The 72,089-nt window shown below is 35.1% G+C and overlaps 1 pseudogene; it reads right to left on the bottom strand.

The window, feature by feature from the left end:
• Positions 1 to 29,799: 29,799 nt before the first annotated feature.
• Positions 29,800 to 49,596, bottom strand: LOC129895755 (plasma membrane ATPase 1-like; annotated as a pseudogene).
• Between the last annotated feature and the right edge of the window lie 22,493 nt (positions 49,597 to 72,089).

The raw sequence follows: 72,089 nt of genomic DNA, 5'->3' as shown, positions 1-72,089 counted from the left end.
ATAGTTCACTCACTCTCTCTCTCTCTCACAACACACACACACTCTCTCTATCTCTCTCCCTCTTTGAATGTTAGAAACCAAAAATGATGAGATACGAAATTTTGGGAATTTTCTATATATCATTGCATACTGTATCTGTATCTATTTATACAAATACCTAATGAATAAACTATTAAATAAAACAAAAAAATCCTATACATATTTGTGCTCCTCTTATTGGTCAAATGGATAACAAACTAACTAATTTTTGTTTCTATGTACAAGTTTCACTTGACTGAGGTGTATGGCCCAGATTTAATCCATCAAACTACTTTCAATGGCTGTGATACAATCTTGGACATTGAATGACTGTGATGCAATCTCATATATTCAATGGCTCTGATGCAATCTTGGACAATCAATGGTCCTGATGCAATGTGTCCACTATCTTGGACACATAAAAGAAGACTCTGGAAGTCTTCTGGCTTTTTGAAGTGTTGTCCGTTTATTTTCTTCTTCTTCTTCTTTCATCTTTCTCTTCATCTTCATCTTGAACTTGAAGCTTCAGAGATGGCTCCATGCCAACATCCCCCATCAAGTTGGGGGAAGAGTCATAACACCCAACTAGTCCATTAGCTCACGATGAGAAGCCCTAGAGAGAGGCTTGGTAAATAGATCTGCAAACTGATGGTGAGAGGGAACAAAATGAAGCGAAATCAGATCGGAGAGAAACTGTTGACGCACGAAGTGATAATCCAAATCAACGTGTTTCGTGCGTTTGTGGAAGACAGTATTCCGAGCGATATGAATAGTTGCCTGGCTATCAGAATGAAGTGGAATAGGAAGAGAGGGAGGAGTAGAGAGGTCATCCTGGAGGCGCACTAACCAGGTAAGCTCCGTTGTAACTCGTCTCATCGATCTATACTCTGCTTCGGCAGAAGAGAGGGAAATAGACATCTGTTTCTTTTATTTCCACGAAATAGGAGCACCTCCCAGTGTAATAAAGAAACCACTAACTGATCTCCCACTGTCCTTGCAGGAAGCCCAGTCAGCATCGCAAAAAGCAAATAGATCAAAAGAGGGCGTAGACGATAGAAAAATACCTTGGCCTGGATCTTCCCTAAGATAATGAAGTACCCTCTGAGCAACTGAGAAATGTGAAAGACAAGGCTGCTGCATGTATTGACTAAGGCATAGAACTGCATAGGAGAGATCAGGTCTAGTATGAGTCAAATAATTCAATTACCCAACTAAATGCCGATATTCAGTGGGGTTGTCCAATAAAGGTCCATCATCAGCTTGCAACTTTATGTAAGGGTCAAGAGGTGAGGATACACTTGAACCAGTGCAGTCAAATTTCTTAAGGAGATTCATAGTAAATTATCATTAACTGATGATGAAACCTGAGGCTTCCCTGAGTATTTCCATACCCAAAAAATAGTTGATATCACCCAACATTTTGACTTTAAATTCAGCATTAAGAAAATGAGTAACACCAAGAATTTCTGAAACAGCATTACCTGTGAGTAAAATGTCATCCACATAGACTGCGATAATAGAAATAAGACCACCAGTAGTCTTGAAAAATAAAGAATAGTCATTTAAAGAACTAGTATATCCTTTGAAACTCAAAGCTCCAGCAAGCCTAGCATACCACTGTCGAGATGCTTGCTTAAGACCATACAAAGACTTCTTGAGAACACAAACATGCCTAGGTGAAGGAGGTTCCAAACCTGTTGGAAATCTCATATATACCTCCTCTTGTAATTCACCATGTAAAAAGTCATTATTGACATCAAGTTGAGACACTCTCCAACCCTTCTTTATAGCAACTGTGAGTAGACATCTAATAGTGGTCATTTTGACCACTGGGGAAAAAGTTTCAGTAAAATCTATTCCTTCTTGTTGAACAATCCCCCTTACGACCAGCCTGGCTTTCAGTTTTTCTATGGATCCATCTGATTTATGTTTCACTTTAAATACCCATTTACATGGCAAAGGTTTCTTCCCTATAGGTAATTCCATTACTGACCATGTGTTATTGTCTTGTAGGGCTTGAATTTCAGCTTCCATTGCTTTGATCCAACCAGGGTGTTGGCTTGCCTCAGCATAACTTGTAGGCTCTAAATTTTGTGAAAAAGATTGAAGAAGAGTCTGGTTGGAGAGAGATAGAGATGCAAAAGAGAAAATGGTTGATGTTGTGGGATGAATAAAGCAGGAACTTGTAACATCATTCAACTGGATGCTATTGCATATGAAGTCTTGAAGGTAAGCAGGTGCCTGTTTAATTCTGGTTGATTATCTAGTGGAAATAGGAAGAATTTAGCATTGGATGGTTGAAGGTCAGGAATAGCAGAAGGTGAGCCAGAAGGTACATTATGAGGAGAGAGTTGAGAAGTAGATGGTGAATCTGAGGAAAAACTGGGAGTGTTGAGTGAGGGTGTGGGTGAGGGTGGAGATGTAGCAGGTGAATGCAAAAGGTAGTGAGATAGATATAGGTTTTGTAGAATTAGTAGCAAGATCAAATGGTGGAAAAAGAGTCCCACCTGAATTAGGGACTTTGGCAAAAGGGTAGTACTCTTCATGAAACTTTACATTCCTAGAAACAAACACTTTCCTGGTTTTCATATCCAGAACTTTATACCCTTTTTGAGTTTGAGAATATCCCCAAAAAACACATGTTTTAGCTCTAGGTTGGAATTTGTCTCTGTTTTTTGCTAGACTGGAAACAAAACATAAACATCCAAAACACGTAAAATTGTTGTAGGATGGTGATTTTCTAAAAAGAACTTGATATGGGGATTTGTTCATCAAGACCTTAGTAGGCAGACTATTAATCATATGAGTGGCAGTGAGTATACACTCACCCTAGTATTGAATAGGAACTTTAGACTGGAAATATAACCCTTTTGCTATTTCCAAAAGATGTCTATGCTTTCTCTCAACAATTCCATTTTATTGAGGTGTAGCTACACAAGATGTCTCATGAATGATCCCTGTTGATTTGAGATAAGCAGCCTCTAGTGATCATTTTCCAAGCTCTAAGGCATTATCTGATCTTATCCTTTTAACTTTTATTTCAAATTGTCTTTCCACCATTGACAAGAAATCCTTGGGAACTGGAAATGCATTAGATTTAGTTTTCAGGAGAAAAGTCCATGTCCCCCTGCTATAGTCATCCACTATGGTTAAAAAATAAGAATAATCATTGTAAGTAGCTTCCTTAAAGGAACCCCAAGTGTCAATGTGGATTAATTCAAATATTCTCTATGTTTTGATGAAACTCAATGGGAAAAGTAATCTACTTTGTCTAGCTTGAGGACATATAGGACACACATAATTTGAGCAAGAAGGAAATTGAATGAAACTTAAATTCTTCATTGTTGGAAAAGGTAGGTGCCCTAGTTTGATATGCCACAATCTTACATTAGAAATAGTATTTGCATGCACACCAACAGAAGAAGTATTACATTCTGTATTGGACACTAAAATAGAACTAGGAACAATTTTGGTAGCTACTACCTTTGAAACTGAAACTACTTCCCTAGGAACTGTGGAGTTTCCTCCTTTTTGAATAGAAAAGACTTCCTTGACTTGGCTTAGCTCTAATTTAGTAGGCTTGAGTAGATAGAGTCCATCCCCTACTTCACCAAAAACTTGTTCCTTTCTTAAGAAAGGGTCCTGTAACACACATCCAGTAAGAGTGAATAAAAGATCACATTGAAGTTGCACACACAATCTATGAACTGACAGTAACTTGTATTTAAATTCTGGGACAAGCAAGACATTATTCAGGGTCAGATTAGGAAGAACAGAAACACTTCCTATATGTGTGACAGAAATTCTAAAAGAATTGGGCAAACTTATATTCAATGGTGCAGGCAAGGGCTTAAGAGTTAGAAAGGAATTAGGATTAAAACACATATGTTCTGAGGCCCCTGAATCAATGATCCAGGTGCTAGTGTTATATACTACAAAGCATGAGCCTGAATATTTTAAAATAGTACCAGCCATGGCATTGATATTGAGAGCTGAACCTGATGAATTTGAGTGGCGGAGTTTCATTTCCTTTAGCACCTGCTGGACTATTTCATTACATTGTTATTTGCTAAATTAATTTCACTGGTTAGTGGTGAATTGAGTTGATTGAGCAGTAGGTGTGGAGTTCATGTCCTCAGCTTCTTCATTTCCTATAGCAGCATTTCCTCTGATATTGTGTCCATACGCTTTGGACTTGGTGAATTAAAAATCTTCAGGGAAACCATGAAGTCTGAAGCAGTCATCATGTACATGTCCTATCTTCTTACAGTAAGTACAAGAAACATTAGAGTTGTATTTTGCTCTTCTCTATTTGAACCTCTGGCTAACTCCTCCTCTTGTAGGTTTAGCAACACTATGTCCATTCAAATAAAGACTGTTTCCTCCCTTGTTAAGTTGATTACCAGGTTTGTAGTTTCCCTCATTTTTCAAGAAACTATAAAGGAACCAGAATCAGCTGGGGTGCTGAAAGCAATAACACTAGCCTCTCTTTGATTTTCATCTTGAAGTAGCAAAGAATAAGCAACATTCATTGATGGTAATGGATTCATCATGATAATAGTACTCCTAGCTTGAGCATAGGCATCATTGAGGCCCATAAGAAAGTGAATTAACTTTTGATCTTCTAGTGACTTCATTAGCTTAGCCTTACCATCACATACACAGACACAGGTGCAATATTAAGCAAGGTTAAGAGAATCTAGCTCATCACATATCTTTTTAAGCTTGGTAAAATACCCAGCTATGTTGTTGTTACCTTGCACTACAGTTGATAATTCCTTCTGAAGTTGATAGAGTTTATCTCCATCCAGCTTTCCAAATCTTTGTTCCAAACTATCCCATAGCTCTTTAGCTGTTTTCGAGTAAATAACACTATCTCTAATATCTAGAGATAGTGCATTCAAAAGCCATGCTATTATCATATCATTTACACAACTCCATTGTTCATAATCTTTAGATGTTGGTTCTAGTGCTTTAATGCAACCATTAATGAATCCTAATTTCTTCTTTGCAGACAAGGCAATGAAGATTGATCTTCTCCATCCTGGAAAACCTCTTCCATCAAATATAGAGTGAATGAGATTCATCCCAGGAGAATCTGAAGGATTGAGGTGATATGGGTGGCCTACATCATAAGTCACCATGGTGTTATTGGTAGTATCAGCAACTGATGCAGCATTGTCACCCATTTCTGCTTAGCCTTTTGTGAGTAAAATGAATCTAAGACAACAGTAATGAAGATGATGACACAAAAATTGAGAGATGGATCGAGATTACTGCTCTGATACCATGTTAGAAACCAAAAATGAAGAGATACGAAATTTTGGGAATTTTCTATATATCATTGCATACTGTATCTGTATCTATTTATACAAATACCTAATGAATAAACTATTAAATAAAAAAAAAAATTCTATACATATTTGTGCTCCTCTTATTGGTCAAATGGATAACAAACTAACTAATTTTTGTTTCTATGTACAAGTTTCACTTGACTGAGGTGTATGGCCCAGATTTAATCCATCAAACTACTTTCAATGGCTGTGATACAATCTTGGACATTGAATAACTGTGATGGAATCTCATATATTCAATGGCTCTGATGCAATCTTGGACAATTAATGGTCCTGATGCAATGTGTCCACTATCTTGGACACATAAAAGAAGACTCTGGAAGTCTTCTGGCTTTCTGAAGTGTTGTCCGTTCATTTTCTTCTTCTTCTTCTTCTTCTTTCATCTTTCTCCTCATCTTCATCTTGAACTTGAAGCTTTAGAGATGGTTCCATGCCAACATTGAACATATGCAAATTGAATTAAAGGATCTTTTCTTGTCTTTTTTGGTAAGAAGTCAGGGGAAGTTTATCATTTTTTATAGGCAGGGGAGGAGGCGGTTATTCAACATTAGATTTTAAGTTACTATAGCATGTCAACCTTTTTTTAGTTGAATTCATGATTTTCATGTCAACTCCAATCCTATCGCTATCATTTCAATCAAGAAAATACTTGCAGCTATATGCAGAAAGGAGCAACATGAAGTTAGTCCTGACTTGATTGAGATAATAGGCAAAGCGAGGAGAGGTGATAGCAGACATGCAATTAATTCTCTACAGTATTTGTGTCTTAAACAACATATAATGCCTATTCTATCGTCAAAAGAAAGACTAGAAAATTTAAGTTGTTTGGATGATGTGTTTTGTTTGATATAAGACTGGATAATGTTAGTTGTTTGGATGAGGTGTTCTGTTTACCATTGGGAAAAGATGAAACTCTCTCTCTATTTCATACATTAGGAAAATTTCTACACTACAAAAGAGAAAGTGAGCACATTATTGCACAGGTACATTTGACTAAATTTTATTCTCAAGATACAGTGAGTTGCAAGTGCTTACAGAACTTAGTAACTATGTGCTTCTGCACGTCTTCTATAGTAGCGACAAATTACTCCACCTATGCAAGTAATGCTTCCTCATGGAAAATGCATATCTTAGTATCTGCTTGAATGATCTAATTTTGCAATATTGGGTTGTTGATTATGATCCACATATGCAATACTGTATCTTCGAAGAGTTTTTCAATTGTTAAATATGGTTTTATTACTTGTAGACAATGTTCAAATAAGATTGTTAAGTAAATTCCCTAAGATGTAATAATGAACATTGTTTAAGAATGACTTCTATGAGCATTAATGATTATTCAAGTAGTAATCTCCCAAGTGACGGTAATTGAAAGAATAAAAGGTTAACCTTTTCACCTTTTGTAAATTACTGTCATAGGTATAAACTTACATGTTATAAGTGAGATATTTTCTATTACAAAGCTATAACTCTTCTTTGACCATGTTATCTTATGTTATTTTGGAGTAAGATATGAGAGTTTTCTGCTAAGTGAATGAAAGTAAAAAATTGAGAGAACTGTCTTTAATGAAAGTGAATAATTAAGAGAACTACCTTTGGCAAAGCTCTAATACAGACTCATTTTCTTGTAGATAGAGATGCATTCCTTCTAAGAGATTTTTTTAAAGAGTTCCTCTTAAACTGAATGCTCTAGAAGTTTTCTTTGTCAAGCACATGGGCAAGAGACAACTCCTTCTGGTTTTCAGAATGAGATGGTAATTTTTTTTCTTAAGGTAGATGTAATTTCTCTTTCATTTTTGATTTCATTTACATGACCACAAAGCTTCTCTTAGATTTTTTCCATTCTTATTGTGCAATTATTTTTTAATAGATAAATTTTGACAATCGAATTTCGACATTGATGATTGAGTTATTTAAAGTGGAGTTTATGGAAATGGTAGGAATGAAGCTTGTTGATTTCTTCACCATTGTCACTCTCTTCACATATCCATTTCTCCTAAGGTATTCTTTTATTAATTAGTTGAGTTCCTCTATAGATGCAATTTTTACATTTCTATCATTGTGATGTTGCTACAGTAATCTGTAACGTTAGTGTGACTCCTTTTTCAGACTTAAAAGTTATTTACTTTGATATTTTTCCCCTTCATTTCCTGCTTTCTTGTGAAGTTTCTCCATTGTGTAAACTTTTGTTTATGGTTAGTTGTTTATTTGTTCCTTTTTATTGACACTTAACTTTTTATTAGAGAGTTTGCTTGGTGTTTATTTGTTTATATCTATTCTACATGAATATTTGTTTATAGATATCGTGATTCTACTTTTCTGGTACATTGATGGTGATGTTTAGAAGCATCCACAGACTCCTACCTGCTCTAAATTTTTGCCCTAATCAACTTGCAAGTTCGTCTTTGTGCCTCTCGTTCTTTTTTTTATTTCTCCTTTTCACCCTGAATTTGTTCCTTTTACACTTAAAGACGATATTTTTTTGAATATTATTGTGGTTCATCACTTAGTATTGTGCATGATTCTGGTTGTCTTGCTTTTGGCTGATCTTTTTTGGCTATGAAAAGATCAAAACAAAGATTTTGAAATTCATGTGAATTTGAGAGTAATTTTGGTTAATTTGATTCATTTTAAGAATTAGTCACCGAGGTTTAGATTCCATTTTATATCCATCAACAATTTTCATTGTAGTCATTAGGCATATCCCATACTAAGATTTGATTGTTTGTACTTCTTCAGCCATTGTAAATGAAGAAGCAACAATATATATACACATCCTAAAGAGTTGGAAGTAGTATCATAATATGTGAAAAGTTGAAAGTATAGGATGTGGAAACGGTGTCAATATATGTGAATTATGTATTCAAACATTTAAGAATTTCTCTCTTAGTATGAATTATGTGCGGACATTTAAGAATGTCTGTTTATGATTGTGGATTGTTTGAATATATTTATTCATCATTATTTGTGTGAGCATGTTGATTGCATTTGTTCTAAGACACTATGATGAGATGTACATGATTATGATGTCGAGATCATTTTCGGTAAGACACTATGAGACCGAGGTCATATTCGATCAGAGATTATATTACCGAGGTCACTTCCAGCAGGGGATTGTGAGACCAAGGTCATTTCCCGTCAAAGATTATATTGCTGAGGTCACTTCTAATTGGAGATTGTGAGAACGAGGTCATTTTCGATTAGAGATTGTGAGGCCAAGGCCATTTTTGGTCAGAGATTATAATGTAGAGGTCTTTGCTAGCGACTGCACACATGCATGATCATTGAGTGTGCATGGGTTGTTCTACCCATGTAGTTCAAAAATTCTTTCAATTAAATTTCTTGATTTCAAGCAATATTTTCTTATGATAATTCATATTTTTACTTAATAGCATGGGTCATGGTTAAACTAATGATTATTGGTCTATTTTGATATAACATGATTTCATATGTATGAATTGAGGATTTGCAAGTAATTTTTTTATTTATCTCTTTAAAGGTTCTTGAATTCATGGTGGGTTGTTTAAAACATGATTTTTAATTAATGAATTTCAAAGTATTTATGCATATTTATTTACATACATGTTTGCACGTTGAAGTGATTTGAACCTACCTAGTTTACTATGTTTTCAATGAAGTTTGACTTAAAAACTTTGACTCCAAATAAATGTTTATGAAAATAATGTCTACGATAAAAATGGAGTCTTATAAAATAAAAGAATGATGAAATGCTATGAATGATGGATTCTTTATGCTATAAGGATAATTCTTGCATATTTGAATCACCAAATATTTTAATGAGCTATTCTACCAAATATGATGTTTTGAATTCTCAAGCTATATGCTAAAGAAATAAATGGAGTTGACGGAGTTCTACCCGACAAGTAGTCTCTCCGGCCAACGTAGGGGGTTATGTTGAATTCCACGTAATAGCTCGCTTGGTCTTAAATATCGGTTATGGTCATCTTCCCACAAAATAAATGTTTTAAAGGATATCTATATGATTGATTATGCATGCATTGCATTATGTTTCATATAACATAAATGTTTTAATGTTTCCTCAATGGTCATGCATGCTTACATACTTAGTACATTCAAAATACTAATGCATACTTTTTTGCCTCCATGATATCACCATGTAGGGATCGGTGCTCCTTCTCGTTCTTCTCCACGTGGCTAGTTGAGATTTCGTTTAAAGACTACTTTTAATGAGTTTTTATATTCTGGGAATAATACTCCTTTATCGTTTTAGCTTATGATATGTTGAGATATTTAGACACTTACTATGACATTTCTTTCTACTATGATTGAGGGTGAGTTAGGGACTTATCTTAGCCCCGTTAAATCTAAAAGTTAGAGGTATTGTTGGATATATGTAAGTTAAAGATTTAGTATTATGATTTCTGTTTGTTTATTTATTGTCATTACCTATGAAAGGCTAAAAGAATTCTAAGAGGCTTGTTTGAGGTACTTTTGGGTTCCTCATTCACCATGTCACGTCTAAACCTTAGGCTTGGATCGTGACACCATGGAGGAATTATTGGTAGAGGTTGTTCCCGAGTTTATGATAGAAAGACCTCCCTAAAGCCACATGTTAAGATTTACTGAGGACTAGATCCCTCCAAAGCCCACGACACCCTTGCTTCAGGAGACCTTAATGAGGATACTCTGCATGTTGGAGAGTTTTACATAGGATGCAGTAGAAATGCCTAAGGGTTCACATACTAGAGTTGGTGTACAAACTCTAGAGCAACATTAGGTCTAGTGGTTCAGGATTAGGTAGGCTAGCCATCATTGGTTCCCTTACCAGCTATCGGTGCGCAAATTGCTCCGGATATGATTATGACTATAGCAGATCAGTAGTGCTCGGAAAGGTTTTAGAAGATTAAACCACTCTAGTTCTAGGTAGTAGGAGTGAATATTCTCACGAGTTCTTGACACTGTGTCGTGAGATATTGGAGGCAGTGAGCATGGATGGTGCCCGGAGTGTTCGATTTGTTATTTTCCAACTCCATAGGTCATAGTGGTGGAGGGCATTTATGAGGTCCAGACTAGTTAGATCCTCTCTAGTTGAGTGAGGAGTTTTTGCTAGTACTTTCGAGGATCGCTTTATCCCATGGAGCGTACGAGATGAGGGTAGATTGAGATTTGAGAGTTTGACCTAGGATGGTATGTTAGTTGCCGAGTAAGAGGCATGTTTATATTATTTGTCCAGGTATGCTACAGCATTGATCCAAGATGAGACGGAGAGAGTCCGCAGGTTTGTGAAGGGTTTGACCTTCTCTATTTGGTCTTATGTATTCAGATCGGCCCGTGAGGGGGATTCCTTCTATTCCATTGTGAGCACCGCCAAGGAGGCAAAATTAATGGCCAGAGAGGAGTTTGGGGACCCTAAGAGGGCCTGTGCTAGTGGTCAGTTACTACAGGATCATTGGTCTACTCTACCTCAATTCACCATTTCGAACCTTATACAGAAGGTTTTTCAGGTACCTCGATTGGAGGTAGGGCTTCATACAGAGGCAGTAGTCAATTTCCGAGCCAAAGAACTATTCATGCTTCTATGCCAGTAGTTGAGAGCGGGCAGGTAGTTTGAGGATCTCAAAGTTCAGGCTGAGGTGGTTATTCTATCGGGTTCTTCGCAGTTGTCTACTGTCCCAAAGTCGTGTTTTAGTTATGGAGATTCGAGTCACTTAATGCGCCAGTACCTTCTACAGACTCATTCAGGGCCCTAGCGCACTTATTTAGAGGACCCAGAGAAAGATTCGATGCCTTCGGCTAAAGGTCAGGGTAGAGCTCAAACAAGCAGAGGTGGTAGGGCCTCTAGTGGTGATGCGGTGGTTCTATGAGGTAGAGGTACAATTTAGGCAGATGGTGGTAGAGGAGCTCATTGTTATGCTTTTTCGAGGAGACCCAAGGCTGAGGCTTTTGTTGCAGTCATCACATGTATCGTTTCGATTTTTCATCGACCTACATATGTGTTATTTGATTCTTGATCTACATTTTCCTATGTGTCTACTTATTTTGCATATAAATTTGATTTGACTTGTGATCGCATCCCTATACCTGTACATGTCTCTACACCTATAGGTAAGCCCTTAGTGGTGGATTGAGTGTATTGATCATGTCTTGTTTCTTTAGCCGAGTATGATACTTGGGTAGATATGATTATTCTGAGGATGGTAGACTTTGATGTGATATTGGGTATGGATTGACTTTTTCCTTATCATGTTATTCTTGATTGTTATGCTAAGACTGTGACTTTAGCGATACCTAGTGTTCTAAGGATCGAGTGGAAGGGTACTAGTAGTTCTTATCCTAGTAAGGTCATCTCCTATATGCATGCTTATAGATTGAATGATAGAGGGTGTATGTCTTATTTGACTTTTATCTGAGATACTAGTACTGAGTCACCTCTTATGAAGTTTATTTCCATGGTTAAGGAGTTTGCCGATGCGTTCCCTACTAACTTTTTAGGAGTTTCTCCAGATAGGGATATTGAATTTGTTATCGACTTGGAGCCGAGCACTAAGCCCATTTCTATTGCACCTTATTGGATGGCTCCAGCAGAGTTGAAGGAATTGAAATGCCAATTGCAGGATTTATTGAGTAAGGGGTTTATTCGCCCTAATGTGTCACATTGGGGGCACCGGTTCTGTTTATGAAGAAGAAGAATGGGTTTATGAGGATGTGCATCGACTATAGACAATTGAACAAGGTGACGGTCAAGAACAAATATCTCCTTCCTCGTATTGATGACTTGTTTGACCAGCTTCAGGGAGCAGCCTTGTTCTTTAATATTGACTTGAGATCCGGGTACTATCAACTGAGGACTAGGCCATCAGAAATTCCTAAGACAACTTTTCAGACCTATTATAGCCATTATGAGTTCTTGGTTATGTCCTTTGGGCTGACTAACACCCTAGAAGTGTTCATGAAGTTGATAAATAGGGTGTTTAGGCCATATTTGGACTTTTGTGATTGTTTTAATTAATGATATCTTGGTGTATTCCAAGCTAGAGAAGGACCATGCTTGTCATTTGAGATCGATTCTTCAGAAATTGAGAGAGCAAAAATTATATGCAAAGTTCTCCAAATGTGAGTTTTGACTTGATTCTGTAGCATTTCTAGGACATGTGGTGTCCAAGAAGGATATTAGGGTGGATCCGGCCAAGATTGAGGCAATTAGAGGTTGGACCGGGCCTACTTCCCCTATCGAGATTCAAAGTTTTGTGAGTTTGGTGATGTATTACCGATGCTTCGTGTAAGGACTCTCTTCTATTGCGGCTCTATTGACTAGGCTGACTCAAAAGGTAGTAGACTTCCATTGGTCCAATGAGTGTGAGATGAGCTTTTAAAAGCTCAAGACCTTGTTGACTTTAGCTCCTATTTTGACCTTACTTGAGGAAGGTCTTCACTGTTTATTGTAATGCTTCCGGTGTTGGTTTAGGTGGGGTTTTGATGTAAAAAAAGAAGGTGGTTGCCTATGCATCTAGACAGTTAAAGGCTCATGATAAGAACTACCTTACCCATGCTTAGAGTGAGCAGCAGTGGTGTTCGTATTGATGCTATGACATCACTATTTGTATAGTGTGCATTGTGAGGTGTTCACTAATCACCAGAGTCTTCAGTACATCTTCAGTCAGAGATATCTAAACTTGAGACATCACAAATGGCTTGAGCTACTAAAAGACTATGACAATATTATATCATCCGAGGAAGGCCAATGTGGTGGACGATGCTTTGAGAAGAAAGACTTCTAGTATGGGGAATCTTGCTGTGATTAGTGTGGACAAGAGGCCCTTGGCTAGAGATGTTCATAGGTTAGCCAACAGCTTCGTTCGATTTTGGATTTCTGAGGAGAGTGGAGGATTTATAACTTTCATTGAGGCTCGTTTCTCATTAGTTGAGCAATTTTAGGAGTGAAAATTCGATGATGAGAAGCTATGTCTCATTCAAGATAAGGTGTTGAAGGTTGAAGCCAAGGAGGCTAGACTTGATTCATAGGGTGTTTTGAGGATTGAGGGTAGGATTTGTGTACCCAAGGTGGGTGATCTAATCAGATTGATACAAGAGGAGGCTCATTGTTCTCAATATTTCATTCATCCGAGCGCGACAAAGATGTATCATGACCTTAGTCAGCATTATTGGTGGTGTGGGATGAAGAGGGACATCGTAGAGTTTGTGTTCAAGTATTTGACCTGTCAATAGGTCAAGTGTGAGCACTAGCTTCCCGGAGGTGTGTCTCAAAGGATTCTCATTCCTACTTGAAAGAGAGAACGGATCACCATGGACTTCATGGAGGGTTTGCCTCCCACCGTGGGTGGTTATGATACTATATGGGTGGTTGTTGATAGACTGACCTAGTCTGTCCATTTCCTTCCAATTTGGGTGAAGTACACAGTGGAGAAGCTAGCCCAGTTGTACATCAATCATATCATTTATTTTTATGGTGTATCTATGTCCATTATTTTAGATCGAGGTTCGTTGTTTACCCTGCACTTTTGGCAGGAATTACAGCATGACTTGGGTACTAGTCTTGATATGAGTACAACTTTCCACCCACAGACTGACGGACAGTCCGAACAGATGATTCAGGTATTGGAGGATATGCTTCAAGATTGCATTATTGATTTTGGTCCTAGATGGGATCAGCATTTTCCCTCAGTAGAGTTTGCCTACAACAACAGTTATCACTCAAGTATTCAGATGGCCCTATTTAAGGCATTGTATGATAGGCGGTGTCGATCTCCTATTGGGTGGTTCGATTCAGCAGAGATAGACTCTTTAGACACGGACTTTCCTAGAGATGTCATGGAGCAAGTTCAGATGATTTAAGGTAGGCTCTTGACAACCCAGAGTAGGCAAATGAGCTATATAGATAGAAGGGTTAGACCATTGGAGTTCATGGAGGGTGATCATGTTTGGCTCCAAGTGTCGCCCATGAAGGGCGTGATGCGGTTCGGGAAGAAGGACAAGCTTAGCCCTTATTTTATTAGTCCATTTGAGATTTTGGGGTGAGTGGGAGAGGTTGCTTATAGATTGGACTTGCCACCTAACTTATCGGCAGTGCATCTTGTGTTTCATGTTTTCATGCTCCGGATGAATCTTATATGTTATCTCTTGATTCGATAGAGTTGGTTTCAGACTTGACTTTTGAGGAGGACCCAATAGCCATTCTTGATAGACAGGTCTGTAAGCTTAGGACCAAGGAAATTGCATCAGTAAAAATATAGTTGTTATATCCCGCACTTTGGGCATGCAGAAAGAGGAAAAAAAAATATTTTTGTCTTGCAAGGAGTAGAGTTGTGAATTATTTTATTCATTTTAATTAGTACCGGTGTGATATTCATAGAAAAATTGGTGTGAAAATACGGAGGAAGGCCGAGGGCAAAATTGGAAATTTTGGAAACTAGTTGGTGAATTACTAATACGAATTATGGTTTTGTTGGGCTCAAATAATGATAATAATATTAGAAACTAAGTGATTGGGCTTGGAAAACAAAAAGAAAAATAAGAGAGGCCCAACACAAGGAAAGGGCCCAAGTCTTGGAACTTAGCCCATTAATTAAGTGGCTTATATATATATATATATATATGTTGATGACTTTTAAGTCATATTTATCCATTAAGTTTTCTTTATCAACAAGAGGATTCAAGAGAGTTCTAGAGAGAAAGGAAGAGAAGAAACTTGAAGCTAGAGGAAGAATGGGTTCGGCCAAAGGAAAAAAAAAGAAGGTAAGTCTCCGATTTTGCTTCGTGAATTAATTATCTAAGGTGTACCAAGATGTTATGAAGGTATTGGTAACGTAAATTTATGGTTTGTAGCATCCCAAAAACGTTACCAAACAGCCCCAAAGTTTTAGCCGCGCTAGGAGAGCTTCCGAGGCAAGTTTTGGAGAGTTTCGGTAAATGTAAGGTCTCTCCTTTCAAATTGGAGTTTATGATGTTGTTATGAGGTGTATTACGTGTCCTAAATATGGCTGGAATCAGAGAAAATGTATAAGGAGGCACGATGTTGGAAACTACTAAATTAAAGTCGTAGTAGCTAAATTGAAGTCGTGTAGTGTATGGTCGTTGAGGCGCTGCGGGTGCAGCTGGTTGGATTGTATGTTGCAGGGCTTTAAAGTATTTTAAAAAGGGTGTGGTTGCTTCTGGTTGCAGCCACACGACCCCCCGTTTGGTATGGTTAAAGATTTTACGAAATAAAGGTTAAAAACTCTATTTTGGTATCGTAGTTTTATGCTAGTTGTTTGGAGCTTGTGTTGTGTAAAGTTGAGGTGATTTGATTGTATATATACTGCTGGTTGTTGTTGTTGATATGGTTGTTTACATGGTGGCCGAGTTGAAATCTCGGGGATGGTGTATTTATAGGGGAGATGCTGCCGAAATTTCGGCAGATTGGAAATTAATTTGTTTGAAGGATTGAGACAAGTATATGGTGATGAATCTAATGACTATGTCAACTCTCTTGAATGTAGAAAAACAAGTTGGACATAAGCGTAGCTAGTAAGGCGCGGCACAGGTATGTAAAGCGAACCTTTCCTTCTTTTGGCATGTCTTTGGCATAAGTATGTAAGGCTTACCCTTCTTTTTCAAGGCATGATTCCGATGTTATGGTTTCATAAGTGCTTCCATATATTCTTTGTTTTCAAAAGCTAGGTGTCAATGGTCCCAAGGAAATGACTACTTTTCCTATAATCCGTCAATATTTTCCAAAATGTCTATGATTTTCCAAAACAAAGGTTTACAATATTACAAGCTTTTATGACAATGACGATGGATATGTTTTACAACGACATTGATGATGTCGAGGATGAGAATATGTCTATGATGGCTAAGATAAGAACGGATTTATGTATGTAAGGTTTACCCTTCTTTCTCTTGGCATGTTTTGACATAAATATATAGAGCTACTCTTTCTTTTTGGCATCATTTTTATGAAACAAGTATATGGCATTTTATACAATTTCAAGAAAGTCTTATTCGTAGAGCCACTAGGATGGCCAATTTTCTTGAGTTTCCAAAGGATATTTTCTCGTGCTTAGATACGTGTATATGATTCCAAAAGTTTTATTTTGATATAATCCATGGTAATTTTTGAAAGGTACTTGACATGACTCTTATCTTGATTTTGAATCATAGCTCATTCCGATTATTCTACGAGTCTTGAAAATTGGTCATATGTGCATATGTATACGATTTGACGCCTTATAAGATTGTGACCTTATTCTACGTTCTCTTAATATTATATTTCGTTGATAGTCTCATCCTATAATAATTGTTCCTTCAAGGTGAGACAAAGCGACCATGGTTAGTCTATAATACAATCGGAGGTTACCGACCTTCCGTCACTCCGATAAATACACGAATTTTGTTGGGCTCTCGTGCATGCTGTCTATATGTATATGTATATGTATATGTATATGGGGGATATGGGGAGGTGTATATGTGGCGCTATAGATGCATTTCCACCTGATCAGTTGGAGTAATTTTCATCCTGGACGCGGGATGCCCGGACGCGGGACATATGTGGGCACGCCGACGTTGTTCGGTGATATGACTTCTATTTTCTATGCATATGAAAAAGATATGTTTTATATGATAAGACAAGCATGCATGGCATCCGGCCTAAAAGGGCACTCATATGTACAGGTTACTCTCTTATCTCACTATATGTCTATGATTCTACGATATGGTTGTTCATACCTTATGTTCTTTATTATGCTGATTTTCATGCCTTACATACTCAGTACATTACTCGTACTGACCCCCTTTTTCTTTGGGGGCTGCGTTTCATGCCACGCAGGTACACCCAGACAAGTAAAAGCTACTATAGAAGATGTTCCAGCGGGGTTAGCAACTCTACTTGTTCCTGGGGTGCTGTCGAGTAAGATTATAAATGCTATGATATTTCATTCGAAGTTAGAGACTTTGCAGACAGAGTCATGGGTATAGAGTGTCATCCTTGTAAGCGGCGTCACCAGCCGATATGTTATTATGTCGTATGTTATAAGTTTTATGGGATGATAGATTTTGGAAAAAAATAATTCACGAAGCTTAGTTATGTTTTTCATTTCTTGTTGATGTAAAAGTCTAAGAGATTAAGTATGTACTATGAAGCAGCGGGTTCGCTCGGCTCCGAGCACGGGGTCGGGTGCCCATCACACCCTGTTGATATCGGGGTGTGACAATAGTGGAGGCACTGCTCAGTCCGAGAGGGGACTGGGAGTCGAAGGATGACATGCGGGCTCGATATCCACAACTTTTTGAGGCTTCAACATATGTGAATTATGTTATGTGCAGACATTTAAGAATCTCTAAGTATGTATTCATGTCTAAATGATACATATTCAACTTGTTATTCCCAAGTAACTCTTGAATAGATTGAAAAATTCTACTAGCAAGATATTATAATTCATAGATGGTGGACCAATAAATGATTAAATATATATATGATCACAGGGTTGCACATTTTGAGAAACTTCAATAATTAAGAAATAAAGTGTTATATTTATTGGATACTGTTAAAAGCTGTCACTGAGGAGCAGGAAAGATGATTCCCTATTGTGGAAAGATAGTAGGAATGGAATATCTACATATACGTAATCAAACTATGATAAGGAAGTTGGCTATTTTTATTTTTTTGGTTAATGTTTGACAAAGTTTCTTATTTTGGATAGGTGGTAGAACATGAATTTGGCACCTGCAGACTGCTTGTTTGACACTTGCTGACATGATGTGGAGCCTTTGGACTCAGAGATTTCGAAAATACTTGGACAGAAGAAAGAAAAATATTTGTCTTATTAAGTATAAGTGTATTCAGAACTTTGTAATGCTTATTTTTCTAATGATCCTTAATGTAACGATTCTAAAGGTCATTTTTGGTAAATGTCATAAAATGACTATTTTATCCCTCTCAATAGTTTCACCGAGTCATATTTGATTGATATTCGATGTCGGTTTCGTGGTTTTTCTGGAAAATTGAGATTTTTGGTAAACTTTGAGTTTTAGAGGTTTGAATGACTCAAAAGTGGTATTTGAAGTTATTCGGAGTTTCAAGTCTTGAAATAAAATTCCAGCGATTTCATTAGTTTCAGAATATTGAAATTGGTCTAGGAGAGTTGACAGATTTGATGTGTTGAGTTGGAAATATATGAGTTTTTGGCCATAAGATTGACTTTGGTCAACGTTCAGGGATTGGATGCTTGAAATTAAATTTTGAAGACTCTGTTGGATTCATAGGGTGATTTTGGGTCTAGGGAAAGTTCCGGTATGTTTTTGGAAGCTCATGGATGTTTTGATTTTTTGAGGCTTAAAGTTGGTCTAGTTGCGACTTTTTGAATTTCAGGCCTAGCTTTAGCGAGGGGGTGTCGCTAAAGCGACCTCTACTTTTGCGACAGGGGTCACTTAGGCTAAGTGCGCTTAAGCGAACCCCTGGTCGCTTAAGCGGTGAGACGGAGGTTGCGAAACTGACCTATTTCTCGCTAAAGTGAAGGTCCGCTTAAGCAAACCCTATTCGGTTAAGCAACATCTGAGGAGGGTTGGTCGGGGTTTATGCTTTTTTTACCATTTTCGAACTTGGAAGGCTTGGGTAGGCGATTTGGGAGAGGATTTTTGCGTGGAACCTATTGGGTAGGTGATTTTAACCCCTAATCTTCGTAACCCATTGCCTAATTGTGAATTGTAACTTGAATTTGAGGTTTTCAATTGGTGAAAATTGCACTTTTTCAAGAACTTTGGGAAATTCTTTAGATGGTGATTTTGATTTGATTTGGACTAGTTTTTCAAAATGATTTTCTCCATTGAGTTCCTAAGACTATGAGGAATGATTTCATCCAAAAGATTTTGGATCTAAATCCCCTTTTTTAAATCGAATTTTGAACCTTTTTGATCCCCTTTTCTCCGAATTTCGCGTTCTTGATATCGTTGGACTTAAGTGTTGATTGTTAAATACTATTTGACTAGATTTTAGCGATTTGGAGTATATTCGAAAGGGGAAAGCTCACGTGGATTGAGTGAACGTGTACTGGTTAAGGCAAGTTGACTCTTAAAAATCCGTGAATCTTTTAGAATCCTGAATTTCCCATTTGTATATGTATTGAGGAGTAATGGGGATGAGGTTACAGATTGAATTGTGATATGAACTAATTTTAATTGATCGATGGGGTTAATAAAATATGATATATGTTATTGTATAGATTAAGTACTATACGTTGTGATGTAGATATCTATGTGTATTTGATAAAATACTTTGATAGTCTGATTATGATTGCGGATTGTTTGAATTAATTTATTCCTCATTACTTGTGTGAGCATGTTGATTGAATTTGTTTTGAGACAATGCGATGAGATGTACATGAATATCATGCCGAGGTCATTTTCAGCAAGATATTATGAGATCGAGGTCATTTTCGATTAGAGATTATATTGTCGAGGTCACTTTCGGCGGGGGATTGTGAGACTGAGGTCATTTTTATTTAGATATTATATTGCTAAGTTCACTTCCGGTGGGAGATTATGAGACCGAGGTCATTTTTGGTTAGAGATTATGATGTTGAGGTCTTTGCCAGCGGCTGCACACATGCGTGATCATTGAGTGTGCAAATATATTTCATGCATATCTGTGTGTGACAAACGTGATGCTTAAATATGACTTGTGACTACTTGTACGTTATATCTTGTGATATTGAGCTGTAATCTGAACTTTATTGAACTGTTTAGTATGAACTATTAGGTTGACTGATTTATGTGCAGGTTGTAGTTATGGAGGTTCAGTTGGGTTGGAAAGGACTTCGTGTATTCTATTAGATTTACTTAGTTTTGCTAGTTAGCTTGATGAGTATCGTGTTGTTTGGTACTCACCTTTGCTTTTACACTTGTGTAGGTTCTGAGCCTGGATTTTGATCACCGTTTTGTCTAATCATCTGAGGCTTCTAGAAGACTGAGAGAGGTAGCTATTGATATTCAACGGACACTCAGATTTTTTGTACTTTTATGCTTTACTCTATTTGAGAGTTGAAGACATATTGAAACTTGTACTTTTCATTTCGGTCTTATTTTAGCGGCTTGTACATGTGACAATCAATCCTTGGAGGTTATTTAAGTTAGAAAAACTTCCGCTTTTGGTTATTACTTGCTTATTTAGACTATTTTTGCTTTATTTTCGTAATTATTGGGTTTTAAGCTGACTTATCCGGTGGGAAAGGACATGTTCCATCACACCTGAATTCGAATCTTGACACTTAGGTAAATTTGTATTTTCTGGAATTCTTTCATACTTTAAGGATTCATTTATGCTATGCCTTTTGTACTTGATTACTACTGGTTGGTATATTGTTGTGTAATTTTAGAAAGAGGACCATGCTTCTCCGCTTTGCCCAAGTTATTTTTCAGTTATTTTCTTAGTCCAAGGCATATGCTTTCTCTCTCAATTTGGAACTGTCTAAACACTCCAATGAAATGGCCTTACCATGTTGTCTACCTCTATAGTGCACGAATCAATAAGTTGCATATGATCATGGCTGACGAATGAGCATAGTTCTTAGGGAGAATCCATCGGTGACCCTATAAAATTGGCACCAACTTTTACTTAGACACCTTAATTACCTTTTGTTCATTTTAGATTGTAACACCCCAGAATATTTTTTGCAAAGACTCAAACATTTCTTCACGTGTGTGTAGACTCGGACCGGAGGACTTGTAATTATAAACATGAGTTAGGATTAGTTCCTAAGTAATTGAAGTGTGTTAGATGTGTTTAGGGGTCATAAGGGATCTCTAACACCAAGTCGAGTCCAAAGAATCCCAATCGATTAAGTTTTCGGACGATTTAGTATAAGGGTCAACTTCAAATGAACATGTCTCCTAAAATAGGATGAATTGGATGGCCCATGACCTATCAAATTAAAGTTCTTTGAGTCTTCTTTCCAATACCGCTAAGATTGTAAATTTTGGAGTTCGGAGTCAAAAGTTATGACCATCCTAAGACGGACTAGTACTGCCGAAATTTCAGGCCTGGGTTGTGACTGCAGAAAGCCTGGGCTTGGCGCCACAATGGCGCGATGCGCCACTATCGCGCCAGGAACAAGCCTCAGTAGTTTGGTCCCTGGCGCATCGCGCCACTACGAGATGTACAGGGTTTTTAAGCCTATTTCTCAGAATCTAGAAAACTTAGGCTTGGTGTTATAAGGGCGCGACGCGCCACTATAGCACCATAAAACAGCCTCAATAGTTTGGTCTTTGGCGCGATGCGCCACTAGCAGATGTTCAGGTTTTAAGCCTAAATTCAACGTGGCGCTATAGTGGCGATGCGCCACTATAGCGCCAGGGAGATTTTAGCCCCTTTTTCCAGATTTTTGAGGAAGGGCAAATTGGACATTTTCCCAAATTATATATACACTAATTTGTTCATGTTTTGAACCATTATTTCAGCCCCTTCCTCTCTCTAAAAGTCCTAGAAATCCCCTCTCTTCTCCTTCAAATCCATCTCCAACAAGAGATCCTCTCAAAAGCTCAAGGATTCAAGATCTTCAAGTCATGTCTTTGATTTTCGATGGGATGTTCTTCATTTCCAGGTATGTAAGGCTAACCCAAAATATGGATTGAGTTCTTTCATATGCCCATAGATGTGTTTGATGAAGAGTGTGGAAGATTTGAACCTTCTAGGAAGGTTTTCTTGAAATTTTACTAAACCCTAGAATATTTCTAAAATGTGTTAATGATGTTCTTGAGTTAACTTTGTTGAGAGTATGGATTCATGTATTCATTCACATGAACCCAAGATGAGATTTGTTTTTATAGTAATCTATCTTGAGGATGAGATTGATGATTTTTATGTATAATAAGAACAATATTATTTCATAGTGAAATGAGGTATTCTTTTACATGAGTTTGATGAAATTGATTTTGAGTTATATGAGTATTTGGATAGTTATGAATGTGAATGACATAAAAAGAAATGAGACATTGGTAGAGCGAGAAAGTCCTTTTGTTTCTATAAATTGCATATAGGATAAAGTAAGGATTGTGGAGTAGATATTTTTCGATAGTGATGTGAATGATGATGTTTGATAGTGATGTGAATGATAATGTTTGATAATGACGTGAATGATGATGTTTGATGATGGTGTGAATGATGATGATGTGAATGGTGGTTATTTAACATATGTAAAATAATTGATGAAGAGGTATGTTGATGATGATGCTTGAGATGAAATGGATTGGAGTCTAATGTGACTACATGATATGTGACTTGCATAATTTGATTTGATTGGAGTCATATGAGTATAAATTATGGTTTGAGAATGAGTTTAAGTAAACGATTTGTGAGCATCTTTGTATAAACTATTTATACACTATTTTGGGTTTAAAGAATGATTATTTTCATCTTCAATTTAAAAGGAGTTTAAGCATGAGTTGAGTTTGAGAAGTCTTTTAATTATTTTGAACATTAGTATTTTGAGTATAAACGAGTTGAGTATTTTTACATAAAAATATCTATTTTGAGTTTGAGTTGAGGAGTTGAAATTATGTTTTAAAGACATCTAATATTTTCTGCATTCATTGAGTGGAGATGGTGTCAAATCTTTAAAATAAGATTTTGATGATTGAGATGAGTTGATTTGAAAGAAGGTCCAATGAGGCCATATTTGATTGAGTTTTGAAAAGAATCCAATGAGACTAAATGAGTTGATTTGAAAGAGTCCCATGAGACTAAATGAGCATTTTGAGTAGTTTACTCACCTGATAGATATGAGTATATTGAGTCTTGGGAGGAGTATCGAGCACCGAATTGGGTAAGAGTATAGTCCATACTTGAACCAATAAACTACGTCGCCAAACATAGGAGAGGATTGAACCGTTAAAGTCGGATGCTTCCTAAATTACTGTACTGACAGATAGGACTTAGTTGGATTGGATCCATGATTGGTTGATTCGTCCATACCCTGGCAAGGTATGAACGGACTCAGCAACAACGTCAGTTTGTTGTACTATTACTCGCTTATATGGTGATAGTTGTCGGTTAGAGAAACCCCCAAATTGAGTGGATTGTGCATGATATGATTGGTTTGATTGTGATTATAGATGATTAAGTTCAATCGTAAAACATTGCATAATTTAATTTGCATATTTATTGAGTTGAGTTTTTTGAGTTGATTGTTGAGTTGATTGTATATGATCGGATTGGATTAGATGATATGTGATTGGATTGTGTACGATTGGATCGGGTTAGATGATGTGTGATGGATTGGATTAGGTGATATGTGATTGGGTTGAATAGAATGGTATGTGATTGGATCGGATCAGATTGTATATTATTGGGGTCGGATCGAATTGTATATGATTGGGGTTGGATCGGATCGTATATGACCGGATTGAACTGATTGTATATGATTGGATTTGAATTGTATTGTACATGATTGTATTGGATTGGATTGTATGGTGTGTGATTGGTCTTTGTCTAAAATGTATTCTTACTTTAGACTTATGATACTTTGATTGAGTCTCTCTTATCTTTTTGATTTGAGATATTTGAACCGATGTTATTCTTCCTTGAGGTATATTTTATTCTGCCATATTACATACTCGTACATTCCATGTACTAATGTCCATTTGGACCTGCATCATTTCATGATGCAGCGACAGGTTTAAGAGATCGTCAATAAGAGCATCATTGAGGATCTATTCACACTCAGTGTATTGGTGAGTCCTCCCCTACATTCGGAGGACACCGCTTATGTTATTCTTGCGTCGAGTTAGCCTTTTTCATTTTGATTTGAGGTAGCCATGAACATGTCATTGGCACCAATTAGATAGTAGTGATAGAGGCTTCATAGACTAGATAGTGATGGGTCGATTGAATATTTTATTTCCTTGAAATTATTCTTGTCAAACTATTTTAATGACAAAGATTGAAGTTTGATTTGTTGGCCCATGACCTTTCTCTCTTGAGTTAGATTATTGATTTGGGATTTGTCCACCAAATATTCTCTTTATTTTAAGTCTTTCGCAGATTGAATGAATGAACGAATGTGTGATCAGGCTATATGGTTCGCTTGGAAGCCAGAAATGGTTCCTGAGTGCCGGTCACGTCTAGGGTACCCTCTCGGGGCGTGACATAGATATCTTATGTCCTGTCACGCTTTTGGCATTTTGACATATTTTTTCAAATCAGCTAAAATTACAAAATATATGTAATCCACTCGCAAGTGATGTGGCATGCTAACTAATAAAAGGAGGACACGTCAGTTTGATTCACAAAAAAAATTATTTTTTTATTTTCCAGCTTATACACCTAAATTAAAAAAAATAAAAAAAAAAGGAAAAAGGAAAAAAAGGGTCTTCTTCCCCAGTTCAATGTTTCCCCTCACTGCAATCATGCCTCTTTACACACACACACACACCCTAGCCCTCACCTCTCCATCTCTCTCTTTCTCTCACCCTCTCTAATTCTTTTTCTGTTTTTTCCTTCTTTCATTTTTTTTAATTATAATATAGATCTAAGTCTCAAATTTTCCGGCAAAGCTCTACTTTTAAAATGAAAATAATATGAAATGATTATTTTTTTTGGCAAAATTCGTTATTGTTTTTTATAATTATGATGAAGGATTATTAGTGGGAAGAAAATGAAGGCAATGGGTAGAAGATTTTGATGCTATCAAAATGAAAGGAAATATTTTTTTTGCTTGGGTACGCAACAATGGTATACTATCTGCACCAATGAAAGGGGTAAGGTTCAGTGGAGAAGAATAAAGAGGTGGGGGGGGGAGTTTATTAGAAGTGGTGGCGCCTCGCCGCCAGTGAAAGGGTAAACGAGATTGAAGAAGAAGATGAACGGGGGTGGGGGTGGGTTGGGTTAATTCAAAAATACGTTTTATTTTTTAAAAATTCTTTTTGAATTATCTAAATGGAGTTTTTATTTTGTTCAAAACCAGAGTATTGCTATGCTTTTACAAGATTCTTTCAAATTAATGTGGTGGTCATTTGATAAATGGTGGTAGAAGGTGGAAGGAGAAAGATGGAAGAAAAAGAAAGGAAAAAAAATATTTTTCACACGCTTAAAATGAGTGCAATACACGCACTCTGCCAACTCAGTAAAAAGTGTCAAAATGACACAGCGGAGCATGACATGAGGTGTCTAAAATGAACAAAGCCTAGTTAAAGTGTCTAAGTGAAAGTTAATGCCAACTTTAGAGGGCCGCCGATGGATTTAGCTTAGTTTTTATTGCTCAATACGAGCATGCACGTTGCTTTCTCTTTTTTCTTTTTATCAACAGAAAATTGTATCAAAGTTTCATAGAAAGAAAAAAAATACTTCAAATACTAGTGTTGGGCCTGTGCTTAGCACGAGCATTGCCTATCTAGTACTAAAATAAAATGTTTTTATTATTGTAATATTTTTTAGTGTTGATTATACAATTTTTAGCAACCCCCAATGGGATAATATATACCTCTTATATCATTTTTCCAAACATCAAAGTTGAAAAATATCAAAATAGATTTGAAGAAAATTAACTCCAAATCAAAGGTTGTTTATTCCAAGTGATATTATATTTGAAAGCCTTGAACAAGTTACATCACATGGATCAAAAATCAAAACAAATATATTGAGACAACAAGCATTTTAAATGTCGTCTGCATCAAATCGTATTTTTGAATCTTCATCCTAGAGAGAAACAAGATCCTTTGACAATGCATCTGAATGAAGGAGTAACGTTGCTGAATGGATTAGAAAGTGTCTAGAGCTACTTAACCTCTCTAAATCCAAGAATCTTCAATGAATGAAGATGATGGTCCTTTCTACTTACACCATATCCTCGTACCTTAGGACAAGGACTTGACCCGTTGTACAAGTATAAACATGTCCAAACCCTGAAAATATCATCGCATGTATTAATCTAGGAGTATTTTGATGTATTACATCATTGCACAAATATGGAAGAGTCAAGCTGATAACGTCCAAATATACTTCTCGAAAAGAAATATAAACAATTATGAGTCGGGGTCGATCCCACAGAGAATATGAAAGAATATTGTCAATAGCAAAATTTAACTTGATAGTCGTTATTTAAAAAGGGAGGATTTAAATTGAAACAAAATAAAAAGAATAAAAATAGCTTGGAACTTATAAATATTTATTTGTATTTTAGATTATAAGAAGTTACTAGAAATGTGCTCCCCATGATTTCATAACTCAGCAAGAATATTGTATTAGTGATCTATTTTAGTTTTTTAGTATGCAAGATCGGTAAGTTATAAAATTTCCAAGCTATAAAATTCTAAGTCCTCCATGGCGGTGCTTCCAAAGTTTTCAAGCTATAAAATTCTAAATCCTATATTATTTGTTAGTTCTTGTTGTAAGTTAGTTAGTTTTAACAATTATTTTTTATGGACTATTTATAAATATAAACCCCCCTAAATAAATAACTGAATCCAAAATTAATTGAAAATCCAAAACCCAAAGAAATTGGGTTTACTGATTATGAGGCCGTTTGGATTGGCTTATAAGCTGTTTTCAGCTTGTTTTGAGTGTTTGACTGGCCAATTTAAAGTCATTTTGTGCTTAAAATAAGCCCAATAAATAGTTGAATTTATTTGGATGAACTTATTTTAAGCAGTTTATAAGTTGAAAACAGCTTATAAGTCAAAAAATAAGTTGGCCTGCACCTACTCTTTTTTTTAACTTATAAGTAGTTTTCAACTTCTAAGCTGCTTAAAAATAAGTCAATCCAAACAGGTTATATGTGTGCCGCTTCAAAAATTTTCTTGCTTCTTCCAAGACTGCCACGTGGCAGCATGTATGTCTTACTTCTTTTTCAATTCGCTAATTGTTGCACATATATAAATTATTATTATATTGAATTTAATCCATTAAGTTGTCTGTTTGATTTCTTTATATAATTTTTTTTTAATTCATTTGTGCTCCAAATTTTTTTATCTTCCTATTATTTTAATCCTATAAATAAAATACATTATTTAACACAATTCATAAAATTCATGCTCAAACAAAACATATAAAGGTACTAAATATGAGGCAAATAATGGCTAAAAGTATGTATTTTTTTGTCTCACGTCAACACCACATACTTAGAGTTTTGCTCGTTCTCGAGCATGCATTTAAACTCATAAAAAAATAATCAAACTAGGAATGCCACCACTTTAATTACTACATACAATTAAGCCATATAACAAAATCACAATATAAAGTACACTTTCCGATCGTGATGCAAGATATTCAACAGAAAACTAACTTCTAACATCCTAGTATCGGAACCTTATGCCAATCAACACCGTTCGTTCTCCCCGCCCGGGAAGAACTTCACTAGGCAGACCCTTAACTCATCATATTAAGTTTTTCCACCTACTCCATAAAATAAAATTCCTTATCTAACACGAAACAAGTGCCCTCACAAGAAAAAATAGTTCAAGCACTCAATTTAAAAAATTGAATATAAATTAAGGACTTAGCATTAAAGAACAATTCTCTCACTCACAAAAGAATTCACATATAGTACAAGAAATCATAGGCTTGCCAATTATGTACATCTCCACTAATAAAACATGCTTGACTAGAATCAAATAGGACTTTAACGATTGTAATTTAGGCTAGGGGATAGATAGAAAACTATATTATAATAGTGATTTAACTTCCATAAGCACCTTATACTTTTTTTTTGAACTTCATCACCCATTTATTTTACTTTATTTGTTTCAGCCCTCTGTTCAATTATTTTCACAAGTAATTCTCATTATATCAAGAATGCTTCAATCATCATTTTTTTTTCAAGCAACTTTTTTTTTCTTTTTTTTTTTCAAGTAATTTTTTTTACATGTCACATTCTTGCTAAGAGGGCCTTCTCATCATAAGTAATTATCATTGATCAGCTTTTTCACTTCACCGTCTTTTTTCTTCAATTTTAATAATTTTATCATGATCTATGCAACAGTGCTCTAGAAAGCAGGGTCCAAAAATAAGGGATTAAAAAAAATGGATCAAGATAAATATTAGGCTACAAGCTCAAAGGGGTTACTAGTGATATACTATTTGAAAAAGATAAACTTTACAAGACAAATCAAAGAAAGTCTATTATCATCTTCTAAACAAAGCAATACTTTTTATTCCGCTTCAATAACATTCATGACAAGTTCTAGACTAAAATGCGAAACCTGAAATATATGCAAATAACCTCACCGCACATGACACAAGTTTCAATCAAGATGGATCGATGTTACTTCTAAGATAGACAAGGTCATAACAAACTTATAAAATAAAAGTAAGTTATATATAGAATCACAATCATTAGCCTAGGTGTTAAAAAATATATTTTTATTTTATGTTCAAGCCCTCACCAAAAAATACTACTCAAATCATGCCTAAATTGTTAGTATCAAACAAGTTAAAAATTCTTTTCTTTTTTTTTTCAAAAAATAAAATAAAATAAATAAAAATAAAACTTACTCTAAAAAAATTCTGGTTCAATGAGCCCCTCGAAAAAGAACCGGAAAAAAAAATTGAAGGGGTGAGCAAAGTATGCTCTAATAAAGACTAAAAATCTAAGAACCATAAAAAACTGGCATGGATATATTTTACCAAGTAAGAAAAAAGAAAAATGAAGGAAAAACACTTTTGATTCAACCACAAAAGAAATGAAGGCAACCAAAGAATTAATATCTAATAACTATAAAAATGAGGAGTAATATCAAGAAATCAAAGAATTCATTTTCAATACATGTAGTATCTTAACAATATTTTCAGGTACCAAATTCCATATTTCTCACAATCTCCGTATCTTAAGATTAAGAGACAATCATAATCTTTTGTATAACAAAGCCAACTTTTTCAAATTAAAGTTGTTCCTTTAACCAAATCATTATTAAATCCTTCACATAATATATCAATATTATTATACCCCCAAAAAAAAAATGTTCAAGGAATAAGATATACACCCAGATGTATTTACACATAAGCACACAGATTAAAGTACAAAATGAGGAGATACACAAAAACTTAACAATGACCCAATAATTTTTATTTTCTTCACTGGAATAATTGTGAATCGAAGGCATGCTGATTTTTGTAAAAAAGAAAATTAACTCTACACAGTTGATTAACAGTCTCGTATTGATAACGTGTTATAAAATAATTAACAAGAATTGAGAAAGAGAAAGACATAAAAGGGTAACATATGACTTGGAGAAGTCAGCTTTCTACAGTAGAGTGGGTCCATGGACATCCACTATTTCACTTATTTATATAAAAAAATAACAGTTACATTGATTCTTTCTAACCTGAAATCTCATATAACTAGCCACATTATCAATCTAAAACTTATTCTGGGGATGATAAATGTACCAAGTGAACAAAGTTCAAACGAAGCTAAAAGATTCAACAGTAAAAACCATGTGAATGAAATATTCACCGTCCCTCTCAAACTGTGTATGATTGTTGTATTTTGTTTCAATGTCAAAATTCTTCATTTTCACAACTGATTCAACATGTCCTTTCAGAGTGCGCAATTCCCTTAGCCTGAAAAATTGATATAATTAGACAAGCTCCACAGTTTACATGTGATTGAATTTCCTTCTCATAATATATTACAGGCTAATGTCTCCTAAAATGTACTTACCTGTCTAAATGATCGTCTTTGATTACAAAAAAAGGTAAATTGTAAACTTTCTGTTCTATATATGAAGCATATGAATCCTACATATTACTCTACCATTCATTTGATTTGAAATTAATACTCCATCTGTTCCTTTTTAGTATGTCTACAAAGGAATGACGCCCTTCTATATAAAAAAATTATTTAACATTAAACTTCTCATTTGATCTTTAATGACATGATTGTATAGCTACATGACATGTCTAAAACCACAAGAAAAAAAAAACTTCCGTATCCGGTCAAACACATTCATATAAATGAAACAGAGAAATAGATGATTTCTGGACTACATAAGACTCATACGTGCATGCGAGTTTGACTTACCTTGCCATCTCAGCTCTTCGTCTTGCCTCATCTGCTATTTGATTGAAATCAGTATGACTGCTGCGGTCTCCATAATGAGTCTCAGGTGGATGCAGCCCATGAAGGGTTCTCTGAGTCTGTGCCCATTTGAGCTTGCGTTCTTCTCTCCCAAAGTTCTTTTTCTTTGTAAATGCAATCTGAATAGAAGATAGAGAGGTATGATAAACACAGACTGAAGTTTCTTTTATAGGCCACTAGAATGAAAGATGGATTTATGATTTAAGAATGGATGGTTTCAATATTTGAAGTCTCAGAAATTATGGGTTCAGAATTTAATATTTGTTGAAATTTGGGTGAATTTTCTCATATATATTTTATGGTCCGTATCAAAATCGCTCAGTTGAAACCCAGTATATGTAAGCGACATCTGCCCCCAACTAGAATGAGATAGTGTATTTCATACCCTTTGCTCGAGAAGCAGATCCCAGGCCTTCCCGCTCAAGGCATATCTGATGGAGAACTTTAAAATATCGAGTGGAAAGTAAAATACAAGGTTATATAGCCAAATAACTCCTGCCCATCCCCATCCGATCCCTTCAATTGCTGCAAAACTCCAATTTGCATACACAGAGATAAGAGTAGCGACCTGCTTGCAATAAATGTACTTGATTTGAATTCCAAGTTAATATAAAAGGTTGAAGGAAAGAGTAACAACTCACTAACCAGTTGGGCAAGAATAAATGCTACCACGAGTAAAAGGCCTGGACGCTCAATAAATGACCAACTTCTAGCTCGCGTCACAAAGATTAGAGCCTAACTGATGGGGTACTCACTTGAAGATATACTGCTGAGGCGAGCTTTTTGAAGTCGTCATGAGCAAAACCTTTCTCTAGTGTTGCAACTCCAAAAACACGCTAGGAAGTAATGGAAGAGGGCAATTTAACGTTTGTGATAACACACAGAAATGATAGAGATAAAGCCATTAGTCTTAAAGTTGTCCTTGCACTGGCCTAATGAATGCTAATAATATCCAAGTACCAAACTGCGAGAAACCCGCTATGAAAGAAATGATCGCTACCATGTGACACTGATAAATGTACTAGAGGCATAAGATGCAAATTGTAGAACAAAGATTAATTCCAATTACAGTCATATCAAAGAATATCAAACAAAAAAAAAACTGGAGAAGCATAAACTCAAGCAATGCAAAGTTTTCTAGCTCTAAAATGCAAAAGTAAATGGGACTCAGAGACAACCCATGTTCTCGATAAAAGGGCTGCAGATAACCTCCAAGCAAATAGATGAAAGTAAAATCAAAAATGCAACTTGGTCAAGTAGAAAAGCAAGGAACCTTTTGAGGGAATGTTACTTGAAAGTCTCTTATAGTAGAGTAACTTTTCTTACAGGAAAGAAGTCTGTTTCATATGCAGCCCAGAAGAAAATGACTGTCATCATTGCTAGATAACAACCAAGAACAATTCCTGTTGCAAAAATTTCTGAAAGTTTCCAGCTGTCTGGCAAAGGAGAAGGTTTTACACTGTCCTTCGATATTGTCATTATGGTGCCTAGCGTGCCATATTATGCACCTATTAGAATGCCGCACTGGAATAAATCTAGTTAAACAACAGAAGAGGAAAGCTTTTTTTTGGACAAAAACAAGAAAGCGTACCATCATTAAGGATTGCAATAATCAAGACCATGAAAGGTGGGAAATCAAACTTCCAAATCAGAGCAAGTAACATAAAGCCCAGCTGCCAAAATCAAAAATTGGAAGCTCATAAAGCAGAAAAAATGGTTCCAAATCTTGTCAGGAATATGTTTAAAATATTCAGCTGCATGAACAAAGTTTAAGCTAATTGAAAAAGCTCTAACACTATTCAAATGCTTACCACTATACGGATAATAATGGAGACTGCATAAATCTGCACAAAATTCGAATACATTAGTCTAAACGAATAGCTATCTTAAACATCACATTAAGAAATGATGTAGTCGAAAACAGGCAGAGACCATTGTCACAATTTATAAAGATAAACAAGATGTATACCTAAAAGTTATGGATCTTTAAGGAAATGTCTACACTAAATAGACTTGATCTCTCATAAATTCTACTCCCTCCGTTTTAATTTGTTTGTCCTACTTTCCTTTTCTACTCCCTCTGTTTTCATTTGTTTGTCCTACTTTCCTTTTAGTCCATTTCAAAAAGAATGCCTCTTTCCTTTTTTAGCAACTCTTCATTCCAACTTTCCACATGGCATGTTTAAGACTGCAAGATTAAAGGCATTTTGGTACATTTGACATAACTTTAGTTTAATACCACAAGATTTAAAAGTCTTTTTTATTTTCTTAAACTCCGTGCCAAGTCAAAATAGGACAAGCAAATTGAAACGGAGGGAGTAGCGGTTTTTAATGCATTTATAGCGGCAGACTTAGAGTTTACCGTGTAGTTTTTCATTCTCTGAAAGATCGCACGACTAGTTAGTACAGCACTAATAATGACACTCAGGCCAGGTTCCGTGAGAACTATATCAGAAGCACTGCAGGCAGCATCTGTTGCATCTGCAACGGCTATTCCAATGTCAGCTTTCTTTAAAGCAGGTGCATCATTCACGCCATCGCCAGTCATGCCACATATGTGATTTCTATTTTGTAAACGTTTCACAATTTCATATTTGTGCTCTGCATGCCAATTAGTTTATGGATCAAGAAAAAGAAAAGCAGGCTAACATAAAAAGGAAAATTTTTAGAGAACTAAAATGATTGAAAGAAGGATCTTTTAAAAGCCTGATAGCCTAAATATTGCCTTCATCAGCATCAAAATTACTTACCACTTTAAAATAAATCCCAAGTAAGACCTAGTAAAATATGTATTTACTGAAGAAAAAGGAAGAAGAATAGTAATCATCAATTTCCCTAGAGAATAAAATCGTACCAGGAAAAACACCAGCAAAACCATCTGCTTTTTCAATCAGCTCATCAATAGGCATAGCTACAATAGACTCATCTTTGTCCTGACCCAGTAAAGAAGCAGCAGGATACATATTGTTTCCCATTCCTAAACGGCGTCCTGTCTCCTTTCCAATTGCTAGCTGATCACCTGATGCGGCAGAGGGTTACTAAAGGATATTAGTGAAATATATTGAAAATTCTTATCCCATTCAACATACTAAATGTCCCAAAAGATTCCAACAACTCAGAACAAGGAAAAAATCTTCATTCTCAATGTTCAGATGAGAACATTGTTGCCGCAGCCCCTCCATAAGTTGATCGGACGGTGTCCGATATGGATGCGATCTAGAGTCGGATCCTTCATGATCTAAATTTTAAGATTCGAGGGTATAGGCTAAATAAAAATATTCCTAAATTATGGTGGACTATGATGAAGGAAAGGAATGCATGAAATTTTCAGAGCAGGTTCAAATCTGTAATTTTTATTAAAGTACATGGCTATTGTGAATAATATAGAGTCATGATAGACTTATTGAGCTCATTGCACATTCAACAGTGATGTTGAACTATAAGTATCTTCAAAGCACCTTCTGGTTGCTGACTTTTTAATACAAGTATCTTTTTAAAAAGAAAATATGTCCTAAAACTATGATATCACCCTATCTTTTGTTTTGAAGTCAGAAATCATTGTATCTGCCCCCTTCCCCTCGCCCCACACCCCGCCCCCTGACCCCCCAAAAAAAGAATGAAATCCAATCTGACTTTTAGCAGATTTTTGGCATCTTTCTTTCATCCACTTTCAGGTTTAACATGACAACAGAGCTCTTGTACTTAGTGACGAGTTCGAGCCTTAGCAGACAGATGATGTGCAAAGTACAAAGAAGTTAAATGACAGGCTAAACATAGCAGCAGGCAAGGATGGACCTGAAGAATAAATTTACGTGGTTGCTGTCTTTCTTATTCATAATTTAATTGCTTTGTACTTCAAAATATCCAATGTTAGTTATCAGTTTACTAAATTCATCTGAATATTGTTCTAGAGAAGCAGATGAACAATATTACAAAGATATACGCACCAGTGATCATTTTCACATTCACACCAAGATTTAAGGCCATTCTTATTGTCTCTGCACTATCATGCCTGGGTGGATCAAAAAGAGGCATGAGACCTATAAATTGCCATGGATCTCCTGGAGACTCTTTTCTTCCTTCAGAAACTTCCTGAAAACATAATGGGCCTCAAGTTCAGAACGCAATACAGAAGACAATGAATGAAAGACAGTATGGACTGTCTAACTGAGAGATAGATACAAATATACACTACCTGATATGCTACTGCAAGAGAACGTAATCCTCGCTCAGCAAATTTATCGATGACAGTATGAACCTTGTGCTGTATCTCAGATTTATTGTGCGCAAGGTTCAAAATCTAGCAACCATGACAGAGCATTGGTAGTGCAAACTATCAAGATATAAATTCAGGAGCAGTTAACACTTAACCCTTTACCTGTTCAGGGGCACCTTTGCTGACTCGATGCATTTTGCCTTCACTGTCAAGATATGTTAGAGCTGTGCGCTTATCAGTTAGATTGAATGGAAGGAAATGAACCTCTTGAATTCCGGTTCCGGCCTTTTAAGGACACAGATTCTTGAGTAAAAAGACAGGTAAAAAAATGTAAGGATGCTACTAATGAGAAACAGTTGCACAAATTTATAAGTTGTGAGCACTAGCAAAGCAGCTGGCAGCTGATTACCTCTTTAGGATCAGCCAACATCCCCACAATGGCAGCATCAATTGCATCTTGGTTTTCCACCCGTGAAGCTCTAGCAGCCAGTAGAACCACAGAATCAACATCTACTCCTTTTGCAAAGACCTACATTTTTAAAAGATGCTTCATAGACATCAGGGGTATACATTTTATGATGCGGGGGGGGGGGGAGCTATCGACCTCAATCAGATTTTTGTCGACACTTAATTTGTTCAATGTTAAGGTTCTAGTTTTATCGCTGCACAGCACGTCCATGCCTGCCATTTCCTCAAGGACAGTCATCCTTTTTGTGATGGCACCCTGCAGCATTGACAAGGAAAATGACAAATCTATACCAAAACCCTCAAAATAACACAAAATTTAGCAGTTAATGGGCCACTTAGACAACCAACCTGCTGAGATAAACGGTGGGAGCCAATTTGCCATCATTACAGATAAAACTGTTGGCATTGCAATTGGAATGCCTCCGATCAGAAGAACAAGCAAGTTGTCAATTCCTGGACGGTAGTCCCGGTGTTGAATAGGATACACGACAATGATTTCAATGATCATCCCCAACACAATTGAATAAATACAGAAGTTCCCTATTGCAGTCAAGACCTATACAATGTAAAGAGGCAAATTTCATTAACCAACAAAAGGAGGAAGGAATACTTGTCAAGTAGAGAGGTTGCCTCATGGAAATCGGAACTATGAAAGTCATTACTTGGGCAAACGGAAATGCAATGAGATTAGCATAAAGTGGGCAACTCATGTCCCATCAGGTAGACAGTGCACAACCAGCCCAGAAAGAAACAACAATGCCTATTGCCTAGTCTTGGAACAGAAGGAAATTAATAATCCATTAATATTTCAATACTTGCAAATATGGAAGTTCAGAAGGAAATTAATAATCCAATAATATTTCAGTACTTGCAAATATGGAAGTTCAGAAGGAAATTAATAATCCAATAATATTTCAGTACTTGCAAATATGGAATATACTGAACTTCAGTATTTAAAATACTGATGAAATATTGAAAAATGTGTTGCGGAGTATTCACATGAAATAATGGTTTCTACTCACACATCTTCATTTTCTTCCAAGTAAAATTCATGTCCAAACACAACTTCAAAACTCAACTTCAAATAATCTTTTATTCAACTTCGACAAAATATTATCCAAACGCTGACCAAAATTACTGGATTTTTAGGCCATAGTCCATACCTTCTGAAAATGTCCCACTTGGTTTGTGGAGTGCACAAGGTGGGCAGCCTTTCCAAAAAAACGTATGCACACCTGTAGCAATGACCACTGCTTCAATCTCACCTAATTTGCATGTAGATCCTGAAAAAACTTCATCTCCAGGGCCTTTTGTCACTGGAAGAGACTCTCCTGTTAGAGAAGACTGGAGGACCAAAAAGAAAAGGAATAGAGAAGAAGTTAAATCTAGGAAGAATAAAGGGTTAATTTCACGTGTAATCACTAAATTTTGAACACTATAATGGTGAAGTCAGGACACCTTTGTGTTACACTAAAGGAATTCAACTTTACCCACTAGAACAATGAAGTTACAAAACTATTTTCTTGTTAGAGTAAACTTGATGGTTGGTTTTGTCATTATAGTTGGTAAAGTTTTAGTCACTTGTCTGCTATGAAGGGTATAGCTAATTAATTTCATGTGACAAAAAATAGTGTACGACTTTACTGTTATAATGAGTAAACTCTAAGTGAATTTACTGTGACATAAATGTGAAATTAATAACAAGATAGATGGAACTCTGGTAGTAAATGTTTACCTGGTCTATTTTCAATGGATCACCATCAAGGAGACGTGCATCAGCTGGGACTATATCCCCAAGTTTTGTGCTGATTATGTCACCTGGAACAAGAACAGCAGCATCTTCCTCACCCCATTTTCCATCTCGAAGAACCTATCAACATTTTACTGCAGATGATTCATAGTGCAAGAAGAAGAAAAGATGCATACTTTATAAAAGAAATATTTATGCTGAAGAAAATTGTCTGAAAGGAATGCCAAAGCAAAGAAAATTCTTGTGTGTGGAATTAGACCAGATGAGTATAACAGAACTGCCACATGCACAACTGCCAAAGAAATCTGGGATGTTTTGTGGACTGCTCATGAAGGTACTAATCAAGTCAAGAAGTCTAAAATAGACATGCTAAACAGACAGTATGAACTCTTTCGAATGAAAGATGGAGAATCTATACAAGATATGCATACCCGGTTCTCTTCCATCTAAACGAAATGTATTCATTGAGTGAGAATGTTCCCACAAGCAAGGAAGTTCAAAAACTGCTCAGTGTGCTTCCAGAGGCATGGGCAAGTAAAATTGAAGCTATATGCGAAGCTCCTGATCTAGGTACTCTTACTATGGATGAATTGATTGGAAACATGAAGACATACGAGCTCAAGAAGACTTAGGAGAAGGAGATAACAGGAACGCGAAAAGACATGAACCTAGTTCTCAAAGCAACTGAAAATTCTGGAGTGGAAGATGAAAACATGGCCCTGCTGACTCGGAGGTTCCAATTTATGATCAAAAAGGGACAAAGCTCGCAAAGAAAAAACTACTCAAGGTCATCTGATAAAGGCAATTGTGAGCATGTCACAAGTGTGGAAATCCAGACCACTTCATCAAGGAATACCCTCAGTGGAAAGTGGAATACAGAAGACAGCATTCTGACAAACCAAAGGAGACTAAACATGATCAAATCATCAAACCAAACAGGAGAATAACAACTAGAAAAGCTGACAGTGCTGTAAAGAAGCTCTAGCTGCTATGGGAAACACCTCAAGTGAAGAGTCAGATGATGATGGAGATACAAGAGCTCAATCGCTTCTTGCAATGGAGGAATCTGATGATGAAGACATCCTCGCACTAATGGCAAACTCAGAATCAAAAAATAACGAGGAAGAACAGGCTGAGGTAAACTTCCTTAACATCAAGGAAAACATTAACTCTTTCTCAAAGAAAAAACACGAATCTCTATCTACTGCTCTCATAGATGCTTATCAGTATCACTTCATGAGTAATGAAAAGGATCCACTTATGGTACATATGCACGTTAAAATTTGATAGTAGAAAACTAGAAGCTAAGAGCCCGTTTGGATTGGCTTTAAGTTGGTCAAAACTAACTTAAAGCCCCTTTTTAGCTTTTGGACGTGTTTGCCTAATGCTGACTTTAAGCCATAAAGTTCTTAAAGTCAGTCAAAAATGAAAAGTTAGGATTCCTAACTTTTTTTTTTCAAAGTGCTTAAAGTCATTTTCTTTGACCATAGAAATTACTTTTATATCCTTATATTTTAACTAAATTCCCAAACTACCTTTTTTTATTCTTTTGACCCTAAAATTCACATCATAAGCACTTTTATCCAAACACTCAACTGCTTATTTATAAAAATAACTTTAAGTACTTCAAAGTTCTAAAAGCAATTCATACATAAAAGTTACTTTTTTTAAGCTCATCCAAACGGGCTCTAAGTTGCATAGACTCTTCATTTTTATTACCACACTCGTGTCGACACGATCTGGCTGTGGGTGCAGGATACGTGTGGGATTCAGTCAACCCACATGATATACTTTGACCAGAGTCCATGGACAAATTTCGGGGGAAATTGAGATTTTAATTTCTCAAAATAAAAGATAAAATAGATTTACGACACAGGAAATGGCATGCCTTCAATATTATAGTTCTTTTGTCTCCTTTTTAGCTTTTTCTCTTGGTCAATATTTGTTGCTTCATGTTTCAGGCCAAACCGAGAGAAAATAAGAATTCAAGGGGTTGTGTTCTGACTTTTGGTAGACAGTAGCAATGATCTGTCAGGAGAGTTGGTGAAAGCCTTTGAAATGATTTTCTTTTTCTTTTTTGAGGGGAAGAACCAGTAAGCTTGATAGAAGATGGGTCTTGGGGAAGATGATCTAGAAGATCTTTCAAAATTAAGAATATCTCAATAGCTCTATTTTATAATTTTGGATTCTTTTAGCCGAATCCCAATACCCTTATCCATACCTGGATCTGCACTCCGTATTTTAGAATTTAGATTTTGCCAAATCCGACTCTCGGATTCGCATCCGTGTAGGATACCCGCATTCGAGTCTGATCAACTTAGACTAGAAGAAGAGATTGAATACAACAACAACAACAACAACCCACTGAAATCCCACAACGTGGGGTCTGGGGAGGATAGAGTGTACGCAGACCTTACTCCTACCAAGGTAGGACGGCTGTTTCCGAGAGACCCTCGGCTCAAAAAAGGCATAAAAGGGGGTCAGATAGCCTTAAAAATCAAGGTTTTAGGTCTTGAAAAATAGAAGGTTTTTAATAACCAAGGAAAAAATGTTGCTCCCACCATTTAGCTTGTCTCGGAGAAAGAGATAAAGAGACTAAAGTCAGATCTTCAAATGTCCCGTGAGAAAAATAGATCTCTTCAAGATAAATTGCATAAACTACGTTCGATCATGAAAAACTCTCAAATGGACCACGTCCTCTAAGATGCTTGTCTCTATCCACAAACGTTAGTGTCTAGTAATAAACAAGGTTTGGGCTACAACTATGATTAGTTGGCTACATTAGATAACATTGTGAGGTCAAGGCCTATGCCACTAAAAAAATGCAGAGTATGTTAAAAAGGGAAAATCAGGTGTGAAAATTGTCCATAATCCAAAAAAAATTGAAGTTGCCTTCCTGGGCAAAGAAAACGCTCATTCATCCTTTTACTCACAGAAAGGGACCCAAATTAATGTGGGTACCCAAAGCTAACTTCTGATTGCTTTTGAAGGTGAAGGTGAAAGAAAAGTCTGGGATGTGGTACATGAACATAGTTTGTTCAAGACACATGACAAGAATGTGAGATTTGTGAAGGTGTGATGTCTAGTATCAAATCTGACCGGGGCATGGTGTTAGAGTGGGGTTTAAAGTCCCACATTGGTTGGGGAATAGACTGGTGGTTTGCTTATATGAACTTGAGAATCCTTCTATCAAGAGCTAGCTTTTGGGGTGTGAGTTACTAAGACCTAATTTTACATGGTATTAGAGCTAAGTTCATCCCTGTTTGGACATCCGATCCACGCTCGAGTTAGGTCTGGGCGTGAAGGGGTGTTAGAGTGGGTTAAAAGTCCCACATTCATTGGCAAATGGATTGGTGGTTTGCTTATATGGATTTGGGCAATCCTCTCCTCAAGAGCTAGCTTTTGAGATTGAATTAGGCCCAGGTGCCATATCTTTACATTGAAAATACAATTAAATAATAAAAGTGTGCTCTCTCTAACAACTTAAGTTTTTAAATGAGATGATCACACATTTCAACATAGTATCAGAGCATGCAAAGGTTCTGAGATCGAATCTCACTGCCACAAATCAAAAAGAATTTCCACGTGCTTGACCCATGAAAAAGTAGGCTCGCACATGAGAGGGTGTGCCGAGAATACAATTAAATAAGAGAAGTGTAACAATTTAAGCTTTTAGATGAGATGGTCACACACTTCAACATAAACTAATGGTCTGCTTATATGGACTGGAGAAATCCTCCCCTTAAGAGCTAGCTTTTTGGGATTGAGTTAGACCTAGGTGACATATCTTTACATAGTACCATAGCAGGACTATCTCACCCAAAGTTGGGCCCCCAAACTAAAATTTGTCCACGCACCAGATGCCAAACACTGGGCATGATATAAAGTGTTGAAGAATGAAAAAAAGCCCCACATTGGTGGTTAATGAGATGGGTGGTTTCCTTATAAGGCTTGGACAATCCTCATCCCTTTGGGCTAGCTTTTGGAGAGTGAATTAGGTCCAAGACTTAATTTTACACACAAAATTTGAAAATTCAAAATTCCTGGAATATTGTGTTGATCATGGCATAGAACACAACTTCTTTGCTCCCCAAACATCACAACAAAATGGAATTGTTGAAAGGAAGAATAAAACTTTGGAAGACATGGCGCGGATCATGCTAATTGCTAGTGGCCTACCAAAGACTTATTGAGCGAGGCCCCGAATACAGCTAGCTATCTAATCAACAGGTGCATGATTAGGCATTTCTAGAAAAGACTCTATGAGTTGCTCAAAAGCAGGAATCAAATCTGCCTTACCTCAGGGCCTTTGGATTCAAAAGTTCTGTTCACAATACTGGCAAAGATGCTCTGGGAAATTGTGATGCCAAGAGTGATGAGATAATCATTCTTGGGTATTCCTCACAGAGTAAAGCTTACAAAGTGTTCAACAAAATGACCAAATGTGTACAGGAAAGTGATCATGTCATTTTTGATGTGTCGAATCTGCTGAATGTGAAAGATCTACAAGAAGATTATGGAGGAATAGGTTTAACTCACTGGTAGTCTTCTGATCCTGATCATAAAAGTTCAAGCTTATAGTCAATTGAGAAACTTGGTCCAATGGCAACAGAGGAAGAATTAGTTGTGTCTACCGAAGCAGAAAATCAAGAGAATGGACAAGGTGATCATGAGACGGGGAACAACAGAACAAACAGAATGTCCTACCACTAGTGAACTTGGTTCCTCTCACTCACAAGAAAATCACACATATCAGTCAAGCAACCAAAAACACAGTTTCACCCTGTTCAGAATATACTCACTCCTCTGGGCTCCAAAATTCAGACAACGTCAAAGGTGGGAAATCTATGTGCCTTCTCAACATACCTCTCCATGGTTGAAATCAAAAATATCAAAGAAGCCCTATTAGATGCAGATTGGATCCTAGCCATGCAGGAGGAATTAAATCAATTTGAAAGAAGTAATGTGTAGCATCTAGTACCTAGGCCTATAAATTGATCAGTCATAGGAACTAGGTGGATATATAGAAACAAACTATATGATCAAAGTATTAGAACCAGAAACAAAGCTCAGCTAGTTGTGCAAGGATACAATTAGAAGGAGGGTATAGACTACGATGAGACATTTGCTCCCGTGGCAAGAATAAAGGCCATCATAATGCTCATTGCATTTACATCCTACATGGGTTTCAAACTATATCAAATGAATGTAAAGAGTGTATTTCAGAATGGGTATCTTCAGGAAGAGGTGTATGTTCATCAATCTCCAGGTTTTGAGTTATGTACACGCTAGACAAGGCTTTGTACAGTCTAAAGCAGAGCCCCCCAGAACTTGGTATGACAGATTATCAAAATTTCTTCTAGATCCTGACTATACCAGAAGGAAAATTGATAACACTCTGTTTGTGAAGAAAAGAGGGGAGAATCTGCTGATCATCTTTAGTATATTTGATGATATCATCTTCGGAGCTACTAACGGGTCCCTTTGTAGTGACTTTGCAAAGTTAATGAGCAGTGAATATGAGATGAGCATGATTGGTGAGCTCAAGTTTTTTCTGAAATTTAAGGAGACTCCCTCTAGTACCTTCATTCATCAACAAAAGTAAATAAAACAATTGCTGATCAGATTCGACACGGAAAATTTCAAAACGAATGACACTCTTATAGTCATTACCACTAGATTGGATTTGGATGAACCTAGTTCACCTGCTGAAGAAAACAAATATCGGGGGATGATTGGCTCCTACTATACTTTACTGCGAGCAGACTAGACATTGTGTTCAGTGTAGGACTTTGTGCTCGATTCCAATCACATCCAAAGGGATCTCATCTAAAAGGTCATTAAATGAATACTACGCTATCTGAAGGGAACGCGAGACCTGGTTCTCTAGTATGTAGCCAACGACTCCTTCAACTTAGTAGGGTATGTTGATGCAGACTATGCTGGTTACTTGGTGGATCGCAAAAGCACCTCTGGAATAGCACATTTTCTAGGTCCTGTTTGATCTCTTGGGCCAAAAAACAGAAGTCAGTGACATTATCTATAGTGAAGCAAAGTATGTGGCAGCCGCATCATGTTGCACACAACTTCTTTTGATCAAGCAACAACTAGAAGACTAGAGAGTGGTGACTTACTGCATAACTATCATGTGTGACAATACAAGAGCAATGAACATGGCAAAGAATCCTGTACATCACAAGAGAACTAAGCATATTGATGTTCGACATCACTTCCTCAGAGACAATGTGGAAAAAGGACTTGTCTTTCTGGAATTTTGCAAAATAGAGGACCATATTGCTGACATATGCATAAAGGCCCTTAGTAGAGTATATTTTGAAAGAAATAGCTTGGACCTAGTCCTTATTCGAAAACACTGTAGCACCCCCAATGATTGGTTAGTCAAATTAAAGGATCTCATTTATTACCAGAAAGTTGAACTATGGTTGACTCAGACTTGTACTATTGCAGGTACACACTCATGACATTAGTCTGACAGGAGCAACACGGTGTGTTAATATTACTCTTACTCTCTAGCGGAAATACATTTAGCGAATCTAAAGGAAATGTGAAGTGGGAACCTGGTTCCTCCAAAATGACTCATGTGTGTATCTCCTTTTCATATCATGTATTCAAATATCTGTCAAAATAAACACGATGAACTTGCTCTATACTATGTCTTTCCATACAATCTGTGATTGGGTGGGAAAAATGTCTCCTCAAAATGACGTCATTACTACCATAGCCGCAAAACCGTCACTTCAATTTTCCAAAACCAATCAATAATATCTTTCCCCCAATCCGAAATTCTGATCGTTTCTTTAAATAACACTCAACTGTCATTCCTTTTCAAAATTAGTTCTCAAGTGCCTCATTCCCCCTTACAAAAAATCAACTTTTCTTTCTGTAACCTCCATTTCATATCATGGACTCCTCCATCTCTTCCATCACCATCCCCTCTGAAACAAACCCTCAGAAACCAGGTTCTAATGTAGCATCAAACCCTGAGGTTCCCAGAACAAAACCCCTCCTTCCATTTGTCGACTACTCATATGAAGATGACAATCCACCAGTGGTTCTACAAGTCAAGGGGAACACAGTATCACACTGGAAAACCCCCATCTCCCTTTCGGCACACCTCTTTCACCAACTTAAACCCTCCATGAAACCCCTATTAACCCTAGTTCTGACATTGCAACCCCGCAGGGGGAACCATCTGCACCACTACCCAGTCTTGATTCCTTATTATCAAATCTTGAAACTGTTACCCCTGATGTCGTTCAAACCACCACCTCAATAGCCTCTGATTAGGATGTGTCAGCCCCAAAATATTTTGAGGACATGAAATCCCTTGTATTTAGTTGGTCCACTTCTGAAAATGTTGGTTGTGATGCGAATGATTAGTCTTCGCCAGGTTAGATTGAAGGGCACTGGTTGAGTGCAACTACTACAGACTCTCCAAGAGGCCAATGAGCGCAGCTCAGCACTTGAGGCAAAGGTTGCTACACTCAAACTTGCTCTGGCTGCCGCACAGGAGGAGAATATCAAACTCAAGAAGCAGTTGATCGATGACCAGCGTGTTCACAACAATCGCAAAGACAAGTCGTTGCATATTGTTGACATACACTCTTCCTCCTCTCCTCCACTCTACTTCCTGATCCCCCACTCGGCATTTCCTCCTAGTCCGCACCTTATTCGGTTCTCTGTGCTTGGTGTTTGATCAATTTTCATTTTGGGGGGGTTGGGACTTAAAGGTGGTATTGAGGCGTTTGGATAAGCTTTAAAAAAAAAAAAAAAATTATGTATGAAGTTATTTTAGAATTTTAAAGTGCTAAAAGTTATTTTTATAAATAAACAGTTGAGTGTTTGGATAAAAGTGCTTAAATAAGAAAAATTATGTGAATTTTAGGGTAAAAAGAATAAAAAGGGTAGTTTGGAAATTTAGTTAAAATATAAGGGATATAAAAGTAATTTTCATGGTCAAAGAAAATGACTTTAAGCACTTAGAAAAAAAAAGTTAGGAATCCTAACTTTTCATTTTTGACTGACTTTAAGAACTTTCTGGCTTAAAGTTAGCATTAGGCAAACACGTCCAAAAACTGAAAAGAGACTTTAAATTGATTTTGACCAACTTAAAGTCAATCCAAACGTGCTCTTTGAATATAACTTTGCTTTATGTTTCTACTAATGTCGCCTTGAATGGCTAATATCCTCCGATTAAGTAGCATACTTGTTGATTGTGTACATGTTGTAGACATGAGTCATCTATACTTGCATTCTGTATCTGCTATTAATAACTGTTTCTCTAAATTTTTCAATGATGCCAAAACGGAAGTTATTATGGTTGTGGGGTAGTCGTGTGCATAGTTAATAGTTTGTCATCATTAAAAAAGAAAAAAATGTTGGGAGGATTTTTGATGCTCGACAAGTAACTTGAGTGAACCATGTTCACTTAATATGTTCTCAAATTTGTGTTATTACAAGTGAATCAGGTTTCCCCATATGTAGCACGTAATATATGGAAGCAATTGTAATCTAAAATCTCTCTTTTAAATCTAAAACTTTTCTTTGAAGTTAGTGAACTTTATTGAAAATCCTACCTAGCATAGGTCGTGGGTTTTGCTTCCTTGAGCAAGGAAGTTTTTCACGATAACTTTTGTGTATCGTCACTATTATTTCTATTAGTAAAGCTGAGCAGTTTCTTGAACCAGGTTCACGTAATTGAGAACAAATTTAGGAGAGTGCCACATTTCTTCAAAATTTTATTTGATGTGACCAAACTGACCCCATTATAGCCTAACTAATCTAAGGAACCTTATAGATGTATGAATGAAGATCTATAAGTGTGTGATTGCGAAGTAGAATCAATTTATCAAATGCTCGTTTAACTTACATTTTTTAAAACTTAACAACCCTATTTTGCACCCATACGTTGGATGACAATTTGAAAATTAGCTGGAAGTAGCAAATTGAGTACAAAATTTATATGTATGATTTTGGGTTGCCGTTTTGAATACCTTTGCTTTTGGAGCAAGACGGGCCATGAGAGCAGCCGCAGCATTGCCAGCATTATTTTCCTCTATGAAGCTTATCGTAGAATTAATCAAAAGAAGGCAAATAATACCAACAAAATCTTGCCAATCAGGTGGCTTTCCCTGTTCCCACCAAACAAAATATTAGTAATAAACATTATTTTCAACTACTTTTCCACCAACCAAAAAATAAATGTTACCTCTTGCCAATTAACCGAAAAAGAAATAAAGAAAAATGCAATTAGGGACTTTCTGAGACTTTTATTTAAGTTTTAAGCAAAATTCACAATTTAAAAAGGGTAATTATTTTAAACTCACATGAAAAATATAACTGGTGATGCAATATTATAATTATGACTCAATTTTTTGTAAACCTCACGGAGGCTCTTTAGCTAGGTATTTTAGGGAAATTTTCACATGTAATGGACTAATCAGTAAAGCATGGCCCCAAAATGGCCAAAAAAGTTACCCACCTCTATTCTTCTCTATCTTACAAATAAAATTTTATTCGTGCTCCAGTATAAACAAATAAAATTTTACTGTCTTAAAGATCAATTTAACCATCATAAGTTTTTTCTTTTCATTTAGTTTGCATATTTTTTTCTTTGCTATAATTAATTGAAAAAAATATTTATTTATGTCGTCCTCCTATGAATTTCTTTGGTTCTTTTTCCCTCCATTGAAATTTGTATGACTTTATAAGTCCTTCATACTTTTTGGTAAATTGTAAGTTTTAAGGATTTTTTACATGCCACTAAAAATTATGATGACCTCACATAGCACACTCAAACATATGTGAGCTTTTCTTTATGTGAAAATGTTATTAAACTTATTTTCAATTATAGTTTTCTTTAAAAATAATTATAGATATGTAAAGAATTATTGTATCATTCAATTTCAATCTCAATATAAGCTTAATTATTAAATTAAAATATTGTTCTTATAATATTAGTTATTATTTATCGACATTATTTACCATTTATAGAAGGGGAGCCTTGGAGTAACTGGTAAAGTTGCTGCCATGTGACCAGGAGGTCACGGGTTCAAGCCTTGGAAACAGCCTCTGGCAGAAATGCAAGGTAAGGCTGCGTACAATAGACCCTTGTGGTCGGGCCCTTCCCCGGACCCTGCGCATAGCGGGAGCTTAAGTGCACCGGGCTGCCCTTTTATTTACCATTTATCATTTGTTATTTTAATTTTTTATTTTTCAATTAAAGTTAAAGTTTATTTATTTTTCTGTAATTTAATATTGTTCATGCTGAAAAACATAAATAGTTAATACAGATTTAACTTAAAGTATGATTAAATTTTAAATTAAAAGAATAAACACAAATAACTTATAATATTGTAAATACTTGAAAAAGGTGTCAAAAATATAAATTACAGTCCTTCCGTCTAATTTTACGTACATATATTTTTAACATAAAATTTACCTAATAAATAACTAGATTAAAAGAGGAATTATAAAATATTATATATTCTGAAAATGATTGAAGAAAAACTGTAATTAAGGAAATACAACTTGATCTCCGAATAGTTACAATATTAAACAATACAAAAAGTATATTTTTCACTTTTGTTGATATTAAAATATTTTGCAAAATATGAGATAATCAATATTTTATTTATATAATTTATGATAAAATAAGTAAGTTCAATAGAAAAAGGTTATTACATTGTAGATTCCATAATGTTATTTCTTAACATGCATCTTTGAGAAGAAAGCTTAAGCAACTTAATTTCACCGACTTCACCTTTTTTTTGTGGTTTGATTTGAAATACATATATAAAAGTATTTTGTAATACCAGAACTTTTAATTATTTATATATACTTATAATTAGTTAATTTTATTGATCTTAACGTACAACAATATTATAGCATTAAATATTTTTTTTTACTATAGTTGAATATTGTATATCTTTTTTTTTCAATTTATACAAACAAATTAGATTAATTTTAAATATGATAAAGCTCAATTTAAATCATTGGAGATTATAATTTTTTTTAAAAAAATAATAACATAAAAAATTATAAGAGCTTTCATTTGTTTGATTTTTTTATAAACAAATCTAATATATAAACTAAGAAAAATACCTCCTTTAACTTCAGAATACCTTTTTGTACTTTAATATTTTAGCAGTTGTTAAAAAATGTTGATTTGCTGTTATAAAAATAAACATGTAAAAACATTTTTAAAAAAAAAACAAAAATATCTATAGTTTTTTTAAAACATGATTTGGATCTCAAGAGTCAGACAAAAAGGTTATAATTTGTGTTTTTTAGTTAGTTGTATTACATTATTAAGATGAGAATTGTAGGAAATAAAGCAGAAGAAGAGACTCACTCCTCCATTAGCAAGACAAATGGCCATAACTGCTGCAGCTTCCATGACCCATGAAAGTGGATTCCACATAAATCCTAGAAATTTCAGGAATTTACTTTCCTGCATTTTTTTAATTAAAAAAAGAATCAGTCACAAAATACATACTTGATAGCTTTTTTAACATAATAAATACCAAAAACAGAGAGAAATATGCATACATACTTATTTTAACCAAAAATTTCAAGTCTCCGTTGAACATCTTGGGAAGTAAGCCCCTCTCTGTTACACCTCAGATTCTGGAAAACTTCCTCTAGTGGTATGTTTTCCTGTTCACACACAAACAATTATATAAACTCCTAATCAAAAAACGTAACCTATACAATGTGTTAAGTGTTTGATCATGAATTTTTTTTACTTTTTTTCAAAGTAAAATTTCATGCGTTTGACTATAAAATTTCGAAATTTGACATAAAATTAAATTCTAGAATTTTCAAGAATTTAAATATTAGATAGCATGCAAATTTTTTCTATACTGATCTAACGTAGAACCTTACTTTCTATATTACATTACTCTATTTTTTTTTATTGTTTTCCTATTTCATCATCATATTTTTTATAAGATAAGTTGATTGAAGAAGTTTTATTTAGTTAATAAAATTTCCTCTATTTTTTTTTGTTTGTCCATCAATTAGTATATTATATGTAAAGTGGGTGGGTGTAGGATTTCTCATACATTTGGAAAAATTGAAATCAAGACTAGTAATTTTTAACAGACATGATCAAAAATCATTCCTCTTTCGTTTCGACACAAGAAAAAAGAATTTTTTCTACACCCCTTTCTTGCGTTGGTACCGATTCTTGAATATCCGTTATAGTAGAATCTTCATATGGGACTTTCTCAGATTTTACACAATAAAAATGTGCTTTTATGAAAGGAAATTGTCAATCAATGTAAAAATAATCAACAAAAAAGCAGAGTATGCCAACATCCTCATGAGAACAAGAACTTATCCATTTTCAAGACTAGATATTGTAACCTAACGTCTATTGTAACCTAACGTCATAGTGTTATTAGTGAGATATAATGAAATAAAAAGAGAGAGTACTATTTACCAAATCAACAGCCTCCTCCAGAACTTCATCTTTCTCTGCCATTATTCTATCTCTTACGTCTTCTGTCACACAGTAAACAAATTGTCATCACAAATATATGCACCTAAAAAGTGTAAAAGAAGACATCATTTATAGAAGAAGCAAATAACAGGAGATCGACCAATCAAAACTCACCAAGAAGATACGTACTGATGAGAAACTTAGGAATATATATGATATGACAAGAATAAAAGTCTAAAGGTGAGAGTTCAACTATATATATTAGACAGAGAGATGAATGATTGTATAGTCTGTGAGGGTGGATGAATCTGTTTGAGGTCAAGTGAATAAAAATGATGCACTTGGCACCTACTCAGCTACTGTGCTTTAGTTATAGTCAAAAATGTTGGGAGTTTTCGTATGTGAATTTGCAACATATTGACATTCCACTTTTCAAGCATAATTATCAATCAGTCCATTAATATATATATAGATTGATAGATAGATAATACTATATCAATTTAAAAAAAATATGTACATAAAATATCTAATTTTACAAAGAGACCACGAAGTGACGTGCTTCATAATTTATGCTATAAATTTGTCAATACATATATTGTTGGAAAAATATGATTTAATATCTCAAAATAAATTGTAAATATTCTTTATTAGCTATTAATCACCATTAATATTAAACTTTATTAGTATTTCAATAATATCTTTAAAGGCCTGCCATTAGCATATTGTTTAATGGTAAAACCCTTTTTTTGTTATTAATGGTAATGAAGGACTATTAAAGTGATAAATATTTTTGACCATGACTAATGTTGGAACGTTTTTGTTTGGGTTGAGTATATATATACATATATTTTTTTTATTCCTAGAGATAAAAATGAAGAGAACATATAAAAGTAAGTTTTTCATCCTATATAAATATATATTCTAGTACTGGGTTTTCTTTGATAAAGATTTTTGTTAGTTTTTGGCTTCTAGTTTCTACTAAAAGAGCTTGTTGAATTCTGAGAAATACACCCATATCGAGTAAAATATCCTTAAGGACAGTGACATAAGCACACCTCAAGCTATGTGAATTACAAGTGTTCGTTGAAATGTTCGTATTTAAAATAAAGTGTTAGTAATTATTATGATGGAGTATTTTGTGTAAGATTTCTAACCAAGGATATATTCTTTTTGCTCTTATGGAAAGTACTAATTACAAAGAAGACCAAAATGACTTGATACAGAGATAAGTGAATAATTCTTGACTTTTTAAAAATGATAACATAGTGTAGTTCGTGCAGTTACAGGGAAGGAAAAGTCATATTCTTTCTTATAATTCTTTTTTTTTTTTACTTTGGCTCACAATTTTAATATTGTTGACATCTAATTTATTCATAGTATGATGGAATTTATCTACAGATGAGAATGCTCTGTAGTCCAATAGGGCTCTTGTTTATTTTCTTAGTGCAGTGGACTAATTGCCACTTTGTTGGTACCTTTGAGAATTTTAATTTACAGGAGGTGTTACGGATTCAAATAGAAATATACTATGAAAGTTATTATTGTGAAAGGTAATTGGATATTTGTATTCGTGTTAATAAAGTATGTGATAAAATTATATGTTTATATTTAAATGGATTTGTGTGTGGTAAATTAAATAAGCATACCCTTCAATATAGAAGAAGATTTGGAGAAATGATAATCTCGCTAATTAAAATAAATGTGATAAGTGGATGATATCAAATTCTTGGGGTCATTACTCAAGCGAATCTTGTGGCCAATATGAGTAATTGGGTGTTAGACTTTGGTGTTGTTGAGCATATTTATGCTAACTAAACTTGTTGTGTCCTACACCCAAATTGGAGATGAAGAAAAATTTATATATGTCGATAATTCTAGAACTACTCAAGTTCTTAGAGTGAAAATATTCTTCTTATTTAACTCACATATGAAATTATTGGCATTGTCTAAGGTGATACATGATATTAATATTCGTGTAATTTGATTCTTGTGAGATTGTGAGAAAAGATTGAATGATTGTTTTATTTAAGTTTGATTATGTGTTAACAAATATTGTTATGGACAATGAGTGCTTAATAATTTTCGAGATGAAAATGCTAATACTTATGTTCACTTGATTGATTTATATGATCGATGACATGTTAGACTTGGAAAAGTTATTTTTTCCCTATATTAAACAAAATGCATATTTAAGTTGTTTGTTAAGAAAAAAAAGTCTCGATTTATAGCTATTTTAATATTGTATATGAGTTTCTGTACGATAATTATTCTATAGATTTCTTACATTACATTGTGAAATAATAGTGATTCTATTCAATTGTTATTGACTACTATCTTAAATGGTATTGAACGACCTCGACAATTTTTAATACGGAAAAGAGCCTAAAATGCCTTTGAGCTGTTGAAAAAGGTATAAAAATATCCTTTATCCATCTACTAGGCCTAAAATGTTCTTGACATCCACATTTAAGTCCAAAAATAACTTTTTCTTTAATAGAAAAATGCATTGTAGGCCCAATAGATGGATGGGGGTATTTTTGTACCATTTCCAATAGTTGGAGGGCATTTTAGGCCCTTTCAACAAAATTTTAATTAAATAATTTAAATAATATTTTTAAACACGTGACGGCCATCTATTAGTTACAATTTAATTATTTAAAATTAATTATAAATCAAAATTTATTTAACAGAATTTTAATTAAATAATTTGAATAAATTTTTTAAACACGTGACGACCATCTATTGGTTACAATTTAATTATAAATTAAAATTTATTTAACAAAATTTTAATTAATTAATTAGAATAATTTTTTTAAACACGTGGTGACTATCTATTGCTTACAATTTAATTATTTAAATATCAAAATTTATTTAACAGAATTTTAATTAAATAATTTTAATTTTTTTTTAAACACGTGGTGACCATATATTGGTTACAATTTAATTATTTAAAATTAATTATAAATCAAAATTTATTTAACAAAATTTTAATTAAATAATTTTTTTTAACACCTGGTGGTCATCTATTGGTTACAATTTAATTATTTTAAATTAATTAAAAATTAAAATTTATTTAAATTTTTTTTAATTAAATAATTTGAATAATTTTTTTAAACATCTGTCGGCCATCTATTGGTTACAATTTAATTATTTAAAATTAATTATAAATCAGAATTTATTTAACAGAATTTTAATTACAGAAAATGGCCTAAAATGCCCTCGAACTATTGAAAATGGTACAAAATTCCCTCATTCATCTATTGGGCCTAAAATGCCCCTTTTCGTTAAAGAAAATGTCATTTTTGGACCTAAAGGTGGATGTCAAGGACATTTTAGGCCCAATAGATGGATGTAGGGTATTTTTGTATCATTTTCAATAGTTCAAGGGCATTTTAGGCCTTTTTTTTATTTTTGATAATTGAGATTTATTACATTATCAGAACATTAACATTAAATATTTTCTGATATGTATTGGTAAGGAATCTAATTTGTTTTGTTGGATTTTTGCTTCTGTATAAGGTGTATACTCTCAAACTTATTTTTCTTCTGGAGTAAATGAAATAGCTTTACGGAAAGTTCTCTTGTATTATTTTAATCTTGTTATATTTTAGTGTATAAATTTGTATGTTATATACAAAATTGAAAACTTTATGAACATTGAAAAAGTCATTCTCCTATTTAGAAATATTTGAAAGTGTAGGGGTGTCTTGCTAAGGTTGTGCTACATGATCCTAAGAAAAGAAAAATAGGATCTAAGATTTTTGATTGTATGCTTATAAATGTTGCATAAACATATTTGTGGTAATCAATAATGATGTGACTAAATGCATCATTAGAGTTGAAAAAACAAATGAAGTATCGTTGAATTTTTAAAAGTGATAATATTTTTTTATGTTCTTATTGTTGAAAATGATAATGCTTCTTGATGCATTATTTTGAAAATAAGTTATTGGTGATACATGGAGGTACCACAAGTATAGTATCCAATAGATTGAACATTTGATTGTACTTGAGGGGTACAATATATGATAGTAAGTGGATTTCAAAATCTATATGTGGTTGCCAAACAATAATAATTGTTGTGAAAAAAAATTCATTGGTAATTTGAGAGATAATGTGATAAGAATTTTACAGTGAGAAGAATTATTTACGTAAATTAATTATGTGTAGTTGAAGGTGAATCTGATCAATTCACTGACTAAATGCAACATCGAGGGGAGTAAGACTTTTGTCATTTGAGAAGATCAATAATGATGGTAATCCAACCTATGTGATTGGACATCTCATGGATTAGGCTCATATGGATAATAACAAGTCATTAGTTGATCAAGTACTATAAAATTATGTCCTTCCTATGATGTGTGGATATAGTGCAATAATTTGCAAGGCAAAGTGAGAGTTAAGTTAAACTCTTACTCCAAATCATATCCTTTATAGGTGGCGTAGTGCTCTGCAGAATACACTTGATAATTGGACCTATATGAGTATGAGGTGGTATGCTTCTGTGAAATTGTGACAGATTTCTAGAGCACTCATGAATACCAGGACTGAGCATGGCCTCTTAGTGCAAAACTGCGATAACAATAAATATTATGCGAGTATGATGTGATAGAATATGACACTAAAGAATTATTGGTTCATAGAAGTTCTGTAACAACCTGTCTCCGTCGTCATAAATGGGCCAATGGGGAAGGAATTTGGGCCAAAAAACTTTGAATAGTAACTTAGGAAAATTTGAGCGTAGGCTAGATTTAGATGAATTCTAAGTTCGGTGAGGTCTGGGGTGACCTGGTGATAGGTGGAGGATCTAATTGATGATGTAATTAAATTAGTGGATAGCCAAGGCAATGCAGAGCTGTTAAGGCTTTGCGGAATCGCATTTGGGTGAGTAAAACTCTCAAAATTAAACTTGACGTGAAATGTATGATTTAAGATGACATGAGATGAAAGTGTGTTGTAAAATGGGAGTTTGAAGCCAAGTCCCTAGCTCACGGTTGGAAGGATTATTTCTGCTAGAGAGGGGCCGCTAGAGCGGGATGGGTCCCGCTAGAGCGGGACAATAGCGACTTAAGATGGAAAAAATTCTAAAAATGGTTTCATTCTGCAAAAACTATTCTTAAGATGTTCGGAGGTGACCCAAAGCGATTTTTATCATTTTCCACGGATTTCCATACTTGAGGTATGATTTTTACCCCCTAAACTCATAATTTGATTCCTAAAACCCATAAATTATGGTTGATAATCATTGGGGGAGGGTTTTAGACTAAAACTAATAGTGGAAAATAGTCCTAGGATAGGGTTAGGATCATGGGTTTTTGCCTAGGAGGGGAATTATGTTATAATTCATGTGAATTAGGCTATTGTATTGATCCTTTGTACATATGTGACTTGTTTTAGATCAAGAACAAGCAGAACGGACCCAGAAAGGGAAAGCTCTGGCATTTTAGAGTAGTTGAAGCTCGAATTCGAGGTAAATGATGATTTTGTTTCCCGTATGTGTTTCATATACTTGTTAAATTGCTTCATGGTATGCATGTGTGTATATGAATAGGGAAGGACATCATCGAATATGTGAAATGATCAATTATTGACTTGTTTTGTGATGAACTTATTTTTGGTGACATAATGTTGAATACTGAATGTATTTGTGGCTGTTTTGTATGTTGGGATTGGGTGTCACATTTCGACACATAAATTAGACTGGGTTTCATATTTCGACACATAATTTGGATTGAGTGTCACATTCCGATACAAATCTTGGATCAGGTGTCACGTTCTGACATAAGTTAAGTGTTTGCAGGTACCGTAAGAGGACCCTTATGTGAAATTGTATGATATTGAGGTTATGGAACTATTATCTTGCTGAGTACTATTTAAGATGAAAATAGTTAAGTTATTCTATATGTATATGTGTGCTTATTATGTTGAGTTACTTGTCCATGATCCGCTTACTGGCTAGCCGCGTGATCCGATCAGTACACTATTGATTTTGTTTACTGATACTATACTTGCTTTGTCTTTTTTGAGTATATGGCATATTCAGCTGGCTGCAAAGAGACATCGCCTAGAGGATTGATCGTGTTCGATTCTAAGGGTGAGCTATTCTTTCATGCTGCCGTGTACTCTCTCCTTATCCTAGTCCTTCGTCCGGGACTTAGATGTTCAGACATTACTTAACTCTTAATGATTTGCTTTTGGGGATTGCATTCGATTTCTAGACTTGTTAGTTGTTTAGAGTTTTGGTACGATTGACTTTCAGTTCTTAGGATGATTTTACTTCTGCATGTTTGGGGTTGATAACTAGATAGTTATGAGTTTATGGGAACTTACACTATGTTTGTTGATTAAACCCGCTTCAGCATTTTTAAACTTTTGTGTACCTTGCGATTGTTGTTATTTGGGATGTAGTAATAGTTCTCCCATCGGAGGGTTAGTGAGGGTGCCAGTCACAGCGGGTCGGGGTCGTGACAAGTTCTAATCTTCACCAATGGTTTTGTAAGTTTAATCTTGTTTTATCTAGGTCTGGTTCATAGTCTATGGACACGAGATTTGATGTATTGTACTCATATGTGAAAAACCAACAAAACTTCTTATTGCTAATATTATATTATTTTAAGATATGTAGGGGATTGTTGAAAAAAATATGATTTAATATCTCAAAATAAGTTGTAAATATTTTTATTCTTTATTAGCTATTAATCACCATTAATATTGAACTTTATTAGTATTTCAAGAATATCTTTAAAGGCCTGTCATTAGCATATTGTTTAATGGTCAACCCGTTTTTTGTTATTAATGGTAATAAAGGACTATTAAAGTGATAAATATTTTTAACCATGATTAATGTTGGAACGTTTTTGTTTGGGTTGTTTATTTCAGCATTCATTTGAGTTGAGTATATATATACATATATATTTTCTATACCTAGAGAAGAGGCAGAGATAGAAATGAAGAGAACATATCAGAATAAGTTATTCCTCCTACATAAATATATATTTTAGTGTTGGTTTTTTTTTTGATAAAGATCTTTGTTAGTTTCTAGGTCCTATTTTCTACTGATAGAGATTGTTGAATTCTGAGGGATACATCCATACCAGGTGAAATATCCTTAAGGACAGTGACAGAAGCACGCCTCAAACTATGTGAATCCCTTACAAATATTCGTGATGAAATGTTCATGTTTGTGATGAAGTGTTAGTGTTCGTTATGATGGAGCATTTTTCGTAAGATTTTCAATACATATAATATATATATATATATATATATATATATATATATATATATATATATATATATTTATTTATTTATAATTGATCAAACTATATATATTTATAGCTTTCCACTTTTTTAATGGAAAATATTATAATTTTTTTATCAACTCAATATTATGTCAACTCATGACTTTACTATTGTGTATAGGGGAGAATAACAAAGTTTTGTAGTCTTCACTAGGACAATATCAAAATATTCATCCTTTGAAATTGTAAAGCTACTACATGTGTGTAACTGACCCATTAAGTCATTTTGAGAACTAGAGGTTTTTACTTCATTAAAGACTTATCCATAAATTTTTAATGGGTATTTTGGACTATTCAATAACTATGCTTATTTAGTTAAGGGGTAAACTTAAATAACTAATTTAATTAGTAGGCTAAGTTGATAATTTATTTAATACTCTATAACAATTATTAAAATAAAAGGATAGGGTTCATGAATTTTAATACATAAAATAGAAAAGAAAAGAAACTTACCTGCGCCGCTGGTGGAGAGGAACCGAAACTGCTTCAGGTAAAGTCTAAACATCAAGTCTCATTCTGCATATTGTTTTCTAGAATAGGCAAAGTGCATATTAGTATATTACTTGATTCAATTTATTGGTTGAATAGTGAAAGTATATTGTTAGATTTGTTTGGCAGCAGTTGAGAGGAATAGTAGGAAAAATAAGAATATAATACTATGAATTTAGGGTCAATAATGAGATCATGGTTACACCTAATCATTGGAGACCATCATGAGCATATGTAGGGTGAATATGAAATTGAAAACATAGGAAAGACGTGGCGATTCTGTATATGTTCAAAAGTGCACCGCCACTATTTAACAGCAATTGTCTCGCTTTTAACTATTTTATTTAATTATCACATTATGATTTAAGTTTCATATATTGAGATAGGTAATTATATATTAGGTGTATTGTATTATATAAATATCATTAAAACTATAATATTGGAGGAATTGAGACTTAAGTCATGCTTAAGATTTAAGAAGATGAGACTTGAGATATTAGTTAGTATCAAAATCTAGAAATTTGATTATAGATTTGGATAGGTTAGTGAGTCGAGGTTAAACATATATATAATACTGGTGTCTATGGGTTCGTTTGATTACGAATATGGTATACTTGATAGATTGGAAACGTGAGGCATCGAAGAAAGGGAAATCACCGATGAATTAGCTTGCTTGACTTCGGTTCTTCGGTTGAGGTAGGTTATGATTTTTTATTCGATATCATAGATAGACTCTTAATAGTGATTGATATTCATTGAGTAATGTGTGAAGTTTACTACGCATTTAATTATTGTGGTTTGGATGATAGATATGTTGTTGTGATTGGTCTGAAATCCCAAGACCGTGGAATCCATAATCTTGAACTTGCCCTATCAAAAATGGTGCCTTGAATAAAGAAGGCTTGATGAAATATTCTTAATGAAGTGGAATGTAATCATGAAGAATGATAAATTAATTATATTTGGATCGGATGTCACATTCCGACATGGTATATTTGGATCGGGTGTCACATTCCGACATGGTATATTTGGATCGGGTGTCACGTTCCGACATGGTATATTTGGATCGGGCGTCATATTTTGACACATTATATTTGGATCGGATGTCATGTTCCGGCATGGTAATATTAAAGAAAAATAAATTAAAATGACTTAATACTACCTAATCTCCAAAAACTCATTTTTCAAAGGAGTGTGATGGGAGGCTTGAGTCCTCATGTGTGATCTTGATATTGTTGACTGGTTATGTAATTGTTTATTGGTTGCCACCTGTTAAGTGTTATGGTTGATTTTCCACTATTACTTTATGTATATTGATTTCTATTTTGAGTCGGCCGATGATACCTACTCAGTACATGTTGTCCTGTACTGACCCTACTTGTATCTTTCTTTGTTTTATTTTGTGGAGTGCAGCGAGTCTTCCATCGGCTTCGACTCGACCTCAGCTCTAGTCCGTCTCAAGTTCATCGGATTTAAGGGTGAGCTATCCTTCTAGCTCGTGATGGATTCTCTTAGCCCTGACATGATGTCCTTAGTATTCGGACACGAACTATGTCACTTATTTTATTTTAGTGGTTGATATTCTAGACTTAGTATTTTAGAATTATATGTCCTTGATGTGATGACTTTCAGATTTTGGGGAACGTTATGTAGTAAACTCTTGTGGATTGTTATTTCTTACTTTATAAGTTTGAGCTTCCGCGTTATTGTTATACTTTATAAGTTGGGGTTCACATCGTTGGTTTTCCCACCTAGGAGGTTAAGTGTGGGTGCCACTCATGGCCCATTTTGGGTCGTGACAATGTGGCCTTATTCATTTTCTTGAGATCACTTCTTGTAGGTGTTTGTAATTGTTGAAAGTGTAATTTTTTATTTTGTCTTTTATTTGGTTGCCTTTTACATTATTTGTCCTTATATATTGTGGTAAACTTAAGAAATTTTTGAGTCAATTTTCTATTTTCAACTGGAGCATTCATCCAGTATTATCATACATTTAAACATGTTTCACTAATTTGTTTCTCTCTATACTCTTCTATCTTTATTTGCTTTAAAATTCAAACCTCCAAGATTTTGCTTCTTTTGTGAGCTAATCATTTTTAGGTACCATGTCAACTTTTTAACTTTATTAATATAATCGGGTTATTTATTAAAATTCTTATAGAGTTATTTGATTTATTTGTATAAAGACTCTAAACAAAGTTATAAATACATATCTTTTGTCAAGTGTCAAATTCAGAAAGTAGTTAGGAGCAATTTTTTTAGGTGTACATTGAATAGTTTTTTTGAAGGTGTATTTTGAATAGACGATGCCAAATTCAAGGAAATCCTGAGATATTATGCATTTATGGTTCTATCACTATAATTTAATAAATTAATATAATGATATCAAAATAGTATTCACTGCTTCAATATAATGACAACTTGTTGCAAAGCATACAATGATGTAGACGACACCAAAAAATAAATTTTGATTTTTTTTGTAAACATAACAATAAATTTTGCAAAATGCAGAAGGTTCGACAGTTTGAGAAACTACAGAATATTCAATGCTGACATTCAATTTTGATCCTCTTTTTTGTTCTTTTTACTTGTTGAGCATTTATTTTGTTACGAGGCCAAAGATGATTTTTTTATGAAATTTTGTGCTATTGAATATTATCCGTATTATTATTATTATTATTATTATTATTATTATTATTATTATTATTATTATTATTATTATTATTATTATTATCATTATTATCATTATCATCATCATCATCGCAATTGTTGTTGTTGTTGTTGTTATTATTATTATTATTATTATTAATTTTTCAATTGAAAGATTGTTTGTTTACTTCCTCTCTTTTGTATTTTTTTTAAAGTTTTATTTTATAGATGTTTGAGTACTTTTTTTAAAGTTATTATATTTGCAGTAAATAATGTTAAAATTATTTTTTGACAATAAAATGTAATTAGTGATTTAGTAATATTTATTTACTTAGTAATTTAGTAGTTACATATTTTATTATCACGATCCGATTTCTTAGGTGGTGATGGTACCTATTATATCCAATCAATAGGTAAACCTACCCTATAGCCTGGAACTAGAAGCAATGGGCTATCACACGGAAGAGAATATAATCAGAAGATATAATACTTAAATAGAATAAAAGCCAAGGAGAGAAAATTAAGCATATATAAATACTTCTCGACTTATTATCAGTCGATATTCGAGTTACTGATCAAAACAAGAGTACAAGATAAATACAAATATATATATACAGAATTGTCTCGAATGCAAAATAAAAATCAGATCTAGTCAAAACAAAGAGAGAATGACAACTCCGAACGCCGGGTGCTCACCCAAATTTCCGAATTCAAAAGTTGCTCCGCACGAGGCCCAATCAAAGGTGAGAACTGATACTAGGATCTGCAGGGTGCAGAAGTATAGTATGAGTATAAAAAAAATAATACTCAACAGACATAGGCTGACTGAACTCCAGAGATAAAGTAAGCATAAACAATAGGTAACAAAGGAGCATATATCACAAGTAACTAAAGCAATGATAGGGAACTCATAATAAGAAACAAATTGATTCAAGGAAAAGAGAGTAAAGGAAATAAGTAAATGAAACAAGAAGTGTACTTGGAGGCACTAGCCCAGAAACTTATTCACAACAACATTCTACGAAGGAAGACAACTAGACGGAGGCATACTAATAAAAATAACCACAAATATCACATAAAAGACAAGAATGTCATTTTAAATAAACTCTGCATAAAAGTATCAAATAGAGGAGAACACGTGCAGTATCTACCTTCGAACAAAGGACCACCTTTCATACTGCCACAAGTAAACAATCAATCAATTAATAACCTTACCGAGCCCCTACGTGCTCGAAAGGTACACAACAAAAAACTAAATCCATATGCCCACATAAGACCAACAAGTACAAACAACAATCAATTATGCTAGTGATAGACAATGCATAATGACTGTGAGTTATGTAGTAAAATCAGTAGTAACATCAGTGCTAAGTGCCTCGTGTCAAGGTATATACACCTACCCCAGTCTTAACCAATGTGGTAGGACCCAAGTGCCTACCTCCTATTTTTCGTGGATCACAGGTACCGAGGAATTCATGAGGGGCTCAAAAAATTCGTATATACCCGCCTGGTCCTGATCCAAGACCTTCCGATGGGTCCTCTTGGATGTGCTCCATCATGGTGATCAAATATATACACATAGTACCAAAACAACATAGAAAGAATCAAAGACCCTTCGACCAGTCAAGTAAAATATGAGTACATCCTTAATGTCTCTTTATCTCAAAATTCATTTATCAAATAGTAAAGATAGTACGACTCCTATAAAAAATTAATTTTAGTAGTAAAAGGGAAACAACCTTGGTTTCTAGAAAATGATGGTAAAAAACCCATGCATGCCCCAGGATCATACTAAAAAACACATGAGAATAAGTTCCAATGCAATTCATGCCATCACGAACATCCATACAATAATCTATAACCACCTAAGATACATAACCAAAAATACCTTGCTCCTAGAGCATATAAAACTTACATGAATTGTCATGACCCAAAAATTGAGGTCATGATGACACACATTCCAATATCCAATCTGATGTGTAAACCTAAAAGTAAAACTCATACGAGACTCCCAAATGAGAATTTAGTCCATAAAAATAAAGGAAAAGAAGGACAACAATGAAGATATCCCAAAATCTGGCGTCATAAGTATAAAGAGTATCTAATACAAGATTTGAATCTGAAATACATCATAAGTCTCTGAATGATACTAAAGACTAAAAAATAAAAGATAGATCTAGTAGTGATTCAGATCCCAAGATCTCACTAATGATTTGAATATGCTAAATCCGCTCGAAAGATCTACTGCCACGCGAGGTACCCTAACTAGAATTTGCATCAAATAAAGACACATGAGTAGGGGTGAATACAACCCATATGTACTCAATAGGTTTGATCGACTACGTATAAGAAATTAATCAAGCCTATGAAATAAACTAAGAAACGCTTCCACCTGCATACAAAAAAGTCCTATTTCGGCATTGGTGTCGCCAATTTATATGGAATGACATAATTAAAGTAAACACATAAGGACAATTCAATATCACAATTAATCAGATGCATCAAATAAGAAAAATAACAATGCAATGCAATGCAATATGATGATGCAATAATGTAGTGGTACAGTGGAATCAAGGCTGTAGCACAACCTGTCGTATACTCCTGTCGAGCTAAAGTTTCCAGGCAAGGACCCATGAGGAACTCGCAGTCCATTTATCAAATCACAATCTCAATATCTCATCAACTTGGCACCTTGCTCGTGGTCAAGGATAATAAAAAGTTGTCATATATATATATATATATATATATCTATATATATATATACCACATTTTCTTTATCAAAAAGAATTTCATAGTTCTCAAATTCTCAAGATTAATGATATGATGAATGAGAATGAATGCATCACAACATATATGGCATGGAGGTAATATTCAACACAACATGTAATACAAGGCTCAAAGTTCTCAAAATTCAACCTAAATAAGATATTCACCCTCAATAGATAGTAATGAGAAGGAAAATACATGAAATAAGTATTCTGTCACGATCTGATTTTTTAAGTCATGATGGCGCCTACTATGACCTACCAGTTGGTAAGCCAACCTATATTCTGAAAATGCGAGTAATGGAATATCAGGGTAGAAGACTAGCAGTACAATCTAAAGCAACAAAGAATTAATAAGGGCATACATGAACGCGCAGAAGCAACTAAATATATACAAACCAAAAGATCCATCCCAGAACGTGGAAGTCACATGTGCAGAGCTACTAGTAAAAGAGTATAAGTCTCAAAAATAGACCACAGAAAAAAAGCTGTCTCAAAAAGCAAAAGACAGACAAAATGTATATACAAAGGGAAATGGGTAAATCCAGAATGCAATGTGCTCACCCTCGCCTCACATGACGACCGTAGTTGGCTCGAATAAATACTGGTAGATAGTACTCAGACCTGCATCGTGAAACAGATGCAAAGTGTGGTATAAATACCAAACAACAGGTACCCAATAGGCATCATAGGCCGACTGAGCAAGATAAGCAAAAGTAAATGATATGCGAGTAAAAGATCATAACCAAAGACAGGGCAAGAAGTAAATATAGGTATGTACACGAGCATACGAGCAAACAAAGAGAAAGAATATAACTAACTCTGCCGGGCTTCCATAAGCCCGACGGATATGCTTGTGCACAAATAAAGAGTAAGCACCTGCATGGACTCCCATAATCCAGACAGATACAAAAATAGTTGAAAGAAAATGAACGAAACCAATGGATTTCAATAGTATTACCATTTCACGGACTTGAACTGAACCATTTCCAAACTCTAAAAACCTTAACCCACCGCTGAGAGTAGATGAAGGCTTAAACCAAAGATTTATCAGGGAATCAGGAATTTATCCACGTGCAAACTGGACCACGAACTGCAACTGGGTTATTATAGCTAATGTGTGACCCCCCAGAATTTTTTTCGCTAAGATTCGAACATTTCTTCACGTGAGTGTAGACTCAGACCGGAGGACTTGAAATTTTTCACATGAGTTAGGATGAGTTCCTAAGTAATTAAAGAGCGTTAGAGGTGATGTGGGGTCATGAAGGACCCCTAGGACCAAATCAAGCCAAACGGTTCGTCGTGGCTAAGTTTGAGGAGGAGTTTGCGTGAGGGGTTGACTTCTAATGACCTTATCTTTTGATGTATGATGATCTGGGTAGACCACGACCTATTAAATTAATGGTCGTCGAGTCTTCTTTCCAACGCCACCAAGAATGTAATTTTTGGAGTTTGGAGTCAAAAGATATGACGATCCTAAAATGAACTAGCACGACAGAAATTCTAGGCCTGGGCTGCAACTGCTGGGGATCTGGGCTTGGCGCCACAGTGGCGCGGCGCACCACTATCGCGCCAGGAATATGCCTTAGTAGTTTGGTCCCTGGCGCGATGCGCCACTATTGGGTAGCAGGTTTTTTTTTAAGCCAAATTTCAGAACCCAGAAAATATGGCCTTGGCGCTGTAAGGGCGCGACGCGCCACTATCGCGCCAAGAACGTGCCTCAGTAGTTTGGTCTTTGGCGCGACGCGCCACTAACAGGTGTGCAGGTTTTCAGGCGAAATTGACTTGGCGCTGCACTGGCGCGATGCGCCACTATCGCGCCAGGAGCATTTTAGCCTAGTTTTTAGAATTTTTGAGAAGGGGCAGTTTGGGAATTTTCCCAAATTATATATACACAGCCTTGGGACGTTTTTGGGATCATTTTCAGTCCTACACTCTCTCTTTAAAAGCCCTAGGAGCTTCTCTCTCTCTCTCTCTTCTTCATCTTCTCCATTTCCAACAAGAATGGTCCAAGAGCTTCAAGATTTTTGTTCTCCATTGAAGACCCAACACAAGGTTTTCTTCAAAGTCTTCAAATAAGGTATATAAGGCTAACCTAAAATATGGATTGAGTTCTTCCATATGCCCCTAGATGTGTTGGTTAGGAGTTGTGAAAGAGTTGCACCTTTTAGAAAGGTTTTCTTGAAAGTTTTTCCTAAACTATGGAATGTTTTTAGATATAAATGGTTGATTGATGATTTTAATGACTTGAGTTACTAAATAGTTGTCTTTCATATTTTTGACTACAAATGTATCTTTGTATATAGATTTATAGATGTTGACGATGTTCTTGAGTTGAGTTTTATTGAGAGTATAGATTCATGTTTCATTCACATGAACCCAAGATGAGATTTCTTTGGTCATAATTTGTCTTGAGTTGAGGTGGATGGTTTTGTGTATATATGTATTGATTGGAATGAAAAGGATGAATTGGATAGTTAAGAATGTCCCTTTGTTTCTATAATTTGAACATAGGACTAAAATGAAGATTTGTGGAGTAGATGTTTGATAATGATGTGATGATAATAGTTGACAATGATGTGATGATAATATTTGATGGTGACGTGAATGACGATGTTTTGATGATGGTGTGAGTGATGATGTGAATAGTGATTATCTAATATGTGTAAAATGATTGATGAAGAGGTATGTTGATGAGGATGTTGTGTGATGAAGTAGATTGGAGTCTAATGTGATTTTGTGGTATATGATGTGCAAAAATTTGAGTTGATTGGAGTCTTAGAAATATAATGATCCTTTGAGGAGGAGCTTTAAATAAATTATTTGTGAACCTTTTTCATAAACTATTTATACACTAATTTGAGTCTAAAGAACTATTAGTTCATCTTTGATTTAGAAAGGAGTTTAAGTATGAGTTGAGTATGAGGATCCTTTAAATGAGTTGAGTAGTTTTACATTAAAGTATCTATTTTGAGTTTGAGTTGAGGAGTTGAAATTATATTTTTATGTACATAATATTTTCTGCAATCATTAAGTTGAGATTGTATCAATTTTTAAAGAGAAGAGTTTGATGATTTGAGATGAGTTGATTTGAAAGAAGGTCTAATGAGACTTGTCATTATGAGTTAATTGAGTTGAAACGAGAACAGAGTTGATGAGGTGGCAATGTTCCACATGAAACTAGCCGTGAGGGCTTGTTTGAGATGATTGGAGGAGTTTTATGAGCATGGAGTCATGGGAGGAGTATCGAGCACCGAGGCGGGTGAGAGTACAGTCCATACTCGAACCCCAAAAACTACGCCGCCAACGTAGGTAGGGATGGAACCTTTAAAGTCGGATGCTTCCCGTGGGATCGAACCGTTAAAGTCGGATGTTTCCCATTTTATTGTCCTAAAATGATAGGACTTGACTAATCGATGGTATCCATGATTAGGGAGGCGTTCATGCCCTGGCAAGGTATGGACGGACGTGGCAACAATGTCTGATTGTTGTACTATCATTGGCTCATAAGTGATGGTTGTCGGATAAGAAAAACTCCCATTTAGGTCTTGATAGTACTCTGAGGCAGTTGAGTTGAGTGAGTTGCTATATGCTTATGAGTTAGTCCTGTCTAAACTATTTCTTGTTAGACTTAGGACACTTGAGTGAGTTGTTACATATTTATTGAGTTGAGTCCTTCGAGTTGAATTGTAAAACGTTGCATAATTTGATTTGCATATTTACTGAGTTGAGTCCTTTGAGCTGATTGTTGAATTGAATGTTGAGTAGAATATATATGGTCGGATTGGAGTAGATGAATTGTGATTGGATTGAATAGAATGGTATGTGACTAGATTAGATTTGATTATTGAGTTGATTGTTATGTTGAGTGTATATAATCGGATTGTACATGATTGAAAGGGATCGAATTGTAAATGATTTGATTGAACTGTATTGTGTATGATTGGATTGGACTGTATGGTATATGATTGGTCTTTGTCTAAAAATGTATTATTACTTTAGACTTATGACGCCTTATTTGAGCTTCTCTTATCTTTCTGAGTTAAAATATTTGAACCAACGTTACTCTTCCTTGAGGTATGTTTCATTCTGCCATTTTACACACCAATACATTCCACGTACTAACGCCATTTGTCCTGCATCGTTTCATGATGCAGAGATAGGTTTATGAGATCGTCAATAGGAGCATCATTGGGGATCTATTTGCACTCAGCGTATTAGTGAGTCCTCCCCTACATTCGGAGGACACCGTTTGTGTATTTTTGCATCGAGTTAACCTTTTTCATTTTGAGTTGAGGTAGACATGAACATGTCATTGGCACCAATTAGATAGTAGTGATAGAGGCTTCATAGACTAGATAGTGATGAGTCGATTGAGTATTTCTATCCTTGAGTTATTCTTGTCAAACTATTTTTAAATGACAAATATTTTAGTTGATCTGTCGGCCCATGGCCTTTATTCTTTGAGTTGGATGGGTGATTTGAGTTGCCCGCTAAATTATTCTTTATTTTTAAACTTTCTGCTGAATGAATGAATGAATTGATGTGTGATCAGGCTATGTGGTTCGCTTGGGAGCCAAAAATGGTTTCTGAGTGCCGATTATGTCTAGGGTACCCTCCCGGGGTGTGACATAATGAGTCGACATGAGTAGGCTAGACCACAAACTTTAACCGGGTACCTGTTGCCAAAGGTCGAGCATGGATAAGCTAGAACATAGACATTAACCAGGTATCTGTAGCTAGAAAGCCTGAATACAGGTAAGCTGGACCACAGACTTTAACCGGGTATCTGTAGCTAAGGAACCGAACATAAGTAATCTGGACTACAGACTTTGACCGGGTATTTATAGCTAAGAAATCAGACCGAATTAGAATCAGCGACCAACCATGCATCATGGGGAGTACCCCCACACCGAGTGTCATCAATGCACCGCTCCAACCTGAACTAAATATAACCTGAATTGCTGAGAAAACTTCCAAAGATCAAGAACCAAATGATACAGGACCAATAAGGGAATAGGGCATTATGGAGGTAAGGTCACAAGTTGAGTTACTACCTAACTAAGGCTCCGACTATCAGACTCAAGTTTGCTACATCAGTCTATAGGGAGATAACCATCCGAAATGACATCAGAAGAGTTCCAAGGCCTAACGACACCAAAATGCGCAAGTCTGAGGAAACACTAAGGCCAAAGATGCTTCCAAACATATAACCACAGGCTCAATATTCATCAAAGCATAGGAACAACCAACCACCATAGGAATCAGCTTACGCAGTCCAACAATTACCCAAAATAAGGTCTAGGACATGAATTCTAGGAATTTAGCATGCTCAACACTCAACCCTACAAAATTCATACAAATCAATGTATAATTGCCTAAATATGCTGAGTCTTACAAGGGGAAAACCGTAGCCGACCACGCACGCTCTAACTCATAAAATTTGAGCTTTTCCCTTTCAAGAGGCCTCCGAATACTGCCACACTATCAAAAATAGAATCACAATGTTAATACTATCATTATGACATTTAAATGATCAAATTTAGAGACAAACTAATTTCAGGGTCTAAAAAGAGAAATATAGGACCCGCGTCTGAAATTCCAAAATTGACCCCAAAAATAGGTTCTAAACATGTCCCCAAGATCACAAATCAATTTGATAAATAACATGGGGTTGGAAAACTACGCAAAATGGGCATGCAACAAAAATTCACAAAATTCAAACTAAAAGATGAAAATGGTATCTTCTTGTTCAGCAAATTCTGCAAAAATGAGACCCTCCCAATCCAAAGAAATTAACCATGAAGTTCCTTGCAAAAAAATCCCACAATCTAGCCTTAAAAATTGCTAAAAATGAAGTTCGTATGATCAAGATACAATCTCCACAAATTCAATAAAATACCACTCCAAAAATCACTAGAAAAGTAGATAATTACAAATTTGTATCTCACACTAGCTTCCCCTCGCAATTCTGAGCTCACCACTAGATTCCCCATGAAAATCTCTTGAATTTGGACCTTTGAATCACCTAATTTAATCTTAAAATAAAGGAAATATCGAGGTTTGAACTTTGAAATACAATCTGAAAATCATCCTTGGTCTTTATTGAAAGACCAAGACATTGGCCTTCGCGAACACGACTATAGTGCCCCACAAATGCGGAGTCCAAGAAACTTGACCTTCGCGAATGTGGCCAGAGGCCCGCGAATGCGATGGCAAAAGACTTAAGCCTCCACGAACGTCGCCAAGGCTCTATGATCGCAGAGAACAAATTCATGGACCTATGCGAATGCGTCCTGGAGCCTGCTATTACGGAGAGTTACTCTTTTTGTACTAGATATCAACTAAAAAGATGATATTTCTCAAGTTTAAATTCTCCGACAGGGTGATCAGAATTCGTTCGGAATCCCATGCACGCAAATGAGATATACTACCACAAAAATTTAATAACTCAGTCGAAATTTCCATATGAGGTCGTTACGACTGAAAATGGGTCCCACATCCAAGGTCCATTTTGAGTCGTATTTTACAACGAGCCTCGAAATTAGACTGAAAGCCTTGGGAAACAAACGAAGGGTTATTCTAGGCTAAACTCAATATTTTAAAACTAACCACATTGTTAGAATTTTCACCCAAATGCGTTTTTCAAGAATGTTGACCATAGTCACTATAGGCTAAATTTTAAAGGTAAAAGTGCCAAATGGTCCTAAACTCATACCGATTGTCTCAGTACTTATGCCAACCATTCTACTAGCCTAATTTGGATATTCAAAAGTTGATGAAACCATTAGAATTCCATTCTAAGGTCATTTTCCTGAAGTAATGATCGAAGTCAACTTTTCAAGTTATAAAAGCTCCAACATAGGGAAATGGGCTTCAAACCTAAACGAATGACCAGTCGATCGAACAGTCAGTACAAGTAAGTCATAAATGACTTGGGGTCACTGTAGGAGTGTTCTAAACAATTAAACCTCTTAGCTCCACCCTATATAGCATGTCGGATACTCTATCATCCTAGCATGATCAATAATACTCTAAAATGTGCCACCCAATAACAAAAGAGAGACTATAAACTCTTGAAAATAACGAGCCAATCCCTTTACCAACTTATGGATCCACTCAAACTCTATGGTAATACTCAACATAGCATAACGAAACAACTCATGATAATGAGCCTCATACTCATATGCTGATAGGGAGCCCTACTCTAAACTGTCGAACTCATTCTTTCCCTGATCACGAAGGCTATAAGTAGAAACCTCTCAAGGAACACCTTTGTAAACTGCTTCCAACTTATCATAGAAGAACCGATAGGTCTACGAGCAAGAACCAATCTCTACTACTTCTTGGCCACTACCACAAATTGATATAAAGTGTAAGCTACTCCATGTGTCTCTAGAATACCCATGTTGAACAACCTGTACTGGCACTCTATCAAAAGGAAACAACCCTTCTCTCCAACTACACCATCAAATCTTATAAGATCCTGAAAGTTAAAAAGTCAAATGAAAGAGAATTCAAGTAAAATTTGGTCAGTTCTGATTCTATGGACAAATCTATGACTTGTAGAGACTCTTACGAGTCATAGATGTGACTCATGGAAGTGAATCTGAGGCTGGAAATTTGATAAGTGAAGAGCTTGGGACTATGAGTCATTTGGTAACTCATGAAGAAGTCTATGACTCGTAGACACCAGTCGTAGTGTAGGGCCTGAACACCTGCAACTACTGATCCTCAAGACCTCTTCTACGACTCAACAAGGTAATTTATAGATGGGATGAAGACTCATAAACACGATTCATATGAAAACTTTAGAGACATATAAAATTTACATATTTTCAAGGACCTGCAAGACGCGTGAGGTTTATGACTCTTAAACTAAAGGTTGAGTCATAGACATGACCTGTAGAGAAAGATTAGAGACCTAACTTTCAGGTCTTTTCAAAGACCTACAGGACAAGTTGCTCCTATGAATCATCACAACTTCTACGAATTGTAGAAGTCCCATTCGTAGGTCCAAATTTTGAATTTAATGAAGGGTAATTCCATCTTTTTCCAAGCTCGGTTCAATGAACCTAGAAAATTTTATGGCCAAGTTCAAAGCTTATATTAACCCCACTATTCAAATTTTTCTCCTATTCTATTCATTCTCCTAAACTCCCTAAGGCAAGACTACCAAAACTCTCTCAAGGTTCTTCTCCAAATTTCAAGCTAAGGTTTCAAGTTCATCAAGGTTCCTCTTCAATTTTTGAGTGATTTCACCAAGGTATATGGGGATTGATCCATGGGTTCCTTTCACCCATGGAGTCCCAAGGTTTCTCAAAGGATCTCTTGAATCTCAATTACTTTTAAACCCTAGTTTTGATGAATTACATTGGGTTGTTTCAATTTTATTTATAATTTATTATCAATGATCATTATAAGTATGATTTTATATTAATTACATGATTTCAAGTTGCATTATGAATACCCATGCATGAATCTATTCTTAATGATGATTTATATGAATTATGATTATAAAGTTCAATGTTTTCAAGTATTTCATGGTCAATCAAATTGACTATGTATTGAAGTTTTACCCAAAATTCAAGTATGAACTATGATTACGGATACTAATTATGTTCAAGATAGGAATTTCATGCACGTTATGAAAAAAGGTGACTTAGGATCCAAAATTAGTGACATAGGAACCTAATGACATGAATTATACAAGTATGATATTGTTATGTTGAAAGGCTTATACTCACATTGCAAGTATGATATACAAATGAGCTAATCTATGAATTATGAAGTTTATAATTTATATTAATTATGATTTCTATGTTATGTATTCCGTGGAATTTGACTTAGCACCAAATGATGAATTGAGGTGGGAGATCGACCTACGGGGTCCTTATATAAAGTCTCTTATCTTATAACTAAGAGCCACCGTAGGATTGTCTTTTTGGCCTAGCTAGTAGATCCACATATGGCGTATGTACATGAACTGCCTAGCGGGGTAGAGTCTACCTTGGCAAGTAGATTCTCTTTTCTTTCATTATATGGGAAGACATCGAGATTCTATATTATCGATCGCATGGTCTTATTATTGGTTATTGCTTTATTCCACATATGTATACTTTCTTTATGTTCTCTTATGATTTCAACTATGCCTTTAAATGATTTGATCATTATGGTTTCCTCATGACTTCTACTTATCCTCTTTCATCATATACATTATTTGATCATTTCATCCTATGAATCATATTGTATGGCATGCCTATATACTTAGTACATTTAAACATACTAATGCATATTATTGCCGATATTATCCCATAATATTGGGGTTGGGGATCACATTCCTTCCACACGTGGCTAGTAGAGTTCTTATCCCGTGAAGATTAGTGAGTCCTCATCTATCAAGGGCGAGTTATGTATTTGTTTCATTTTAAGGACTTTGGTTATATTCATATTGAGGGTGAGCTAGGGACATGTCTTAGACTCCGCCCTTCTTGCTTAGTAGAGGCATCAGTTGGGCAAATGATGTAGAGTTTTTATTGTCAAACTCCTATACTTTATGATTCATGTTTTAGA

This window comes from Solanum dulcamara, chromosome 7, assembly GCF_947179165.1.
Source record: "Solanum dulcamara chromosome 7, daSolDulc1.2, whole genome shotgun sequence".
Classification (NCBI taxonomy): domain Eukaryota; kingdom Viridiplantae; phylum Streptophyta; class Magnoliopsida; order Solanales; family Solanaceae; genus Solanum; species Solanum dulcamara.
The sequence above is the reverse complement of the archived record's forward strand: the minus strand, read 5'-3'. Positions and strand labels throughout refer to the sequence as shown.